The sequence below is a fragment of the Erpetoichthys calabaricus genome, chromosome 4 (genome assembly GCF_900747795.2).
Source record: "Erpetoichthys calabaricus chromosome 4, fErpCal1.3, whole genome shotgun sequence".
NCBI lineage: Eukaryota > Metazoa > Chordata > Cladistia > Polypteriformes > Polypteridae > Erpetoichthys > Erpetoichthys calabaricus.
This window is the reverse complement of record NC_041397.2, coordinates 167,216,026-167,288,114: the sequence shown is the minus strand read 5'-3', so window position 1 is coordinate 167,288,114 and position 72,089 is coordinate 167,216,026. Positions and strand designations below refer to the sequence as shown.

The 72,089-nt window shown below is 39.2% G+C and overlaps 1 pseudogene; it reads right to left on the bottom strand.

Moving 5' to 3' along the window:
* Nucleotides 1-14,413: 14,413 nt before the first annotated feature.
* On the bottom strand, nt 14,414-57,420 carry LOC114651162 (uncharacterized; annotated as a pseudogene).
* Nucleotides 57,421-72,089: the final 14,669 nt, after the last annotated feature.

The window sequence follows — 72,089 nt, the reverse complement described above, 5'->3', positions numbered from 1 at the left end:
GAAAATGAGTATAGCTGGAGAACGGCCTTAACTCATGCCCATCAGCCGTCAAGGGTCACAAGGTCTCCCTGCATCTGTTTTTTAATAAAAATCATTATTTGTAATAAGAAGGGGTATCAGTCTTTTAAAACACTTTATTGTACTTTATATTTAATCTCAGAATCACGCACAAGCTTTTAGTAATATGTACAACTTTTTTATATTGGCAGACATGTAAACCTTTCGTTTAGAGTATAGGATTGCAGCAGAAACTTAAAGAACATGTGGGCTTAACTAATCACAAGTGGACTGCACTACTTGAAAGCTTTTTTTTCCGATTTCTTAAACTAAAGATTCTCATTTGTCGAGGTTACCATGCTTAAGCTTTGGTTTATCAGATTATTTACAGTACGTATAATATAGTGGATTTAATAATGGGCAAAGTGCTATATTGTTTGAGTTGCACTAACGGCTAAATATAGGTTACATATTTTAGATGTTATGCTTTCAAAGTTCAGTTAAGTATTTTATTCTATTAGTTTATGAATTACTGTAGTTCATTATTATCACAATAATTGCATGCTTTTTGTGTTCTCATGAGTATTGTTCTGAGGTATCCAGCTATTACAGTTACAATATAAAAATATAAAGGTTAGGATTGTATATTTAGTCACAAATAGAGAGACATTTCCCTGTGTCTGTGTGATATTAGATTAATTGGTCACACTGATATGGCATACTATGAGCAAGTGTGTTAAAATAATACCATTTCATGGACATGTTTCACAGTGTTGGTTCCTGCCCTTAACCTGATTCTGTTACATTGGGCACAGCTTTTCTACAACCATTTATTGAAACAAATGTGTCCAATAAGTGTTTGATGGGTACAGTTGAAAAATTTTGTACTGTTCAAAATTTCATACAGTTCAGTATGAAAATTCGGTATGAATTTTATTTTACAAATGATGAGTGGATATCTTAAAGCAAAGAAAAATGATATGCAGCTTTATAAAGAAAATAAATCCTATCAATACTGCAGAAAAAACAGACTCAATTAATTCAAAGAAGATCATACCAAACTGTATCTCAAACAGTTTTTCTGGCTTATGGACAGCCATATGAAATAGTAAAAGGTAATTCATTCATTATTTACAATTGTAGTGTACTCAAGGTTTTGGTTCCTTTCAAATAAATATAAAATATAGTTTTTTAAATAGGGGTTTGTTGTTCATGAAATGTCATGCCTCATTCAGTACTTAAACATATACACATAAAATTAATATTTTTATATGTGTCACACATGTGCACATGGGAGGCAGCTTAAGGGCTCACAAAGGGATAATTCCATGCCAGACCAGGGGGTGTCAGGGTGTACTAATCCTCCCTTTTTTCATTGGCATACCAACCACGGGAAATTTTGCCTGGACTTGAGGATGTCACCACTGGTTCCGGGCCCGTGGACGTCACTTCCGGTTCTGGTTCCAATTACATCATATCCGGTTCTTGTTCCGATGACATTACTTCCCCTGCCCGGCTTTAAAACTGCCATCTTTGTCTAATATGATTGATCTATTGTTGGACTGAAGTCTGTTGAGACCTGTTCTATGGAACCAACCTTTTAATTTTGTCAGCCTAATTCAATTCATTGAATTGGCTGCCCCCAAACCTCTCCCTGTGTCTGTCCAATTATTTCACACATGTTACTTACCCTATGTAGTTTGTAGTGTTTGCCATGACAATTTTTTAATCTTATGTTTTCACGCAGAAAGAAGATACAAAACGTTTCTGGTACAATATGCTAAATCTACTGCACCTAAAGCTAGACAACAGTAAACAATATACAAACTTGCATGAAAAAATTTAATGTTAGTCATGTCACATAATCCAGTGTTTCTCAACCTTTACTGCTTTGCGACCCAGTTTTACATTTTTCAAATGTAAGATTGGGGGGGGGGGGGGTTAATTCTGCACAAATGGAAGAACTGGGATGGCGGAGGCTGGATGAGGTTGTTAAATGTCTGTGTTTATATTCTTAATGCTGAGGTTGCGACAGTAATAAAACTATAGGTTCAATAAAGAGCTTATAAAAAATTATCACTTTGGTTTTGTCCATTTTACAACTATTGAGTTTCCTAAAAAAAGAAAAGCCACGTCTACCCCTTCGTAGAAATTCATTCTGTTATAAGATCAAAGTTTAGCGTTATTAATGACTGGCCATAGATATTTGTAATGCTCTACCATCTCTACTGTTTCCCCTTTAAATCAAGTTGAGAGAGTGGAAGGGGTGGACATCTGAGATCTATAGCCATGTCCCATTTTTAGAAATATTTAGCCATACAAAGAAATAATCATTCCATTGAACGAACTTGTCAACAATAAGTCTATGGCTATCCTCCTGATCTTGCAGAAGACTCACAATGACAGCGTCACCTGCCAATTTCAGGATATGTCTGACTTTGTGTGAACTCCTAAAGTCACTGTGTATTAGATAAACAAAAGAGGTGATAGGAAACAGCCTTGTTGTGACCCAATATGATGTATTGCAACTATTAGAAATGCAGTCACTAAAACTCACTCTTTATGTTCTGTTTGTTAAAAAGTCCAGAGTCCACCCCACCAAGCTGTTACTGGGATGGACTCTTGGGAGTAGTGGGTCTTCAATTCACAATCAAAATAGAAAAAATCCCAGGACTATAACAAATTTGCTTTAATGGGTCTATAATGCCTGCTGCATCAGATCCTAATATTGACCAGCTTTTATCAGAGAACTGTGGTGCCAGATTTGATTTCTTCAGATGTGACTGAAGAGGAGTCATCTCACTCATTAAATTTAACTAACTAGCAGACTGTAATGCTTTATGACAAATTTCAGCATGATGAGGGATTAAGAAATAATTACTTCTGATGTGTCAGTTGTGTTTTCAAGCTTTTACAGGAAAATATTCAAATTCATAAATTACAAAAGAAATAAGAAAATGTCTGCTGTTTGGAAACAGCTAGAATTATAAAGCAGAACTAAATGGTTGTAAAACTGAGTTGGAGAGAAAATTAAATCACCAAACTCACACAGAAAAAGGATAAGGATAAAGGTAAAAAATAAATAGAAAAGAAAATTGCCAACAGCAGAAAAATAAATGAATTGGTAATGTAACAGAAGCTTTTAAGAAAGTTTTCAAAGTGTAGTGTTTAAAAGCAAAACTTAGTTTACGTTGATTTTCATATATTCAATTAGATAAATATAAAGAGAGATGTATTGGTCTAAGCTGGTAATTGATAAAACTGCACATAATACATACAAGATGGAACAGTAACATAAAATTGATTTATTCATAAAGTTTGTCTAGTCTGAACAAATGAAATATATGTAATGGCAGCTGTGTAAGAAAGTTTCTATCCACATCAATGGTTCCCAGACTCGGTCCTGGGAACGTACTGTGGCTACAGGTTTTTGTTCCTACCAGATTCACAATCAGTGATAATAATCGATAACAATTGATCTCATTTAATTAGCTGGTCTTTTTTACTCTTCTCTTATTCTGCATTCAGAAAAAACACAACAGTATGGTTTTTACATTTATAAGATATTTAGAAATATTTCTGTTTTTTTCAAAATCTATAAATGCTTTACCCTCTTTTGTTGTTTTCCTATTATTTTCCCCTTTTCCTTTGTAGTTTGCTCCCTTCATTTATCCCAAATAGGGAAGAACCAGCATAGCAAACACACAGGATGATGAAAGCTGCAACGACTTGTGTCAGACCCACTAATTAGTAAATAATCGATTAAATAACCAGAACACCTGGAAAAGCAGAATTAAAATTAGGTTGAAAATACTGTTAATGACTTAAAAAAATACCTATTTCCCATATAGCTGCTTATTATATTTTAATAAAAATCTACCAACCTTAGTTTGCAATTTCTACATTGACTCCAAAACACTGAAACTGGAAAATAATGGCTCACTTAATTAGGCTAAGAGTCCAATGAAAAACAGAAACTGGTTGGAACAAAAACCTGCAGCCACAGTGGGTCCCCAGGACCGAGTTTGGGAACCACTGATCCACATGCTATAAGGATGTTGAACGGCTAGCCATAGTTATAAATACTTAACTTGTTCTCACATGTATTGTTACCGTGCAGTCCATCATCTTAATAAATGCTGTACATTTTCTTGCTTTTTATGTGAGTGTATTTGTTGTTATTGTATCACTTTTCTGAGGAGATATAAAACTAATAATTTTGTTTTATTCATGACAATAACCTTGAAGTTTATTTTGAAAAACCATATATGGCCAATTTAAAGTCAACAGTCAACATAATGTGCACATCTTCGGGATGTGTAGGAATCCTGGTAGTAATAAGACAGAGAAGCCCATGCAAGCATGAGTAAAACTCCAGAGTCAGACAAGGCCAGCAGTCAGATTAAAACTCCAGGATTCTAGAGCTATGAGGCAGCAGTACTAACCACTGTGCTTCCATATTGTTCATGATTATGTTGGCTGAGAAGGGAAAAACAAATGTACAAACATGAAGACAAATTTACAAGGGAAATTCAAATTAACATTTCAGAAAACACATTTACAATAGTGAGAACAATTTACAAGTCCCGAAACAAATTTACAAGCGGTAAAACAAATTAACAGTTCAGAAAACAATTTTACAAGTGGCCCGAAACAAATTTATAAGCGGCAAATCAAACGGAAAGGATAGGTACAATACACAGGAAGTGCTTGTTGCTGAACTTTTGTGTCATTCAAAATGTTTTGTGAGGGGACAATGAATGGAGTTTGTAGCGATTAAGCACTGCCAGGTGATGATGTTTTGTCCATTTTGTGGTAACCATTTTAGCCAGCTGGCTCACTTTTGTTATTCTTGTAGGAAGTGTTTAGACTTTCTAAAAGAGGCTCCCCGCACGGAAGATGTGATACATTGTTGTATAGGTTATTTCAATGAAGGCCACTCCTACAATGTAATCGTTGACATTATGTCCTTTTTACATGGTGTAAACATTAGCTTGTGGTGTCTTAAAACTAAACTTAGAGAAGCCGAGCTATATCGTAGAAAGGAGTACTCCTCCACAAACGCTGCCAGGAATACCATCAGGTTGGAGCTTTGTGGACCTGGAGAACATTTTGGCTACCGAACGATGTGGCAAGTACTCAGGCAAAAGTACAATTTACGAGTAAAGAGCGATGATGTTATGGCTTTACTCCGGGAGCTAAATCCTCGAGGATGCGAGAGGAGAGCATGCAGAAGGTTTATAAGAAGAACCTACCACTCGATGGGGCCGAATTATATGTGGCATGCTGATGGTTACGACAAACTAAAGCCATTTGGATTTGCTATTTCTGGATGCATTGATGGATTTTCACGTAAAGTACTGTGGCTTGTAAGTGGACCAACAAATAACAATCCATCAGTGATCGCTCACAATTTCCTAACTTGTGTGCAACACCTTGGTGTTGTGCCTATGAGACTGAGGACCGAGTGCGGCACGGAGAATGGCATTATGGCTGCAATTCAATGTACCCTACATCACCAGCATGCCAACTACTACTCGGGAATGTCTAACCACATGTATGGCTCATCCACGAACAATCAACGTATTGAGTCGTGGTGGTCCATATTCAGAAAGGGAAGGTACGTGACCTAAATTAAGTATCGCCCTTCATCATTACTGTTAGCCTACAAATTTTACAACTTTGATGCATGTTAAGGAAAAACAGTGTATTAAGTTACTTTAAGGCTGCTGATCAATCGCCATAAACGCATTAAAAATTACGGGATTAACTTTTTAAACACAACCCCTAAATGCGTTATTTAGGATCCCTGGCCACTTACTGTCCTCTGTAGTGTTGGGGTACTGTTAAAAGTTACGTTACATAGTCAAATTAATTTTTAAACTAGTGAGTAACTTAATGCAACACTTATTTTGTTGAAGAAAAATATTAACGTTACTTAAGCCGCTCAAAAATGATAATAATAATAATAATTACTATTATTATTATTATTAGTAGTAGTAGTAGTACTGCTTTATTTCCTATAAGTACTGCCCTTTTCTCAAAGTCGTTGCCTTCTGAGGCTGTCACATAGTGCCCGCGGTTCTTCAGGTCATTTGGTGACATCCTGCATGTGCTGAAGGTTAAATTTAATCAGCCCAGTTTAGGGTCACAGAGAGCCAGTGATTATTGTAGCAGTACTGGGTGAAAGACAGGAAGCAAAAGCATCTTAGGGAGCTCACATTGGGGATATACAGTAAAAAGGGGATGTTTGTTGTTTTCTTCACAAAACATATTACAACATATTTTCTTAATTTAGAAGTAGTTGATCAGTACAATTAAATTTAAAATAAGCATTTGTGGAGTTTATGTTCTACTGTACCCAATGCTAGAACTGACATCCTAAGAAATAACAAAGGCTTAAAATAAGGAGCTCTAAAAGCTGGATTATAAATAGATGGAATGAAATTCTGTTATGTTATCATCTTGATCAGGAATAAAGGAGTTCACAAAAATAGATTTATTTTTATTATAAGTATGGGTTTTATATCTCTTACTTTAAGGAATAAAAGTCAAAAGAAAAGCACAACATAATGCATTAAATTTTATAAGTAACTATATAACATATTTGGTTACTTTTTTTGTGAGTAATGAGGAATGTGACTAAGTTAATTTTAAAAGTAACGTACCCTAACACTGGTCCCTTGTAAGTATTTGTTTTCTTTATCTTGATATCATCTCTTGATCCACAAGTGTAAATAAGCTGATATGCTTAAGCAAATGGCAGAAATAATATTAAGTTTAACCCAGTTATTTATATAGGTCTCAATTTGCAGACCTCAGAGATGCAGGACACTTTAATGGAAGTCGTGTACATCAGTGCTTGCTTAAGATTTTGCTTCAAGGATGTCATACAGAAGGACCTGGATGAATGCATGACTCTGTGGTAGTGCTGGGCGGTATGACCAAAATTCTATCCATCCATCCATCCATTATCCAACCCGCTATATCCTAACTACAGGGTCACGGGGGTCTGCTGGAGCCAATCCCAGCCAACACAGGGTGCAAGGCAGGAAACGAACCCCAGGCAGGGCGCCAGCCCACCGCAGCCAAAATTCTATATCACGGTATTTTTCAGAATTATACCGGTTTCACGGTATTGGATGATATTTTTTTCCCATGCATGAGTGGATGTTAACCACATTTTCCACTGCAATTACTGGCTAAGAATAACCTATTCCACTGTCATGAGAATTGTACATTGTACAAAAAAACATTTTAATCTGCACACAACTATTAATAAAGGTTTGCATGGCCCCATAAAGTGATAGTTTTCAAGGACAGTTTTTAAGGGGGTGGCACTAATGAAGAAAAGGAATCATATTGCATGACAGATGCAGTTAAAATATAGAGCCTTTTTATTGAACAAATTTTGCAAACAACTTCAACTAAAATTTTGACAACATATTTTCAACCATCCAAAGAGGCATTTAAACTTAGTAAAATATCCAGAGGTGCTTGTCAAAAGTTGTATTGCACTGAACATGTCTTAGAAAAGGAATAAATAGTAAATATTTTTGTAAACCAACTACACTTTGTTAATGTTAACAATCTCTGTCCACTGACACATTAAAGTGACTTTTTAAATAACTTTACCATCATTAAACTGCATAATATTTAAACTAATAAATAACAACAATACAATAAATAATAGTGCAACTTCCAGTAATAATACTATTACTTCCAAGACTTCAAACCCAGGTGCATTACACAGTATTCACCAAATTAAAATAAAATAAAACAAGTGCAACTTGGTGATGACATCTTTACCAACTGAACCATCATTAAGGCAAACTGCATTAATATTGACCTTGCTTAAAGCTAAGCTATATACATAAATAATAACACTGCAACTTGCATTTATAATGCTATTTATGGTATAGCCCTATGGAAGCGTATTAGGGCCACAGTGAAGAAAAAAAAAACTATACGTTGAGATTAAAGTCGACATTTCCACTTTATTCTCATAGTTTATTTTGTCATTAAAGTAGAATGTCATAAGCTAAACTTCATCCTAAAATCAATGTTTAATTTACTAGATTTTCTCAAATCCCGTCATAAGTTAAGGTAGCACATTAAATGCTTTGTGTTAAGTGTTCCTCGACCCAGTTGTTAATTGCTGTATGCACTTCTTAAACTGACTTCCTCTACACTAAAAGGAGGTGCTGGCAGCAATTGCCGCACAGAAAACATTCACTTCATGATAGTCCTGCTCTCTGAAAATGTAGAATGCTAAGATAAATTTTCATGATGAAATGCATTAAAGCAGGTATTAAACATGCACGGTAGTGCTGCTCCCTCGCAGTAAGGGGTCCCCAGGTGTATGTTCATTGCAGAGAACTTTATGGCAGGTGTAACGAGGCTCCAAAAAACTGGATGTATGAATGGGTATCGCACAGGTTTAACTTAAATATTGTGTAAATATTGCGTTTGTGATCTGGTGGTCGGAGACACGAACACAGAATTCAATGCATGTTCTTCTGAGCGGGCTTCCTTTATTGCATGCGTGCTGTCTCTGTTTGTACCAAACCCGCAGTTCCAATCTTTCCTTTTTCTTTCTCCACATAACCAATCACCACACGATAAACATTTTTGTGAAATTAAACGTAGTTATAAACTTAGACCACGGAGTGTTCAGAACTTTAAAAAAGTCTTCGTTATACATGTTTAATTATGCCATCCATTCAGGGTTGCTCCCATCCCAGTAAGCATTGTGTGCAAGGCAGGAGCAAATCCTGAACGTGGCGCCAGCACATCGCAGGGTGAATACGAGCAGTACATATACTAGCAGGGTTAATATATTTATAACAAAACCCCACATCCTATATGACTTTGAAAGGAAACTGAAGCACCCTGAGTAAACCCACCAGAAAAACATGCAAATTCATAGCAAGGAACAACCAGGACCCCCTTGCTGCAAGGCAGCAGTGCAACCTCCACGCCACCGTGCCCCCACATGATTAATACATGCTTTAATGCATTTCATCATGAAATTATATCAAGTATTTATCTTAACATTCTAAATGTTCAGGGAGCAGGAATATCATGAAATTAAATGTATTCTGTGTGCTGCCTGCACCTCCTCTTAGTGTAGAGGAAGTCAGTTTAAGAAGCACGTAGCAATTAACATGGCTCCCGGGAACACTTAAAACAAAGTATTTAATGTGCTACATAACTTATGACGGGGTTTAGAGAAAATCTAGTAAATAAATATTCATTTTAAGATGAAGTTTAGTTTACGATGCTCTACTTTAATAACAAATTACGAGAATAATGTCGACATGTCGTCACACTATTACACAGTACCCAGGTACATTACACAGTATTTGAAAAAAATAAAACAAGTACAACTTGGCTTTCAGTATTATCCAGTAATATAGAAACAGTATTCACACATTTGAACATAATGGTCCACATCCGACCTTTTAAATCCAAAGTATCTCCAGACAACAGATGTGACTCCTTTTTGCAGCAAAAGTTCTTCTGTGTCATCATTTTCAGCCTTATCATCTGCTGCAGCTTCAGTTTTGGAATGTTCTCTGTCCAATTTCACCACGCAATACCTCCACTACCGCATGTACTCTGTTGCACGCCTGTTTAGTGGTGTGTAGCAGTGAAAAAGAGCCCCCATGTAGCAGTGAAAAAGAGCCCCCTTAAACAGTTTCCCGCATTGCTATGTTTCGAACGTTGTTTAGGCAATTTAAACCGGTATTGCGGTATAAGAAAAATCCATATCATAACAAAAATAAAAAATGGTTTTCAGTATGAACCGGTATTCCACCAAGCACTACTCTGTGGAACAGTCACCGGATTTGCCCTTCTACAACCGCGTCATGTCCTGGAGGAGTGCCCATTAAACTGTACTACTTTCCACACAGGTAATGGATTATCACTTCCCAGTCACTTTTTATTTTCTTTGTAGCTGAAATGTAAATTCAGTAATCCCTCCTCCATTGCGGGGGTTGCGTTCCAGAGCCACCCGCGAAATAAGAAAATCTGCGAAGTAGAAACCATATGTTTATATGGTTATTTTTATATTGTCATGCTTGGGTCACAGATTTGCGCAGAAACACAGGAGGTTGTAGAGAGACAGGAACATTATTCAAACACTGCAAACAAACATTTGTCTCTTTTTCAAAAGTTTAAACTGTGCTCCATGACAAGACAGAGATGACAGTTCTGTCTCACAATTAAAAGATGCAAACATATCTTCCTCTTCAAAGGAGTGTGCATCAGGAGCACAGACTGTCAGAAAGAGAGAGGAAAGCAAACAAATCAATAGGGCTGTTTGGCTTTTAAGTATGCGAAGCACCGCCGGTACAAAGTTGTTGAAGGCGGCAGCTCACACCCCCCTCCGTCAGGAGCAGAGAGAGAGAGAGAGAGAGACAGAGAAAAACAAACAGTCAAAAATCAATACGTGCCCTTCGAGCTTTTAAGTATACGAAGCACCGTGCAGCATGTCGCTTCAGGAAGCAGCTGCACAGAAGGTAGCAACGTGAAGATAATCTTTCAGCATTTTTAGACGAGCGTCCATACCGTCTAGATGTGCGAACAGCCCCCCTGCTCACACCCCTACGTCAGGATCAGAGAAAGTCAGCGCAAGAGAGAGAGAGAGAAAAGTAAGTTGGGTAGCTTCTCAGCCATCTGCCAATAGCGTCCCTTGTATGAAATCAACTGGGCAAACCAACTGAGGAGGCATGTACCAGAAATTAAAAGACCCATTGTCCTCAGAAATCCGCGAACCAGCAAAAAAATCCGCGATATATATTTAAATATGCTTACATATAAAATCCGCGATAGAGTGAAGCTGCGAAAGGCGAAGCGCGATATAGCGAGGGATCACTGTAAATGATATTACTCAGATCTATTTCTCAAACTAGATTTGGCTCCAGAGACTGTGGATTTAGGTTTGAATGTACAGAATTGGATACTTTCCCTGAATCAAATCAGCCAATGCATTCATGTGGTGACCTGAATATGCAGGAGTACTTGGACTTTGTTATGGAGCACAGTCACCTACAGAAGCCAGAGAACTGGGAGTCTGCATCAGAACTGTACATACGTCTTAAAGAAATTGCTCAATTATAATTTGTTCTGTGAACTACAGATCTAATAATCTACACATTAATGAAACAGTGTCCCAAGCGTGTGAAGAGTAACTTGTGCTGTCCATGAATTTTAAATTTTACTGGAAAAACTTCCACATCTGCCCTAAATTATCTATATATATAAAATTCTTTTCGCATATGAAACGGAAATTACGTATAAGTGCATCCCATGTCGTCCTCTCCCAGCTCTCCTGTCTGGACTACATCGCTGAGCTGTCCGCCGCCAGGCGCTTTCTGACAGAGAAGTTTTATTTATTCGTCCACGTAACTGTCACGGAAACTGCCACATTGTAACTGTTTTTAGTTGGCAGTACTTGATAGTAGAAGAGATGAGGTAAACAGCTTTGCGTCTTTCTACATTTTAACTGCGGCAAGATGTAAAAAATGTGGGTGAAAACAAAGTGGATGCTGGGAGGCGTGAAATGTCAGGCTGCTCCGTGAGGTCGAGAGCTTCGCAGTTTCGGGCAGCGTCCTCTCCTCTCACACTCTTTGTGCCACTTCAATTGCCCCATCGGCTCCTGGGAGAGTGGAAATCTTTGCGAATGAGTGTAATCGGCGCCATCGAAGCAGGACTCTGTTTGTAAATTGCCCTGCACGACTACTAACTGTCCCTTAAGGTGAGTTCAGGTCACTAAAACCCCGCTACATTCAAGGTTCCTTTTGTGATGAATTATTTTAAGAAGTAAATCACAGGCACGTAGTGCAAGGTTGTCAGGCACAAATTTGGACGATCACATAGAAAATGTAATTTCTATACAACATTGATCGTGTAGCGCCTTTCACAAGGGATCTACTACCAACAGATAATCCAAATACATTTTAGCTGCCGTTAGTACTATTTACCTGTTGTGTTATAGCGCCTTTAAAATGTAGTTTACCCCAAACCACTCCAGTTGTGCTCAATATATCTTTACTTCTTAAATGTTAATGTTTTACTGTTTAATAAGTTATAGACTACATTTTATTTTTTTCCCTTGCACTCAGTGAGCGAAGCCACTGGGTAATCAACTAGTTGTAAATAAAGTGTGAAATGAAATAAAGTGGAGTAAAAGGCAAAGTATAAAATATTTATTACACAATTATTTAAGTATCTATATATATAATTCACTAAGCTGCCGACAAGTAAGACACCCATGGAGAGCATGCAAGACAGCCATGCCCACCAAATGGGATAGGGCGACAACTCACAGAGCCACGCCCACCAACTCGGACGCGACAACTCACAAAACACGGCGTCACAGAGCCACGCCCCCACCAGCTCGGACGCGACAACTCACAAAACATGGCGTCATTCGCGTTCATCTCTGCTACAGTACACATGCACCTCTGAGCCACGTTGACTTTTTGGTTACGACGCAGGACGGTGTCCACCATCGCAAACTGTTTTACATGCTACATACAGCGATTTGCATCCGCGACAAACATGCTTCTTCTTAGATGGTCCTGCAAGAACATGGAAACCGTTTCCCCGCCCACCAACACTCCTTATTCCCCGGCCCGTGTCCACCCCCGCTCTCAAGGCATTCACACTGCCTGCTCATGTGCCCGGACGCAACAACTCACCAACCTCCCCGTAATAAGTCGCTTTCGTCTGTGCTACAGTCCACATGCACCTCTGAGCCATGTTGACTTTTCATTATTTTTTTAGGTTACGACACGTCCACCATCGCAAAACATGGGAAACAAACGACGAACCCCCGCCCACAAACTAACCCTCATCCCACGTGATAGGGAACGCATCTCACAGCTCCGCCCGCCAACTCTCACCGTCCTCCCATGTCCAAACACATGGTACTCAGGTAACTGCACGTGCGCTACACTAGATGGATCAACGTGTGTCTACCTGGTGCAGAGAGGCGTGGGTGAGCCGTTGAATCCCATTCGTGCTGGAAACCAGGCCTTGCATTTGTTCCCCACGAACGAGGAATTCCCAGTAAGTGCGGGTCATACGCTCGCCCTGATTACGTCCCTGCCTTTTGTACCCCCCCCCCCCCCTCGCTACTACCATGGTCGGGTGACACAAAAACGGCGTCAATCCAGCTGTGAGCCACGTTGACTGTTCATTTTCCTTCCATTGCCACCGCTTCAAATGTATTTCATGGAAACAACACTTCTTTCAATGTTATACAGATTCCTGCATCAGGTAACTGCACGCGCGCTACACTGAATGGATCAACGTGTGTCTACCCGGCACAGAGAGGCGTGGGTAAGCCGTTGAACCCCATTCGTGCTGGAAACCGGGGCTTGCAATTGTTCCCCACGAACGAGGAATTCACAGTAAGTGCGGGTCATACGCTCGCACTGATTATGTCCCTGCCCTTTGTACACACCCTCCCCCCCTCGCTACTACCATGGTCAGGTGACTTGGTGGATTATATATAGAAAAGCAGCCAGAACCGCAAAGAACAATGAAAAGTCTACGTGGCTCAGAGGTGCATTTGGACTGTACCAGAGACAAAAGAGAATGAGGCGCTGTTTGGAAAATTGAACAGTCAACGTGACTCACAGGTGCATGTGGACTGTGCAAAGACGAAAACGACTCAGGTGACGAGTTGGGGGTGGGCACATGAGCAGGCAGTGCATACTGAACGAGAAATCAGCAGATTAACATGACGGAGGGGGCGGAATGGGCGCCCTTCCCCTCCCCTCCCGTTCCGCCCTCCACGCCCGAGCGCCGTCCACCCCCGTCACCCTCGCTCTGGGAAGAGAAGGCGTGACAGCGGTCCTCCAGTTTTCAGTCATGGACAATTGTATGTTGGTTCGCACCGTGCATTGTTACAATGTTACTTTTCTTGGTGGTTATTAAATTACGGATTTTTTCAAATGTTAATTTTTTTCCCTGTGCTTAAAAATCATTTAAAAAGCAGCCTGATTATGTGGTGTATGCTACGCCGCGGGTTGGCTAGTCAAAAGTAAATGTTTAATTTCAAGTACTCTTGATTTGGCGTTATTACCAGGAAATCTCTCTTTCAGATCTCAGGATTTGATGAAACTGTCCAAATGTAACATAATATTAACAAGAACACATTAAAACATCTTCAGTTGTAGCTTAAATAAACAGTAATCAAACATGGTTTCTTCAGAATCTCAAATATACAAATACAGCAGAGTTATATTACAAAATTAAATAATAATAGTGCAAAAGTGTGTCCACCAGTGCAGATGGATACGAGTTCTCTAGCTGCAGTGATTTAAGGCACACACCTATCCATGTCTAATGAACCCAATCACACCTGATTTAAAAACAGCCAAAATTCTGAATTCCAAAATCCATATTTGATTTAAACACATTGTGTGCATCCAGCAGTAGTGACTTCATTGTGTTTGAACATGTGTTTGCCATTGGGAATGGTGAATCATCCAGGAACTCAATCCTCGGCCGCGGTTCCAATCCAGACGGGGGAAGTGGTTAGCCCAGTTGCAAATATGAAAACATCTTCCACGCGAACAGCAGCCTGACCTTCTGTAAGGAAACAGAAATGTTCATGCATATCTTGGCATATTGTTAAGTATTATTTTTAACTACTTGTAAAATAAATAAATACTTATGCAATCTATTTTGCAAACCTTCACAATCAAGGAGATAGTCAGCCCAGTAGCCTAATGTTTGTCCTTCTCTGAGTCTCCTGTTGCTCCCTGATGGACTGAGGTCAGGTTTGAAAAGTCCCTCAAGTTCAAGAGCAGTGTCCTTCTTTTCCGAGTGGCACAGGACAGGGATCATCAAAGTAGGATGCTGCTGCAGTGCAGTCAAAAAACTAAAAAGCTGAAAGACCATTTTTTAAATCTAAAAAGTATAAAATACATTGTTACACTGCTTTATAGTGCTAATCACAGTATATGTGTATGGACAGAATATTAAAAACATGATTAGTCCAGTAATTTTCAGCATCTTTTCATTCAGATTTTCTGCTGCTGACAGAGTCAAAAATATGTTTTAATGTATCGGGTCATAATAGAGAAACTTAGTGTTGCTTTTGCATTTTCCCTTTAAACATGAGTCAGTGGGGTATGTTTTTAAAGCCTTTCTGAGTTTCTGGTTTAGATCACTTATTTTAGATAGTTTGAAGGCTTGAACAGCATGCCTGCCCCCATGTGCTACTGTGTTGAAATGAGACAGGAAACTGCAAAAGGACCAGGACGTTTCCCTAAAATCACTATCGACTAAAACATTTTTGACCCTGACTCATCACCAGAAACCCTTTTTGAAATAGTATATGTTGAAATTATTGGAACTGTCCTTCACTAATAATGCAGTAGTTGTAAGATGCTTGATACAAACTGAATTGCAGACTGACATCATGTTTGCTTTGAACATGGCAATGTAACTTACAAAAATTGTAAGATAGGATATGATGGTACCTGTCAATTACACATGAGTTATGGTCGATAATATAGATAGATAGATACTTTATTAATCAATATACCAACGGAGGTAGTCTGACACAATTGTTCTCTTTTCTTCAAGAGTAGCCACATATCTCAGACAACCAGCTTTCTGTAACATTGTGCTATGTCTTAAAGTACATTCTTGCAAAGCTTCGACAGAAGCAGCACGGTCAATCTAAAACACAAAAAAAGGGGCATGTACAGTATACACAGTTATCCCATAAATTTCTGTTCTGTTACTTATCTAGTTTAACCCTGTATCTTGTATAATCACAGAACAATAAATGAATGTTATCAATGAAGTAATGATTTTTTCAAAGCATTGCAGAAACTAATAAATTAACCATGCCCTACTATAGCATTATGCTTTTCCTACCTCTCGCAAAGCTTTCTTTATTTCTTCTTTAGTTATATCATTCACTGTTGCTTTGAATGAAGGCTGGCCTGCAAGATACAGTACAAGATCTTCTGAGAGGAAATGCGGACCTGGGCCTCCATGCACAACTGACACCGCAATCATCTTTGCTGCCAAGAAGTACTCATCCTCCCTGAGAGCTTTGAATGTAAATCATTCATAATTTAGAATTTTGGGATGATTTACAATTCAATCATATTTCCAAATTGTTTTTCATGTTATTTCTACTGTTCCACACATATTTAGCAACTACTTTTGGAAACATTCAAATATGTTTCATGATGCATTAAAATCAAGACAAACCTAAGCATGTTGTTGCTAAATATCTCCGGAACAGTTCAAGTAACAAAGCATATCAGTGATGTGATATATAATTACAAGTCACACATCTTAACACTATGTATACATACCATTTGCGTTGTAGACTAAGTAACGTTGTCCTGTTGGTCCATCAAAAACTGGTCTGTCTTTAAGATGGTTCATTAGTAGAGTTAGAAACTCTCGTCTTGGTCCACCTGTATCAATTTCATCCTCAAAAACACCAGCATCATCAGTAAATCTGACCAGTATATCACAGGTTTCTGAATAGTTGCACGCTTTGAAACCTCGGACTGCTCCATCCCAGACATTTGACCGGCTAATTCTTCTATGATCAATATTATGCAATGATATCAGGTAGTGTAATGTTTACCTCCTCTCTAGAATTACTCTAGACTGAGTTACATTTGTGAAATGCCAGACAGTACACAGTTTTCTATTTTTTGCACAACACTGATGTGCAGTAAAGGGCTTCTTTCACATATTATCACAGAAGTAATTCAATCTTTTACCATTAAATGCACAGAGAAAACCTATTGCTATTGTCAATAACTGCCAGCTTACATGGTTGTGTCCTGATAAATTCCCCAAATTACAGGAACTGGCTCTTCATCCTCTTCTTCAACACATGGTGCATAAAGGTTTGTATATTTACTGTAAAGAAATTACCAATCCTATGTTAAAAGACAACTCCACCCATTTTGCACTAAAGCATTCTTCTTAAGTAATTTCCAACCTACGTAAATCCTGAAGTGTAGCATCTGCAGTGATGCGGGTTCTGCATCGGTCTGTCGTGGTGAAAAAGGAGCTGAGCCGCAAGGCAAAGCTCTCAATTTACCGTTCGATCTATGTTCCTACCCTCACATATGGTCATGAGCCTATGGGTAGTGACCGTAAGAATGAGATCGTGAATACAAGCGGCTCGAAATGGATTTTCTCCGTAGGGTGTCTGGGCTTTCCTTAAAGATAGGGTGAGAAGCTCAGTCATCCAGGAGGGACACAGAGTAGAGCCGCTGCTCCTCCGCATCAAGAGGAGTCAGATGAGGTGGCACGGGCATGTGATCAGGATGCCTCCTGGACGCCTACCTGGTGAGGTGTTCCGGGCACGTCTAACCAGGAGGAGGCCCTGGGGAAGACCCAGGACACGCTGGAGGGACTATGTCTCTCGGCTGGCCTGGGAACACCTTGGGATTCTCCCGGAAGAGCTAGAAGAAGTGGCTGGGGAGAGGGAAGTCTGGGCATCTCTGCTCAAGCTGCTGCCCCCGCGACCCGATCTCGGATAAGCGGAAGACGATGGATGGTAAATCCCTGAAGTATTTTTTGTAAGTTAAGAATTCTTAGATATTTTAGAAACAACTTGCCAGTTTATTTTTCATCTAATCTAAAAACATCTACCAAGGGAATAGTCACATTTTGTCAATTTTTTTGCTTACCTGTAGTAGGTGGACTTAGTCACATTGTATTCAGGTAGATCCAGAGTATCCTCAGTACCAGATATTACTATCTGAAAAAATAAAGTGACATGGGGAACTTAAACGGCCAACACAACACAAAACAAAACTGAAAGAAAAAAAATATTATGAGGTAACATTTGGTTCAATACCTACCTGTCCAGCTTGAATTGTTGATGAATGTCTGGATGCATCTCTGAAACATGTTAAAATTACTACTTTAGTGCAACAAAGTATCATGGAGTTAAAAAGGAAATTTAAAATTATGTTATATATAAATATCTAGATAATTTTGCTATGTTTCACAATATTCTTACATCATTTACAACTTCATACATTTAGAGTAAAAACTCTGGTCTCAACATAAACTCAAGGGTATATCCCAAACATGTGATTTGATCACATTACCAGCTTACAGATTACTTACATTTGCATATTAGTACTTACACTACATCTTCTAGTTTGTGTTTGGGTGTACTTTGGTTATAGGCTTCAAAAACCTGAGGGAAAAAGCATACAATTCTGAATAATTTTATACAGCCTATATTATTCTTCTCTTACTACATAAATACTTATCAATGAAATGTTGCCTGGTGAAACGTGGCAAGTTGTTAGTATTTCTGACAGATAAACCAGCTGGACAATAATTAAATTGATTCACATGTGTTACACCAAATGCCATTTAAAATGTAAATCCTACTGTTTGTCCAAGTACAATGCAGGAACGTATTTTCAAACTCAACTACAGACGTTGCTAAGTAGCTAGTCTCTGTTGAACCAAAATATTGGCAAGCATTGTGCACAGAACAGCTCTGGTTAAGATAATTGATACGGCCATTCAGTATATTGCTTTCCTAAATTATTTGTTTCATGTTAACTCACCACAGTGTCAGCCTGATTGAATTCAGTTGTGCTCCTACTTGTAACAAGAATTTCAGAATCAGAGTCTGATTCTGAGCTAACATCCACTGCAGTTAAAGGAAACAAAATCAACACATTATTATGCATTATAATGTACAGTATGTCACAACACTGTGAAATATGTAAAAGTGCTAAATCATCAGATCCACTAACCTCTTCTAAAGTCTTTTTCTAGGCATATAAAAAAAGAGATCCTGCAATATGCTTTTCCTATTTTCCTTTTTATATTCAGCCAGTACGAATGGCCTTTCTGTCCCAGGCATATTGACCACCTCTGAACAATCTGGATACAAAAGTATATATGGTCCTTCATCCATGTCCTTGTTAAATGTTCTCATTTTCTGGACAGCTAGTTTCAGCAGATCAGGCATTGCTACCAGAGGGTCTGTAAATAATGGAAGTGTTTTCCTCTCTTACAGGTTTTAAATCACTTTCATTTGGCACCATCAATCCTATATTTATCTAGATAAATAAAAAAAACAGAATGAGTTTTCTGTAAATTATCTATACTAATAAAAGGGCAAAGCCCTCACTGACTCACTCATCACTAATTCTTCCAACTTCCCGTGTAGGTAGAAGGCTGACATTTGGCAGGCTCATTCCTTACAGACTTACTTACAAAAGTTAAGCAGGTTTCATTTCGAAATTCTACATGTAACGGTCATAACGATTGACAACGTCCGCCATGTTAAACTTTCTTATTTATGGCCCCATCTTCATGGAATTTTGTTAGGCGGCTTCCCTGCGCTAACCGAAACCGATGTATGTACTTATTACGGTGGTATGACGCCACTGTCGGCCGCCATATTGAACTTTCAACGGTCTTTGTTACTTATGGCCCATCTTCAAGAAATTTGATACGCGGGTTCCCAACGCTAACTGAATCCTACTGTACGTTCATATATAAGTCCATAGCCTGCAGGCTCGGTCGCCGTATGAGGCGGCGTTGGCTCCCCCATCCCCACACCTCCCACGTAGTTGGCTGCTGCCTATATAAGGCCATCCGTCGCTCCGGTCCCTTCATTCCCTTCATTGCTTCACCTACGGTATTCACGTCTCCCTTCTGATACTGCAGCGCTTTTATTTAATCCACGGCTTCTCCGTTGTTTTTATTATTCGTTTATTACGATTATAGTTATTGTGTAGGTATTTTAGACTTACCGTAGATACTCGCATATAAGTCAAAAATTTAGGCCTTAAAATTCATTCAAAAAAAAAACAGAATCGACTTATCCGCGGGGCAACACAATTGTCCATAGAATTGGGTAATGACATTGGTACACTCAACGCTTCACGGTGTTAAGTCACCGGTCATCATGCCGTTTCCCATGGTCTTTGAAATAATTATAAGCCAGCAATACTATTGCTAATTAGCTAGTATTTTTCTAATTTCATTAAATAATTCTTTAAACTGTGAAATACTTGAATTTGAGCATTAGCTTTTGCAGATTTGGATAACAAACATACCATTAGCTGCCACGTGCAACCAGATTTGGAATCAAAAGAACCAAGGCAACGCACTCTATCAATGCGATCCAAGCGCAAGCCCGCGATTCAAAAAAATTTCTCTCCTACCTGTTTGTCTCGTCTGACAGTAGCTGAAAAGCAGCATCCAGGAGAGAGCAGCCTGAAGTAGTCCAGCAGCGGGTGATCTGTTGTGTCCAACAGCAAGCCATGCTGTCTTGTGAAGTCCGGTAGCTGTATCAGCTGCGCGAATGCGATCAGCTGGCGCGGCATCGGCTGGTGTCCCGATCAGCTAATGCTGGCTTCTCCTCTCTCTTGCTCGATCCTGATCACTGTCAATAAAATCCGATTCTGAAAAATCAGAGTCTGACTCAGCGATAATGTGCAAAACATCGTCTGCCGAGTGTTTTCTTTTCTGCACACGCTTCGCTCCCTTGTTACATATTGATGCCATCTTGCCTTTGTTTAAATTTGTTTACATTTAGCAACTCACGAACATGCAAGGATTAGTTGCCGAGTCAACGAGTCTAGCATTTCTCCAAGCACAGAGGGAATGCCTGTGACGTGACAGTGAGTTTTGTCGCCATTAACAGCTGATTGTCGCCCTCTATCTCTGCCTACCTGTTTGTCTCGTCTGACAGTAGCTGAAAAGCAGCATCAGGAGAGAGCAGCCTGAAGTAGTCCAGCAGCGGGTGATCTGTCGTGTCCTACAAGCAAGCCATGCTGTCTTGTGAACTCCGGTAGCCAGTTCCGGATCAATGTCTGGGTATTCCTCCCACCGCGAACCTTGCCGTAGCTGCAACGGCGAATGCGTTCAGCTGGCAGCCGATCAGCTGGGGGCAGCATTGGCTGGTGTCCGATCAGCTGATGCCGGCTTCTCACTCTCTTGCTCGATTCCTGATCACTGTCAATAAAATCCGATTCTGAAAAATCAGAGTCCGACTCAGCGACAGTGTGCAAAACATCGTCTGCCGAGTGTTTTTCTTTTCTGCGGTCGCTTCTCTCCCTTGTTACATATTGACGCCATCTTGCCTTTGTTTACATTTCGCAACTCACGCACATGCAAGGATTTCACCCTCTTGCTTGATTCCCGATCACTGTCAATAAAATCCGATTCTGAAAAATCAGAGTCCGACTCAGCAATAATGTGCAAAACATCATCTGCCGAGTGTTTTCTTTTCTGCACTCGCTTTGCTCCCTTGTGACATATCAACGCCATCTTGCCTTTGTTTACATTTTGCAACTCATGCACACACAAGGATTAGTTGCAGAGTCAACGAGTCTAGCATTTCTCCAAACACAGAGGGGAATGCCTGTGACATGACAATGAGTTTTGTCGCCATTAACAGCTGATTGTCGCCCTCTATCTCTGATAGCTGTCAAGTTTTACCCTCGACTTATATGCAGGTCATAACAAATTTCGTAATTTTCAGCTTAAACAATACACTCGACTTATCTGCGAGATCGACTAATACGCGAGTATCTACGGTAGTTTACATTGTTCAGGTACCCATTTTCTTTATCGTACCAACTGTACCCCCATTAACATGTCTATCGAGGTGATCACCATCGATCAAAGAACTGTCACTTACCGAGTGGTTTTCATGCCCGGAGATGGCGACTGCCTTTTCCATTCTCTGTGTTACATATTGCACGGCCATATCAGGCTCACTCTTGATATCCGGAAGAACATTGTGTCTTATGTATTGAATGACTGGGACAGGTTCAAGGTGTGGACTGATGACGGTACAGGAGATAATTACACTACACAGGAGCACTATAAGAGTGAAATGCTTAAGCCCTTCACCTATGGTAATGCATGTGAGTTGATGGCTGCCGCTGAATTGTTCGGTTGTCGTTTTCAAGTGTACCGAAATGGTCAAAATACTTTGGACAACTGCCAATGCCTCTTAAACATCTTAGATTCACAGGTGACGATTTGATTAGTGGACACTTTGATGTTTATGAGTGTTTTAAACTCTCAAAAGCTTGATGCGAAGTTATCGATGAAACCCATTTCAATTCAAACACCTTCAATTTCCAGTAAGGCTCTACTTCGCAATGACAAGTCTCAGGGACAGACTCAACAAAGGTTGGCATTGATTTGAGGGAAGATTGCTTTTCACATGGCCAACTATACGTTGCATGCTCAAGAGTATGCTCAGCGCACAGCTTGGTCATATTACAACCGGATGGCCGAACTGACAACGTGGTATACAAAGAGATCCTTAACAAATAATTATTGGTATATTTTCCCTCAGTTTAAAAAGGTTTACTTTCTTCTTAATAAAAATTTTAAAGCAGTACTTCGCCGCTGCGAAGCACGGGTATTTTGCTAGTATATTTATAAGTTTGTTGCACCCGGAAGTTAAACACTAAATGGGTCCACTGATTAAACAATAACTGTCCCTGCAACCATTGTCTTGTATACATGACAAAAACAGTTAAGCCACCTAACCTGAACTTGTCTTTGTTCTAGTCTTTCGATTTGAAATTTCTGTATTATGTTCTTCTGGAATGAATAGAATTGAATATCAACACATTGTGGACAGAATAATTGTAATCATTTAGTGTATAAAGTGTATTGATGTGTATTTTAGTTCAATATTATATAGTATAATTATTTATAATATGTGACCTTTAGTCTATGACCACTACAGGTAACACTGCTTGTTAAAAGATGATACAAATTTGTACTTCTATAAGTTTTTTAACAACAATAAAAAAAAACACATACTGTACATCATGAATCTCTTTACATTTTCTTCACAATACTCCTAAACTGCATACATATACACTAGGAAAATCAATTCCATTAACTATTGTAAAACCCATTTGTTAGTTAGATTTTATTAAGTTTATATTAGTATTTTGTTAGTTATGTTAAAATGTTTGTGTTAGTGCATAGTCAATGGGAGGCACTATTATAAGCCCTACAAGCTAAAATGTAAATGGAATATTCTAACTATTTCTAGTTATTCTGACTACAGACTAGTTCAGTTTATGATCTGCCTTGCAGTTGTTAAGGCATGGAGGGCAAACAGGTTCAACCGGTACTAACATACTAAAGTGAAGTCTATGGTAAGTTTGCCATAGAAAAGTAACAACCTCTAAGTATAGAAAGTAAATGATTTTTAACCAGAGAAAGCTAAGACTGTAATTAAACCGAGATGACAGCTTTTTTTTCGTTTTTGGCTTTTATTCTGCGTGTGTAATAACTTTTTTCTAAAATGTTGTGATTTTTTTCTTTTTCAAATTTTCACTAAACTTTTTTCAAACAAACTTTATTGGACTGAGAAATTTATTTTCGTACGTGTTTGATTCATGGTGGATCCTACCTTGCCAACTGCTGCTCAACCTTTGGAACCTAAAAGACGCAGCTACATCTGGTAATTTGAAAGGTGCTGGCAATTGCTGAATGTTGAAAATAATACGAGACCAAATCATGTTTTATTTTATTAGGTTACAATGTTACGAAAGTTAACAGCCCCAATGTATGTTGCTGTAGTAATTAAAAAATTAAATGACTGCATTAAGTATGACACACATATATACTGTATATCCTAACTTGCACAGAAGTTGTTTATTGAATGGAATTCTGAATGACTTGTACTACGTCAACTGAGCAATAATAATAATAATAATAATAATAATAAAAAAAGCTTAGGATAGCTGGCTCTAGATAGGTAGATAGATTAAGAGTCCACTTACCGGTACTTTGATTAACATTTCAGGTGGTTTAGACATCAGCTGTGCATCTGGTTCTTCCGTGCGGGGAGCCTCTTTTATAAAGTCTAAACATTTCCAACAAGAATAACAAAAGTGGGCTAACTGGCTAAAATTATTTCCACAAAATGGACAAAACATTGTCGCTTGATGTACCGTCACAAAACTCCGTTCAATGTGCCCTCGCAAAACAGTTTGAATGACACAAAAGGTCAGCAACAAGCACTTCCTGTGTATTGTACCTACCCTTTCCGTTTGATTTGCCGCTTATAAATTTGTTTCGGACCACTTGTAAAATTGTTTTCTGAACTGTTAATTTGTTTTACCGCTTGTAAATTTGTTTCGGGAGTTATAAATTGTTCTCACTATTGTAAATTTGTTTCTTGAAATGTTAATTTGAATTTCCTTTGTAAATTTGTCTTCATGGTTGTAAATTTGTTTTGTGAAATGTAAATTTGTTTTGCCCTTCTCGGCCACCATACATGATGATGGAAGAAATGTTCTTCTAAAAAACGGTGCTAATATTGTGAGTATTGTCTGTTGGCACATATTAATTTATTTGGATTTAAAACAATATTATTATACATTCACAAACAAATTTTCAATTATAAAATTTTGCTATACATATAATTTTATATTATTATTTTACATATCATATATCACACCAACTTTGAAACAGATATATTGCGTAAGAGAAGAATACATACAGCAAAAACTACAGCAAACATCCATCCATCCATTTTCCAACCCGCTGAATCCGAACACAGGGTCACAGGGGTCCACCGGAGCCAATCCCAGGGCACAAGGCAGGAACCAATCCCGGGCAGGGTGCCAACCCACCGCAGGACATACACAAACACCAAGCACACACTAGGGCCAATTTAGAATCACCAATCCACCTAACCCGCATGTCTTTGGACTGTGGGAGGAAACCGGAGCACCCGGAGAAAATCCACGCAGACACGGGGAGAACATGCAAACTCCATGCAGGGAGGACCCGGGAAGCGAACCCGAGTCTCCTAACTGCAAGGCAGCAGCACTACTACTGCGCCACCGTGCTGCCCTTACAGTAAACATAAACATGGCTAAATTATGAATCAACTACATAACAAGAAATTCTACCTATCTCGCTCATAAACTAATTGTAACATGGATTTAATAAATGAACATTAACAAAGTTGTCCATACTTTTATTTTGTGTGTGAATATATTAAATAACATGCCCTAAAGATCTTTATATGTAATAACATTAATCATGGGCCACAAGAAAAATGCCTATATGTAGCTTTTCAGTAGCAGCACTGTCAGATGTCTCATCTAATTTTAACCTTATTAGAAGGAACTATAAAAAATAAAGATCATTTGCACTGAAAAACCCTAAAGGATGAGTGACAGCTTAACTGTGGCTCCATCTCCATTTGTCTCTCCCCACCTTCAGAACCCCAGCTAGGTTTGTTTTGCAGATTACCAGATGGGTATAAATAGCTTCTGAGGGATGTCAAAACACAGCCACTGCATAATTCTAAATCATTTGTATAACAAACATACAGCATAATTTTCCATAATCAACCATGAAACTAATATTTTAATGCTTGGAGACATATAATGTTCTGAGAGGGAAGGAACATATGCATTTTATGGCAATAAGGTAGCCATGCTCCAGCAAGGACATATAAGTTTTCAGTCATGGAGATATACTCTACATATCTCTATAGTGTGCGTGTTTGTGTGGGGAGGGGGGGTGTTTTAGTACACATAGTGAAGGCTTCTAATACCTTGAGGCACCCCACTCCTCTAAACATCCTTGGGTTTTGAAAATAAATTGTAGTTTTTTTTCATCATAGAAGCGCATAATTGTTCACTGATCCATACTGCTCTTTTCTGCTTATGGTATATTTTACTACAGGTTTCTTTGAACATTCTAGGTATTACTTTGCCTAAATAGTGAAAAAGCTACACCTTTATCATTGTAAATGCTTCATCTGAATACAAAGCAGAGCTCATTGCCTTTTAGAATTCCTGCCCAGATGTGTAAGTTACATGTGTTTCTATTACATTGCTGCATGTATGTTCAGTGTATCTTTGGTGTGTGCCTCCTACCTCAGGTGTCTTACAGTAAATCTTGTTCACATGTATAGTTGACATCTACTTCCAATACAAATAGGAAATTAGTTCTGTGTCTAGCTCTGACCAAAATATAGACATATGCCCTTCTTGAATTGATTGCCAAATGAAAAGTCTTCAAGCACATTGACTTAATAATAAGTTCATTCCTTAGATCTTGAAATGACATGTAGAAAGAAGTGTATACATGCTATGAATTAAAAAAAATTAAGTAGGCCTTGCATTTCACATGCATTCAGTAAAATCTTTAAATTCAGACTATGCAAATAATTCACAAAAAAACTGAAAGTATTACACTCCAGATTTTTTTTTGTATCTATTCTGATGAATGTTTACAAAAAATAAAAAAACTGATTTCCTACATGAGCAAAGCTGGATCTAAAAAATTAGAGAGAGGTGAACCATTGAAAATCCCTGGCCCAAAGAATAAAACTATAATTCTTATAATAATAAAGTTTTAAAAAAACACAAATAAAAGAATCATGATTTGTGAATCAAAAATGTAAAAAAAAATTCCAATGTGAGCAATATTAAAATGGAGAACCAAATGTGAATACTAAAACCAAAATACCTAAATAAACCTGAGGGATTAAAATGAAAAGGTCAAAGCACGAATAAGGCTTACAATTCCTCAAAAAACAGAGTCAAACAGGGGAACCGAACAACATCACAAGGTCTGCTAAAAGTTTGATAGTAAACTTAATGCACAAAAACAATTACATAACTAAACATAATCAACATATACAGTATATAGAGAGAAAAAGACCAGTCTTGACACAAAGAAAGGTTTGGGTCAGCCACACATATACTTGATGCCTGGATGCAAAAAGGCAAAATAAGTTGCACAGAAGTGTACAGAGTTGAGTCCAAAACAGAACTAAAGTTAAAGAGGAAGTTATGTTGTATTTAAGGGAGGCAGGTGTAAGTGCTATCATTATGGCTGGAAATGGTAGTGACATCTTCTGGGCCCAGAACCGGAAGTAATGTCCTTGGGTCATAATCAGGCAGAATTTCCCATGTCCAGTCCACAGAGATGAAAGGGGAAGGTTTAGTGCTCCCTGCCACCCCCTGGCCAAAACCTTCTTTTGGTCCATTTAGCTGCCTCCCATGCACACATGTGTGTCAATATATTTTTCGCAACAAAAGTAAGTGAAATAATTTACATAAACAAAAAATAGTAAATAAATTAAGCATGGAACAGAACCCCAGCAAATCATAACATTGACATTATCTTTGATGTGTGGTTTTAGGACTGTAGCGTCCACATGTTGGAAAATAGAAATATAAATTAATTTTTTATTATCCTCCACTCAATAGCTTGCATTAGCTGTTTAGGACTTTCAAGTGCTTACTTGAATGTTCTGCATATTCCACCTGATTGCCTTAGCTCTTTAATGAGGAATTACATAGCTTTTCTCTGTTGTTTTATAAATTTGTTTTGCCTTTCTTATTTATTTGCCTTTTGTTTTTAATTTAGAAAACTTCTATTGTGTTGTGATTAGCATTCTTTATTAATTTTTGGTAACTTTTCCCTGATGGATTTTCAGTAATTATGCTTCCAATTAAGATTTTAAATTTCAAGGTAATATGAAAATAATAGTTGTTTTTTTTTCATTTTATTGTGAACTGAAAAGTAGAAAATACAATCTTCCTGTAATGCCACGTCTGTTTTATTAATAGCACAACAGTTTTGCAGCAATTGCGTCAACCTTTACCATATCAATCTGTCCTAGAACCACCCATGTCATCAGTGTATAGACATTTAAAAAGTGACATGCACATCCCTTATACAACCGAATTCTGGACAAAAACAGTATTGGTGCGCAAATGTAATTCTTGTTAATAGATTTCCTGGTATTATAATTTCTTTGTTTCTTTAGACTTTTGATTTTGATGAAAATGTCTTAAAATTGGATCCTAGACACTCCTGTAATTGTGCAGTAGCTTCAACTGTCACTCATAGGTTGTATTCCACATCTTTTTTTTAATCACCTATTTTAGATTTGTATTGAATTACTCATGTCCTATACTTGCAAATGATTGCACAAACAAGAATAAGTATTGTAATATTTAAATAACAACACTATGTGAAATTGTATTGTTATACTTGGAACCTTAGAAATAAGATATAAGCTAGTTTAGATGTCCTGACATATAAAAGCAAATAATAGGTAAAAGTACATTTAGATAAAACCTTTCATCTCAAAACAAAGTTAAATAAACTGAAATTGAATGAACCCTGTTTTAATAATACCACAAGCTGTGTTAAATCAGAACATGTAGATAGAAAGATAGATAGAATGAGCAACAGTAGTGTTTCTTTAAACACTTTTGCTAAATAATTCATTGACTGAAAGTTCTCAGTGTTAGTATGTCAGAGAGAGAATGTGCAGCTTTGTTCATAGTGGCACTCAGTTTTGCTTTAACTCTCTCATTTGCTACTACCTTCAGGTGATCCAGAGTGTGTCATATAACTGAGCTTGTCCTTTTAATTCACTTTTTGATTCGGTGGTCCCCTCCTGAAGTGATGATACTAGTCCAGCATAACACAGCGTAGAATATCACACTGGCCATCACAGAGTTGGTGAAGATGTGAAGTATGTCACTTCTCATATTAAAGGAACACTATCTCCTAAGGAAAAAGGGCCTGCTCTGCCCCTTCTTATATAGCCCCAGTGTTACAAGACCAGTCCACCTTGCATTGATGTAAACCCCCAAGTTCTTGTAACAATGTACCACATTCACACCCTGAATAGTGACCGGACATAGAGGCCGTTTGGTGCAGTGAAAGTCAATAACCAATTCCTTGGTGTTGCTGATGTTAACTTGCAGACAATTCTTTCTGCACCAAAAAGCAAATTTCTCCACCTGACTCCTTTAGTCTGTCTCATCCCTTTAACAATAGACCTAATTGGTGAAGAATCATCAGACATGGTGTTTTATTTATAGTCCAAGGTGAACAAAGTAAAGAGAAATGCAGACCAGACTGTTCCTTGTGGTACTCTAGTGTTTGTCATAGTCTACATCAGAAACACAGTCCTAGAGTTTTACAAACTGCAGTGCGATGGGCACTATAGGCTCACCCACTTGTATATTTCTGTACTTAGGGGTGGCCACATGGTACTGAATGCAGCAAAGAAATCAAAAAACATAACCCTCACAGTTATGTCAACTTTGTCCAGAAGGGAATAGGACTTGTGGAGCAGAGAGTTAATTGCATCTTTCACTTCAGTCTTTGTCTGATAGGCAAACTGTAGTGGGTCCAGGTGGTGTACCATAAGAGGACTGAAATAGTCCAGGACCAATCTCTCAAAGGTCTTCATAATGTGATACATAAGTGCCCCTGGTTTGTAATCATTAGCTGAAGAGGTGCCTACCTATGTTGCAGACTAAAGTGAATGCAGAGAATAGGAGCATATGTGGGAATATAAATGTCACAGTTTTATCAGGCTTCATCCTCTGAGCTTATCAAATTATGTAAAAAGTTGTCTACAAGATAGTCTATGTTTACTACTCCAATTCAGTAAATAAAAATATTAGCAATCATCAACCATTCATCTTCAGAGCTCATTTTATCCAGTAGAGCATAAGTGAGACACAAGTTCACGTGATCCATTCAAGAGTGTGTAAAAATAACAATATTATAAATGATATAGCACAATAACAAAGTACAAGAAACAATACAATTATAACACTACAAATGTTCAAAATGTAAATGGTAGCAAAATATTGATTAAACTCAAACATTTCTAATATAATTTTAAAATAAAACAAGTTAAGAGCAGTCATGGAAATGTTGAGATAAGCATAGCTATGAAATGGAATGATCCATTGAACCAGGAAGAATATTTTGTGTGTGCAATCATTAGAAGGCCTGATATTACACAATCACAGGCATGAGGAGTATTGTACCATTGAAGAAAGGGAGAAAGATATGAAGGACCATGTAAATCTAAGAAAAAGGTGAATGCTGGCTTATGTTTGATACATAAAGAAAATGTATAAAGGTAAAGAGTGTTTGTTATGTTCTTTGTGTGTGTGTCAAATCTAGAAGTTGTGTCCCGTGTATGTTGTAATCTAGTGAGAGTTTTAATAGGTAGGCCAGCAAACAGGGAGTTGAAGTAGTCAAGACGAGAAGTGAGCCCTGCTGTTTCAGATTCTCTTCTATTAACAGTAGTTACAAAAACTATAGTAAATGAAATAACATAAAATGAATTTGTGCAAACATAGGTATAATAGAAATAATAAAGCAATGAACAACTTTAAAGTGCTTTTTTGTTCCTTCACATCTGTAAGAATAACTAAGTAGTGCAAAAACATTGAGAATCATTATGAATAATTATATCAAGTAACTATCAAATTATTGCACAATAAAATAACTTTTCTCTCCTTAAAAAAAGTGAAGTTCGCACTCTTTTATTTTCTAATTCCTAATTCTTTTTTCAGCTGACGTAAGCCATTCCTTTTTAAGGTATTGTCTGTGTTCTGAGTAGATGAAACTGAGGATGCTGCCATTTACTGTAGCAGCTGTCACAGATTCTGCTTCTCTTGATGTCACACTTGAGACAGTACAGAGATGTGTGCTTCCTGATTTCCAGTGCAGTCTTTTCCTTTCATGATAGTGCATGTCTTTCAAGCAGTAGGTTAAGAAACCATTTGAAAGATTTATACACACAACAATCAACATGTGTTGATCACTATTTAAAACTCATTAACTGATATTGGTAATATAATATCTGAAAGAAAATTTCTCAATTTTAACTACATGTTGACAGAAACCGAAAGTCAGCACATTATACACTCTAAGTAATTCTTGTAAAATTCAGAAATTAATAAAATTAAGAAATCAATACTAGCACCTAGCATAATGTGCTTTAAATATATCTGCATTGCTTTGATGAATCCAAGACACTTTAACATTACACCACCAAAGAATCCATGACTTCATGGAAAAAATCTTTTGGTGACGGGTCTGAAAATTCAGCAAAAACCTTTTGCTTAGGTGACTTTCCATTTCATTATAGATGTCAGTGAAGAATCCTTGGACAATTGAGCTGAATGGATGTTTCAATGCCTTGGATGCCTTGGATGCAAGGAACATATGAGCAGTGCCCCCATGTCCAAAAAAGGAGGATTACTCCTCTCCTTCTGATTTCTTGCCTCTCACCACTATACAGTTTTCCAGCAGAATACTGATAACTTTCTTCCAGTGGAGGCCATTAGACAAAACATATTTTAGTTTTGGCATAATGCTTGATGCATCCACAGTTTTTATTTTCCTGCTATCCATTTGCTGAACTATAATCTTGCTGAGGTTGTTGTTATAAAATTATACTAACGCCTGTGTCACATTAGATGACTTTTCCTGTGATTTTAAGTCGTAGCCTTCAATTACATAATCTCAGCCAGTTGATAGCACACTTGAAAAATGCAAAAAGCATTTACAATAGAACCTTGATTCAACATTTCCATATTTAGCTTTTTCACACATTTAAGTTTTTTAATGCTGTTGACATAAAATAGCCATTGACTGAAGAAGCGAGTTTTTTAAAGTAATGTTCACACGGTACCTAAAAGTGACTTGTGATTTTTTTCTTTTTAATTTAACTACTCATTTCAGATGGCTTGCTAATCTCCACCTAACCATGGCACTTCACGTCTGCGTTGATTCTAAATTAAGTACAGTGTGCTGACTACAGTGCAGTTATAACATGTCACATTTGGGCTGGGTCTGTTTCAGAACAGGCAGTTCCTGATAGTTTCCAGCATACTATCTGTATGTTGTATTTGAGCCAAGTCTCAACTATTAGCACACTGGCTGACTTGTTAGCAGTTCAGTCAACATGTTCCATCTGTGCCGAGTCCACAGACATTGCCTGATTAGCCAGCCAGCCAGCAAAATACACTTGGGCCACACCCCAGCAGATTTCCATAATAAGCACACCGAGCTGGCCCCCGTAAGAATGCTGCCAATATGTTTGCCCACTTGGTGTGATCCAAGTGATGATGGGCAGCTATTCTCACAAAAATTAAAAAATAGGTTTCAATATCATTATCTGGGTGTAAAGGTAACAATGCCTGAGAGGGACCTATCTGTAGATCTCTTTGGAGGGCCACTTAAGCTTGACTATGTACCTCAACTTCCGCAATCTGGGTTTGTTGTTGTCCCAGCTATACTTGTAGTTGTTGTATCTGTTCCACCATCTGTTGAAACATTTCAGTTATGTTTAGGGGTTTCGACATTGCATGGATCCTGCTGACTACTCCACTGTAAAGCAAACGCAAAGAGGCTTATAAACGGTCTGGTGCACCCGTAGGCAAACCCATATATTGAAAGAGCACAACAGGCACAAAAGAAAACGCGTGGTAGGCGCGAGTCTGCCCAAAGATGAGCTATGTCTCCGGTTATGATGTTTCCTGGGAGGAAGAGGCGGACACAGCTGGGTTTTTTTCCGGAAAGGATGCTCATACATGGTGGCATGTCAGTTTTCCTTTCTATAGAGGGGAAAGAAGAAGAAATATTGTTACTGCTTAGCACCCTGAGGTGGCCAGAGGTAAAATTGTCATCAATTAAGCCTGTACGTTGTTCCCCAAGTGCACACGTGTGAAACTATCTATATCATTTATATATACTGTATTAAAAATAGCAGCAGCCCTAGCACTGCCCCCTGTGGAACACCACTCTTAACACTGGCCAATTCTGATAAGGTTCCTCGCACCATAACCCTCTGCTTCCTGTGTCTGAGCCACCCTGAACTCCCACTTCTTTTAGTGTGATGTCCAACCTCTTACTTGGCACCTTATCAAATGCTTTCTGAAAGTCAAATTAAATAATATCATATTCTCCACTTTGATCATATCCTTTTGTTGCCTCCTCATTGAATTCCAGCATGTTAGTAAAACATGACCTTCCTCATCTGAACCCATGCTGACTGTTCAGAAAAACTCTGTACTTGCCATGTGCTACTCAATTTTATCCTTAATAATTCCTTCCGTTATTTTTTCTGTGATGCACATTAAGCTAACTGGCCTATAGTTGCTTGAATTTACGCAGTCACCCTTTTTATATAATGGAATAATATTTGCCATTTTCCAGTCCTTCAGAATATCCCCAGTGCGCAGTGACTTCCTAAAAATATGTGTCAAAATTTTATATATGTACCCACTAGCCTTCTGAACATGAAGGTTAATATTATCTGGTCCTGGTGATTTTCATTTCAGCTTATTTAATCTGAGCAGTACTTCTCCCTGTACTATTTCTAAATTACTCAGAATATCCTTAGTAGTCCCATTTACCACTGGGAGTTTATCTGCTTTCTCACTTGTTTAGAGCATCCGCTATTTCATTGTTTGCATTTTTTAATTCCACTTTACTATTCCTGATGCACTTCACCTCCTTATTGACTGTTCTTGTACTTTTTAAATACTGAAAGAATCTGTTTGGGTTGTCTTTCGCCTTATCTGCTATATTTTATGTGACGCTTGCTGCGATGTCTGATTCACAAGCCCATGTAGGGACTGCAGGGTTGTACACTAGGCCAGTGGTCTTAGTCCTTCTAAAACATTTTGGTCATAACACCAGTAGCCTCGCACAGCACTTTTGGGAACAGCACTTACCGACATCAGTTACTTCGTATGATAAATCACTTACTTTCCTCGTCTCTGCAGCATCCCTTTGTGCTCCTTGGCAGTGGCTAAATCCCCAATTGCATCTTCAGTTCATAGAGATAGGAAATCAAGTTGTGTTATGGGTCAGATTCGATTGGTGTGGGAGAGCGTGAATGTGGCTTAGAGTGGGGCAATGTGAAGCGGTATTGGTGGAGTCGAAGAGAAAGTTCCATGACTTAAGTGGTACATTAGTTTGGAACAATGACACATCAATTACTGTATTTTGGGTCAACTATCTAGCAAGCGTCCCTCTCTTTATGAGTCTTAATATGACAAAGTTTGAAGATGTTGTGGTGTCATAATTGTCCTGCAGATCTTGCAGATGGCCATTAAATTCTATGCAGTGTAGTCCGCATTGATAATCCTGGGTGCTGATTCCACCATTTCTGTTGCCCTCCAACACACTGATTAGTCCTGATGACTTATGCAGGACTTGTAGTATATTTACATAATTTAGATTAAAAGAATATAATTGCAAACATAATAATTGTGGTGCTATAACATAAGACTTTAAAGTCATTTATCTTAAGTATGCATTAAGTTGCAAGTTATAAAAAGCAAAGCAAAAAAAATCAAAGTAATGTTTTACATATTGTCAAGCAAAACACAAGTCACTAAAATCATGATGCTTATAATAATTGAAAATAATTTTACTCAAGTCACCCACTTCTGGTAAGCAGTTTGATATTTATGGAAGTGACCTTCACAAATGAACTGAAGTGGGCAAAACACATTTTAGCTTTTCTGAAAAAGATTCATCAGCACCTCTACTTCCTCAGAAGTCTGAGAGCAGCACTCATTCCTTCATCTGTTGTTATGAATTTCTACAGGTGCACAGTAGAGTAAATCCTTACTGGGTACATCACATCCTGGTACAGCACCTGCTTGGCTCAACAACATAAAGCACTGCAGAGGGTGGTGAAGGCATCACAGAATATTACCGGCACCCAGCTGGCTTCTTTTCAGGACATGTTCAGCACTCTGCTTTAGAAAGGCAAACAGCATAATTAAAGACCTCAGCTGTCCTGCACAGCTGTTTTTCCCACTCCTCCCTTCTGGCAAACAGTACAGGGAAACTGGCACATTCACCAGTAGATTCAGGGACAGCTTCCATCAATAGGTCATACAGTTAATCAACAGCCAATCATAAGAATTCAAATACTGCAAAACAGCAGACATCTTGTAGTGTAATGTGCAGGCAGTCACTTTCTAACCTTGTCTGAGGGAAAGGGAAGGCTGGAAGGAGAGGTTTCTAATTGTAGGGTTGGGCACACCTCTTAGGAGGGGGAAGAAGTGCACGGTGAGGGAATAAGGAGTGAGGAGTCAAAAAAGGCAGACTGTAGTGACAAGTGAAGTGGACAGATACGTAAAGGAGTGAGAGAGGAAAACTATAGGGCTTTGGTAAGCACTTAAGATTTTGGAGGTATGCTCCGTAAACCCAAAATAGTAGAGCCAACGATAGCCCTCTGTTTGTACAGGACTGAGAAAACTCGAATAGGCTTTGACAGCTGCAAGTCCTCCTTTTCTTATTTACCCCAATCACGACAGTATAAATACAGTACTTTCAAATACATCTTGCATTTAATTGTGTGTATATATACAGTACCAGACAAAAGTCTGGATGCTGTGACAGATAGGGGGCGCTGTCATCCCCTTGAACCCTCTGACACCACGTCAGACACCAGATAAAAGTCCAAATGTTATTTTAATCATAATAACAATGTGCACAAAGCACCCTCCACTCCACAATAATCCAATAAATACTCCACAATCAATACAACAATAATCAATCCTCCACTCCCAGCAGCTCAGTCACCCTTCATCCCAACTCAGCTCACCCTGGGATCTCCCACAGTCCTTTTTATAGTTCATGACCCGGAAGTGCTTCTGATCCCTTAGTCCATGTGACTTCCCAGCCATATCCCACAGTACAAACAACCCCAGCGAAGGACCATGGTTCGAAGCGGCCAGCCCCATGAGGGACGTCTTCCTCCAGGAGGATCCATTGGTCGGGCCTTGGCCACGTCGTACATACTCCCGGGAGAACCTAGGGGGAACATTAAATAGAGCAGCTCAGTCACCCTTCCTCCCAACTCAGCTCACCCTGGGATCTCCCACAGTCCTTTTTATAGTTCATGACCCAGAAGTGTTTGTGATCCTTCAGTCCATGTGACTTCCCAACACTTCCGGGTCAGGTGAAAACTCCTCTTCTTCATCCCGGAAGTACGTCATTCCCTCTGTCGCTGTGACTAAGACATACTTCTAGGGTTATAGGGAACATACAAGTCCTTATGCCTCCCTGCAGCGTCCTCTGGCGGCCCCCATGGTATCCAGCAGGGCTGTGAAGTTAAACTCCAATGTCCATAATTCCCTGCTGGCATTTGGGGCACCTCCATGCTGCAAGGAGGGCTCCATCTGGCGGCCTGGGGGTATTGGCCGGGATGAACGGCCGGCCATATCCCACAACACACATAGAAATGTTCTTGTTTTGACAGAAATTGATAGCATCTTTTAACAAGACACCATTAAATTGATTTAAAAATACCGCCAAGACATTACTAATGTTGTTAATGGCTAGTCCTACTTGAAATGACTGACTTTTAATTTATTGTTCCACATGTAAATTCCCTTAGCTTATCTTTAACTGCAAACTGGTTATTAGAGAAACCTTTCTAACTGCATTAGTACTTCTGAAACCTGTTATTCCGTTCACTTGAGTTGCAAAGTACTGTTATTCCAAAATTTCAGTTCTGGATTCAAATATGGCAAAAATGAAACAACTTTTTCAAGAAACATGTCAGTCTATAGTTTTTTTTTATAGAATGATGGTTATTCCTGGTGACAAATTCTCAAGAAGCTGAATATTCCATATAAATGTGTCTTTTACTGTCTTGAGAGAAGAGAGCAAACTGAATCTAGCCAGGGTAGAAAAAGAACTGGAAGGACCAGAGGCACAACTGCATAAGGGGTTGAGAACATACAGTATAGTTTGAGAAATAAACACCTTACAAGTCCTCAGTTGACTTCTTTCTTATATACATAACAAGTACCAGTGTCGTCTGCTGTTGAAGCAGAATGTCTTTTCAGGCAGGAGTCTTCTACTGACTGCCTGGCAGTTTAAAGGGTCTCAGTGCAAGTAAAATTCAAGGCGAATACTAAAAATGACAGAGAACTGGCTGAAATGTGGCTATTCAATGAAAACGCCATTAACAGACATTTGGGTATGAACCCAGCATATGCAGGCTTGAAAAGAAGAACATGCAAATATAAATAAGAGTTTATGACCAACACCTCTGAACCCCACCTCATTAATCTTCGTGGACGTGTTCAAATTTTTTTGCTGTAAAACATTGAATCAGTGCATTTAATTTAGCTTTTTTAACTGATCAGCAGAAAAATACTCTTTAATGTTAAAGTGAAAACAAATGTCTGAAAAGTGGTCTAAGTGAAAGGATAGTGTCTGTGTGTCAACCTGGTTGCTATGTCTATGTCATTCCAACAGATGCAGTGTAAAAAACATTAATACTGCTTTTATTTATCCCATACCAAATGTGATATAACAGTGACATATGCATTGTATTTGTCATTCCAATAGAGGCTGCATCACAAACATTTGTAGTAATGCATTTTATTACTACAAAAGTTTGTGAAGGGCCATCTGATGGAATGACTAAAAAATGCATTTGATTACTACATGCATTACAAAATACATTCCAATAGAAGGTACACTACAAACATTATCAATGAGATCTACATTGGTTACTTAGATATTAACCCATCGTAGATGGGTAACATTGCTAGTTACAAATATAAAACACAAAATAATTAATCATATAAGTATTCACTCCCTTTAATATGGCACATTTAAATCATCACTGTTGCAGCCAGTTGGTTTAAGAAGGCAAATAATAAGTTAAGTGGAGATCACCTGTCTGTAGACAGGAGGTTTCAATTGACTGTAATATAAATACTCCTCCATCTGAAAGGTCAAACTTGTGCTGAGACAGTAACCTACACAATAAAAATGAAAGAATACTTCAAGCAAGATACACGAACGAGGGATTGAAAAGCACAAATCGGTGGATCGTTACAAGAAAATATCCAAGTTGCTGAATATCTCTTGGAGTTCAGTTAAATTAATCATTAAGAAACAGAAAGAGTATTTGACAGCTGTAAGTCTGCCTAGAGCAGACAACCAGTGAGGGAGGCCACCAAGAGACAATTGATAGCTCTGAAGGAGTTACAAGCTACAGGGATGAGATTGGAAAGACTGTGAATGTAAAAAATGTTGCTCGGCTGCTTCACCAGTCACAGCTTTATGGTGAGTGGCAGAGGGAAAGTAACACATACATTATATCTTAGCTAGTGCAAACTTCCTTGTACTATGCACACATAACAATAACCTGTACAACAATATGGATAAGCTGCAAAAGACCATAAATTATTAAAAAAAATCTTTAATTCATGTATCAAAAACAAATAATTTCATGAGTATATAAGTCAGTGCCACCAAAGTGAAAAGTTCCTTCATCAACATTTAAATAAAGACAGTTAAAACTGCTAGACATATTGTCAGAATGCCACTGCGCACTGTAAGTATGCATCTCACCTCATACATTCTAAATAACAGTGGTTCTCTGCTTTCTATCTGATTCTGTCTAATATTTTTTCTCTAGTAATGTGAGTAATATTTATATCACAAGCAGCGGTTTGAACATTGCAAGGTTCTACACTGTGACTTGGTGGCCTCTGATATTGTGGCCACATTTTCTACTCTTGGCCAGATTGAAAGCAGCCTTATCCACAAACACAATTTTGTTTGGCTTAAATCGGCTTATGCGTAAGGTCTGACTTGATGTTGATGATAGCCTAGCTCCTTATACATTGCTATACCATGGATGACACCCCCCCCAAGTATGTCCTGATGAGCTTAAGATTTGAAAAAGTAGTAGCTGTAAGGGTTGCTGCAATCAGGGGGTAACACATAGATTTGGACTTGAATGGTAATAATATACCAATTAATTTGTTTCCTTTAACAATGAGGGAATAATTTGTAATAATAATAATAATAATAGTTCAGGGTATCAATGTGCTGTTACTCTTTTTTACTTGATATAGCTAATAGTATCACTTATGACATGCAACACAACAACAACAACAACTAAAGAAATTTTTGTAATACTACTATCACTATTACTACTTCTAATAATAAAGATAATACAATAAAATACAATTACTACTACTACTACTACTAATAATAATATATAAAATATTACCTTATAATAATAATAATAAAATAAAAACTACTACTACTAAATAGGTGTAATAAACTTACTTAATGCAGTAAATAAAGGGTCAAAATAAAGCTGAATATTTTGATATTTAAAAAATGAGACTGCAAAAATATCACCTACACTTAAGAATTTATCTAAACAGTAAAAAAGCATTAACTAAATCAGTAATGTTAGCTCCCAATAAAATTAACTAACAGTCGAAAGTTAATCTGAGCTAATTGCTCTTTTTGTATGTCAAAGTTTGCATGCATTGTGCTTTCCCACAATTCAGCCAATAACTAACTAATAAACCAGAGAGCCGCCTGTGTCCTCAATCCGACATCACTCAGAGCACTTCATATGTCGACTAATGTTAGCAGCTTTTAACAACACGTAGAGGTAATGAGGACTATTGTCTATGTCGGTGAAAAATAATTCTCAGCAATCGGAAGGTTGCTAGTTCAAATCCTGTAAATCCCAAAAGTGACTCTACTTTGTTAGACCTTAAGCAAGACCCTTAACCTGCAATTGCTTCGTCCTGGGTATGCTGTTAATCTGTGTCTAGGCACTATTAAATCGGATAATATCTCACTGGTCAACAAGCATTTTGCTACTGGGAGTATTTCATCAAGATATAAAGGTGATGGAAAACTGATATCGGGGAAAATTCACTCCAAGCATGATGGGTGACTACTGTTGGTTCTAACAAAGTGAGATGGATGTGCAGTGCAAGGGCAAAAGCAAGTGCCTCCAACATTTTTGGGCACACTGACCTCACTTTTATATTGAGGTAAATTGACATAAATATGTTTTAACGTGTCTCTGCTATTGTCTTCTGGTTTGTTTTCAGAATAAATACATCAAAACAATTTTGGTGGGACATAGTCCAAACTCCAGATAACGTGTTGATATATTGATATTCAAAAGTGTCAAAACGTCAAGGATGTGTATTTCAAAAACCTGATATGCTATCTTAATTCTGATTTTATATATGAAATCAATGTAAAAAAACTTAATAAAGAGCTGCTCTGAAGTTCCCAGTAGCATCAAAAAATATTTTTTTGTAGACCAGTAACTGCGCACTGCACAATATTGTTCAGTGAATACAGTTGTCTTGAGTATTCCTAGTTTTCATACTCTTTCTCTGTATGTTTAGCATTCATTTGCTCAGAGGTTGATGCGCTTGCTGCTTCCTGAGCAGCTCTTCTTTTCTCCACCCTAGCAGTCTGCTTCTTCTCTTCTTTCATCGGCATCTTTTCTCATTAAAACTTGCAATCCAATTGGCTGTTCAGCAGAGCTCCTGAATAATGGAGGTCTGTGAACCCCCAATGGTCTCCTGATCACACATAGTGCATGCTATATACATTTTACATTGTTTATTTTGTAATATCTTGCATGTTGCTCATTTGTTGTTTGAATGTTATTATTTAAACTATACATTTGTAAATGTGTACAACACTCTGACAAACTTAAAGGGTTAGATATAAATAATAAGTTAAACAGAAGCTGTAAAATAGCAATATTCTATTAATTATAAGCATGATACAATTCAAGTAAAGTTCATTTTAAAGAAATGTTATGAATGAATAACTGCCTCATACTAGCTTTTTTACATTGCTGTATTATTGAAAGCAGCTATTTGCTTAAGTAAGAAGAGTTGTTTACAACATGGATGGTATGGTGGAGCAGTGGATAAGGATGCTGTATCACATCCCCGGAGATATGAGTTCAAGTCACCATTCAGTTGCTGAGTGGAGTTGGCACATTCTGCCTGGCAGTTCCCACCTCTCTCAGTACTGCTGGGTAAACTCCAACTCACAGGTTCACAAAATGGATGCACAACTCACTGATTTGAATCCAGGTTGTTGAATGCATGACATGGCAACAAATTGATTGCAGCATATCCATTAATGAAAAAAAATGCACTTACCTTCACAAATGGGTACAATAATTTGCCTATCATTTTGAGTCTGAGTTGCATTTTCTTTTTGTCTCTATGGATCAGTGATTTCAAGTCATTGGGATTGAAAATGCCAGCATTTTATCCTATGAGCTGTCTCACTGACAGTGTTCTTTAGCGTGTTGACATAGTCCTCACTTTAAATGGTGCTTTACAAAATTAGGATGGATTGATGACAATGGCAAGCTATTTAGAATAAACTAAAACAGGTGTTTTTTTTCTTATGCAAGAAGTACGTGCCATATTACAATTAAAATAATTTTTTAAGCAGAAACTCTGACTATCTCTCAACTCATATTGCATTGTTTAAGAACCAAGTATGTGTGAATTTATTTTACAATATCTCAGGACTTAAAACATTGCAGGTTCTTGTACCTAAAAGTGAATGATACAAAAGTAATCAAATCATGCAGCAAACACTGTGTTTGTCAACAAGGGGGTAACATAATGAGATGTGACATTAGATGTAAGGCACAAACATGCAGGGCAGCAGAAAGTAAAATAACTTAGAAAAGAACACACGCAGGTTTTCAAAGGTAATCAATTTCCTTAAAGCTAAAATGCGATGTGGGTGTGCATACTTTTAAATTTTAAATTAAGACAGATTCTCATACCATATTCTTATTTGTTTATATTGTCGCCATTTTCATTATGATATCTGAACATTTCCAGCAGTGGTTTTACATTCTGTCTCATTGAAAAACACACAAAAATGGATGCATATTGAATTATTTACATCAATAAAATGGAGCAGAAATTACATTTTCATTCCGTATTCATAGCTAAAAGGAAAGAAAAAAAAGACTCGGGGGATGCAGTTTAGACAAATTATAAATGTAAAAAACAGGATAATAACCAGAAAGACTTTAAGCAAGTGAGCTGGATTTTTAAATGAGTGTTTTATGAACTGTATCAAATAAACACTGTATATCAAAGTAAACACAGTACTGGCATGTTGCTTCTTGAGGATTCAACTTCTTATGCTGAAAGATTAAGAATCTAAAGCTCACTGAGCAGTCAATTTGATGCACACAATAGTCAGTAGATGGCATGGAGGCAACATTGGCTGCTGATAAATGACCTCAATAAGTTGTCCACATTAGCTTCAAAACAAATAACTCTTAAATATGTATTATTCATTTAGCCTATAGCGTAGTGAAAATTTTTTTTTGATGTAATGACATTATTATTATTCATTACTGCCTAATAATAATGAAGGAGGTCTGTCTTTTCGCAGTTCAAGTGCATTATTTACGTCTGCGACTACTGAATCTATAAGAGGCACAAAAATCTCTAAACAATAAATTAATTAGAAAAGCAACTTATAGAAGCTATCTTTCTTATGATCATGGTAATGCTGAAATACGAGATATGTGTACATTAAAAAACATGTTTTTATCTAATTGCTCTGTCTGCCACTTGCTTAAATCTTACAATAGAGGAAATTCTTTCTGCACATTTACCAGGCTGTAGGACAAAGTGGGCATTGCACATTTCAGTAGGCTTTTTGTGGCACGCAATCCTTGTTAAGACCGCAGTTTAGAAGGAATATGAAAATTCATCTGCAACCCTCTGCATTCCTGAGTGAATAACTGCAATGCAGCTCTATCAGCACTTTGGTCAGTTCTGTACTTTATCTGATAACAAAGATGGAAATCAAAGTTCAGCTGTCATCTCTGCTTAGTGTCCTTTAAACAAAAAGGTGCCTAGAATAACAATAATTTTAGGTCTGTGATCACAAACAGAACTCTGGCTGGATGTGATGAACAAAAAAAGGCACCTGTGGGCAGACACTGGATCTGTAACTGGAAATTACTTTGATCCAATCACTGAGGGCTACACCTTCCTTCAAAACTAGCTTTGTTTGGCCTGGAATTAACACTTCATACAGCCTTGGAACTGGATGCCTGAACTAGCTTTAAGATCCAAGTCAAGCCCCCGTGCCTGTAAGTAACTCCTGTCTAAGAAGACTGAAAGTAGTATTACTTCAAGCAGAAAACTTCAGTACATACAGTATATTCTTGTACCAGAAACAGAAGAGAAAATAGAAAATTGCCTAACAGCAAGTTGAGGAAGTCACCACCACACCACATAAAACTGTTTATATGTGCCAAGATAAAGAGCCTGTAAACAGCCAGCATTTCTATGTTTTATGTATGTGTGTCTCATCTGTTTTGTATCCTGTCTTCAGTGTTGTGTGACCAGTGGACAGAATATCACAAGCTTCCTTGAATTTTTTGGCACCAGTCGGGTGTCCTCGTTTAATAAAAACATCAAGCTAAAACTGTGCACAGTGGCATAAATGAAAAAAGATGGCGAAACATCATCCTCCAGGGATTGTTCTGTTTAATAGAGTACCATCCAGAAAGGGTGGAACCATCTCTGGGCACTGCTACTCGGTTAGTTGTCCTCATTGAGCAGCTTCTCAGAGCTGCAGGTGGAAAAAAAGAGAGTTAATGTGAGCGCCGCCTCTTATCTCGGTGGGGTACCACTTACCTCAACAGAGCCAGGAAGATGATCTCCAGGTGCCCATGGACGACAGTTGATATATATATCAGTTATCATGTTTCTATTATCCTTGTGCTTATCAATAAATTACATTATTCTGTTTTTTAAAACGAGTGTGTCACAGTTACCTTGACATAAGTCTAATGACCATAAACCCCTCCTACAGACAAAGATAACAAAATAAAATGAGAGTCTAACCAAATTATTTGATGAATTACTGGCATTGCTAAAGGCAAAACTGATAATTAATTAACTAATACATTAACATAATGCAATTCTTCTTTTCTCATCCTACATTTTCCTATGTGGTTCATAAAGGCTTTTATTTAAAATTCCCCTTCCTAAATGCAGTTTTACAGTATGGAAAAGTAACTATATTCCCCAAAATGTGTTATATTTTTAATACAGTATATGTGAAAATATGGAAATCTACTCTTTATTTTAGTGATGTAACAAGATTAAAGTGGTTGTTCACCTGTCAGTCATTGCTGGCATCATCTTTAAAGGGCATCATCACCCCAGCCTTCCTGACTTGGGACCATTTCCTCTCTGGGGGTGTTTTCTCTTGACATGGCTTCTGTTCTTCTTATCATCTGAATCAGGAATCCTTTGCATTGTCTGAGTCACCTTCCTACTTCTTTGAGAAACAATTTATGCTTCCAGCCAGGGAACCACACACACTCTCTCTTCCTCTCTATTTCACTTCTGCACTGATGTGCCTTGAAGCAACACTGTTGGGATTTACTTCCTTGCAGTACTCCCACACAAGCACAAGACTTACATGCTTACTCCCATCCACTCTGGATTTCTTTCTTTTCTGTGAAGATATCCTATGTGAAAGCTAATGAGCCCCAAACCCTAAACATGAACATACAAGACAGTCCTGGGTTCAAATAAAAGGTGTTTATTACACAAATATCTTGTAAAAACAAACACAGGGATGCCTGTCCATCCACCTGGGGCCTCCTGTCTAGGTAAGAAACCTTTTTCCCAGTCAGGATGCTTGTCCATACACCTGATGGCCCCATCTAAGCAAGGAACCTTCCCCAGTGCTGGTTGGGATGCCCGTTTATCAGATATGACACATATCCCCCCCCCCCCAAACTGCTGAGCAAAATATAGGGCTCAGCGTCCAGTCCCACAAGGGTGAAAGTGAAGTGCAGAGTGCAGGTGTTCAGAGTCCAGTGCCATGGTCTGACCTGTGCACAAGGAATACAAACTGTTATTGGGAGCACTCGATGTCCGTTGTCAACATCAGAGTGGCTCCATCCCACTGGAATGCCGTGTAGGACGGTGTCTTCATCGGTGTCCCCACTTATGACTTGGAAACACTATCCTCTAAAATAAGTAAAACAATAGGGAAACTGGATATGCTCTGCTCTTTCTTGTTCTTTATTCCCTTGTGTGACCCCTTGATTGGACACGTTGTCTTCTGATGTAGGCAAACTGAAAGGAACACAAACTCGTGTGGTACAGGCTGACATCTGCTTGACTGACACCCATTTGCCAGGCATGTCATTCCAAGTTGACCGGCTACCCGTTTTCATATGTGGCCTTCGCATGGTTTGGGACCCTCTATTATTAAAGAGGGGCCCTTCACCATCTGTGTGGCCATAATCAAACTGGAGTTACATTTTCCCCTATCCTTCTTTTGTTTTGTAGGAGCAAACGATACTCACCACCCACTCACATCGTCCGGGGTTCTGCACAGCATCTCTAATTCTCTTCCAGGTTGGACCTCATTAGTCAAGCGAAATGCCTTTGAGACTTTAGAGGAGTTTTCCAGAGCGGAGTGTAAAGTTTCAGCTGTAGGATCAAAGTGCATGGTGGTTCCCTTCAGCATTTTCAGGTACCATTTTGCACTGTGTCCCCTTTGTTTTTTTCAGTCTGACCACAGGGAATATTTCACCTTATTATTTACTATGCAGAGCTCAGTCATCTGTATATCCAAATTGAAGTTAGATTATGATCTTACACCCAGATACCAAAGATATTGCTGAACTGTGTCAAGAGTGGATCTTGCCAAACTTTTAATCTCCTTAAGAGCTGTTTCTTTTGAGCTGAGGACTGATAGAAGCATTCGCACCAGCCCTAGTAACTCCACCAGTTTCTTCAGGTCAATCGGCTGCTCAGGCTTTTACAGTGGTTGTTAGTGAGGACTTTGTACGTTTCTGTTGATAACCCCTAGGTTGGATGTGGCATTGACTTGCAGTGGAGGCCTCTTCCTGGACATTGGGATCCCAGAGGGTAGTGGCTCTGAACAATTGCAAACAGGACTGATTCATCTCGATGATAAAAATGTACTGCCAGAATCAGAACACTCAGTCTGTTCTGTACAATCGCCCCTTGGAGAAAGGGGAGAGACACTAACCTGTTTCTTCACCCTCTATGGCTTCTCTGGGCTTTTGTTGAACTTGGGTGGCTCGACTTTCTAGTTGCCATCTTGGTTTGCCAGACATCCCTGGAATTGTCCACGTGACCGTCCTCGTCGAATAGGGACCCAAGATTTGTGCAACTAGATTGCCTAGACCGTTCGTGGTTGCCAGGTAGGATATATTGTGGCAAGTTAACAGTCACATTTTTGACGCTGAAGAGGTATGAGCATTGTAAGCAATTAAAGTGTTCCCCTGGCTGATCATGGCCCTGGCACATACCTCTGAACACGATCTTGCGTTGTTACCATTGCAGAAGCTTTCAGATGGCACTCCGCTTTTTGATGTGAATGTGGTTCTGTGGGTCTCATTGCCTCCTACCAAGTAGCTCCATAGACAAACGAATAAGTCCAGAGATCTGCTTCTTGAAAAGGGTCTATTTTTCTTTCCAGACTTTTTCCCAAATCCAAAACAGGTATGGTAGTCAAAGAAATAATGTGTAAAGTCGTGTTGGAATTATCTCTCACAATAAATTTGTTAAACAGGTTTCTGCCAACCAAATGGTCAGAAAATCCTGCCGACTACACCAGTTGTGAAGGCTAGGGGGCACCAGTGAGCCCCAAATGGTTTGTGTAACTCCCTGCAGCTCCAAGTTGCGGCACTGGCAGATCCCAGCACGACTGTGCTAATGGACTACATTTATGTTTACATTTATTTGTTTGGCCAACACCTTTATCAAAGGTGACTTACAACTTTTGAGATACACTTGGTTACAATTCTGATCATTCCCTGCTAGTGTCCAAATAGGCATCGGCATCCAGATCTACTGCCATCTAGCTTCCTAAAAGAATAAACAGCCCTTTTATCCTAGCCAGGTAAGGTTTTGTAAGTATATCTATTCAGTACACCTGTCCATACACTGGGCAAGAAGCCCCATCCAGGCAAGAAACCTTCTCCTGTTCTGGCTGTGATGCCCGTCCATATGGCACCTAATTCTAATAAATTTGAACAGCCTAGCACCATCCTCATGATGTCCCTGCACTTACAAAAACCTACCAACTAGAAACCCTATCATGTGACAAAACAGCTTTGTTTGTTTATTCACAGCATATTTTTACAGAAGTCTTACATCATCAAGTCTTTACAGAAGTTCTACATCAGATTATCTCCAACAAACTTAACTTATGCATTCATACTCTTTTTTGGGCACACAGGTCCGTCCATGTAGGCCATGTCTGTGTAATGTCCACTGCTTAGTTTTGTAATGCATGAGGTGCCAAAGCTTATAGTAACTGTCCAGAGGCCAAATAGAGGTGCTCCAACAACAGCAATTTGAGCACAGGAGCGCAGCATTGTTCATTTTGAATTATGTCATTAGCCTAATAAAAACAAGAAATCAGCAGAGTTTACATGTATACTTGCATACATAAATAATCATTTCTTTTTATTTTATTGATTTTATTAAAAGCACACAACATTCCATACAAATAAATCATTTTTTACAAACATAACATCAAAAACAAATCAACCCCCACCCCTGAAAAATAGAGTTAAGCCAGCAGAGTAAAACTTAAAGCTAGTAAAAATAAGTAAGTAGATGAATTAATAGGTGAATAATGATAAATAGCGAAAAAAAGGGAAGAAAATCTGCTTCTCCCGTGCTTTAAAAGCTTATTCTAAAATGTTATTGATTAGATCCTGCCAGGTTTTGAAAAAGTTCTGCACAGATCCTTCAAGTGAGAATTTCATTTTTTCCAGTTTCAAATAGTATATAACGTCAGTTACCCACTGACTTAGAATAGGTGAGTTAGGATTCTTCCAATTGAGCAAGATAAGTCTACATACCAATAAGTGTAGTAAAGGCAATTACAGTTTGTTTGTCCTTCTCCACTTTAAGCCCATCTGCGAGTACACCAAACACAGCTGTTAGTGGATTAGGAGGGATTGGGACACCAAGGCTGTCTGATAGGCATTTAAAGATTTTGGTCCAGAATGATGTTAATTTGGTGCAGGCCCAAAACATGTGGCTCAGTGAGGCTGGAACTTGATTGCAACGTTCGCAGGTTGGATCTTGCCCTGGAAACATTTTGGGCAATTTTAAGCGAGACAGATGTGCTCAATATATAATTTTGAGTTGAATAATTGTATGCTTTGCACATATGGAGCTTGACTGGATTCTCTGCCTTGCTACTTTCCACTCCTTTTCTGAAATATTGAGTGAGAGATCCTTTTCCCACTGTCCTCTTGGATCTTTGAAAGGGAGGGACTGTAAATTGATTTTATATATTACAGAAATGCTGTCTGAGTCCTCAAGACTGATCAATATTTTTTCCGCCGGTGGGAGGTGAGGCAAATTGGGCAGGTTCTGATTAACAAAGTTTCTGATTTGAAGGTAGTAAAAGAAATCTGTTGCTGAGAAGTTAAATTTGGAGTGTAATTGTTCGTAGGATGCAAAGACGTTGTCTATGTACAGATCTCTAAGTGATTTAATCCCAAATGTTTTCCAGACATTAAAAACTGCATATGTTTGAGAGGGTGGAAAAAGGTGTTCTCATGCAGCGGTGCCACAGATAAAAGCTTTTCATCTTAAAAAAGCTTTCTACATTGGTTCCATACTCTGAGTGAGTGAAGCACAATTGGGTTGTTAGTATATTGGCGATAACTTGCATTTATTGGGGTACAAAGCAAAGAATATAAAGTTTTACTGCAGGATTTTATTTCTATTGCTGACCAAGCCAGTGTATGTCCATCTATTTGTGTCCATGTCCAGGTTTTTATAGCTTTATAGATTTGCTGCTCAGTAATAAAATTGAAAGTTAGGTAGAGACATGCCACCTTCTGCCTTAGGTCTCTACAGGGTCGCTCTTTGGATACATGGATGTTTTGAATTCCATATAAATGAGGTTATGTTTGAATGTAATTTGTTAAAAAATTATTTATTGGTGTATATTGGAATGTTTTGAAATAAAAAGAGAAGCTTAGGAAGGATATTCATCTTAACAATTTTAATTTTTCCAGCTAAAGTGAGATGAAGGATTGACCATCTATGCAAGTCTTGCTTAATTTTTTCCATAAAGATATCAAAATTTTGTTGATAGAGAGCTTTATGTCTACTTGTAATATTTACCCCTAGGTATTTAAACTGATCTGTGGTGATAAAAGGGAAGGTGTCCAATCTAACATTGTGTGCTTGAGAATTCACTAGAAAGAGCACACTTTTAGTCAAATTACTTCTGAGACCAGAAATCTTTTGAAATTCTGCAAGTGCTGTTAGGACTGTAGGCACAGTATTTTGTGGGTCTGATATATACAGTACCATATCATCTGCGTATAGAGAAATTTTCTGTTCAATTCCTTCTCTAATACAGTAATCTCTTTTATCTCATAAGCATTTCTACAGTGAACTGCCAGTGGCTCAATGGAGATTGCAAAAAGCAATGATGACAAGGGGCATCCTTGTCTGGTACCACGTTCTAGTTTAAAGTAGTCTGAATTAATGTTGTTAATACAAACTGAAGCTTCTGGATTGGTATACAGTAGTTTGATCCAATGCACAAATGGTTGGGCCAAACCCAAATTTCTCAAGTGTAGTGAAAATGTAGTTCCACTCAATCATATCAAATGCTTTTTCTGCATCCAACGATAATAATATCTCTGGGGTGTTTGACTTTGAATATATTATATTAAACAGGCATTGAAGATTGGAAGCTAAGTGTCTGCCTTTAATAAATCCTGTTTGATCTTGTGATATTATTGAAGGCAGCACTTTCTCTATCCTTCTAGCTAGGACTTTGGAGAGTATCTTAACATCATTATTCAGAAGTTGAAATTGGTCTGTATAATGAACATTGTAATAAGTGCTTATTTTGTTTAGGAAAGACTGATTAATGCTTTGCAAAAAGTTTAAGGTAGTATTTTATTGTCTCTAGCTTCTGTAAATGTTGCTAATAAGAGGGGAGCTAGCTGAGTGGAGAATTTCTTATAAAATCCAGCATGGTAGCCATCGGGGCCTGCTGCTTTCCCACTCTGAAGTGACTTTATAGCATTTAGTAATTCTGATAGCGCCAGAGGTTTATCCAGTTCCTCTGCACTGAGATTATCTATTTGTGGTATCTGTAATGCATCCAGAAATGCATTAGATTCTGTCTTGTCTTCTTTAAACCCAGTAGAATATAAGAATTTATAGTAGTCTCTAAATGTGTGCATTATATTTTTATGGTCAATGATTTTGTCTCCATTTGTGTTGGTGATTGCTAGGATTGCATTGCAAACTTTTGCTTGTGGATTTGTTGAGCTAAGATCTTATTAGCTTTCTCTCCATGTTCATAGTAATGATGTCTTAATTTAGAGTTGAGTTCTGAATGCAGACCCTGCCTTTTCCTGTGAAGAGCCTCACTTGGACACCTGGAATGTTCTTGGTCCATTCTAGTAATTTCATTGATTAGCTCTGATACCTTCTTGGTTTCCAATTTATTTCTGTGGGAAAGATATGAAATAATCTGACCTCTTAAGAAGGCATTCAGAGTTTCCCAGAGTATTCCTGCAGAGACCTCTGAGGATGTATTTGTCTCTAGAAAAAAGCTGATTTGTTTGGATATAAATTCTGTACAGTTTTTGTCTGCTAATAAAAGTGGGTTAAGACACCATCTGTGAGATGAGTATGTGGGATCAAAGATCAAATGGGCATGGTCGGAAATAACAATAGCGTTGTACTTGCAAGATTTAATTGTAGGCAAGAAATTGTTATCTACAAAGAAACAATCAATTCTTGAGTAGCAATGATGTACTGGTGAGCAGAAGGAATATGCTCTTGAGTTTGGGTTTAGAAATCTCCAGGGGTCTGATAAGTTGTGATCAGTTACAAACTGTGTAATTGTCTTTGAAGTGTTAGACGTCCTCACCCCTGTGACAGGAGACCTATCTAGGTCTGGATTTAAAACACAATTAAAGTCCCCAGCCATTATAATTTTATGAGTGTTCACATTGGGAATGGATGAAAATACATTTTGCATGAATTCCCTATCATCCACATTGGGTGCATAAACATTTATCAAAATCACTTTACAGTTAAATAAATTACGCATGACAATCACATATCTCCCTTCAGGATCAGATATTGCATCTGACACTACAAATGAGACTGTTCCAGGTATAAGAATTCCCACACCTCCAGTTTTCTTTGTAAAGTTAGAATGGAATATTTGGCCAGTCCAGTTTTTTTGCAGCTGGAACTGATCCTTGCGTAATAAATGGATCTCCTATAAAAATACTATTTTAGCATTTAGACCTGTTAGGTGATAGAATGCTTTTTTTCTCTTTAATTTGTGATTCAGGCCTTTAACATTCCAGATCACAAAGTTAACTGTCCGGCCATGGAGACATTGATTCTGAGTTTTTGATGTCATTTTGTAGTCTCAACTGAAAATGAGACAGCTTTGACCTAAATTTCCAATTTTCCCAGGAGTTATTGCCATGAAGCCTATTGTTACGTTGGCACTTATTATTATAAGGATTGAAAGGATAGATTAAATATAGCTTGCTCTCTTTCTCTCCCCTCCTAGTCCCCTCACCCCCCACTTTGCCTCCCAACTTGAGGCTGGACCCCACGTCACAAAGTCGCAGTCCTCTGACATACCTAGAGACAGAGCATGTCCAAAAAAAAAACAAGCCCCCCAGCAGCGTCGTATGAGGATTAAAATTAAGATATCTATTGCCAAAACAGTCCAAATATTATAAGCATAAAATATAGTCTTTAACAGTCTTGAAATAGTAACATAGTAAACCCAGGAAATGGTGTTAAAAAGTCACTCTGGATAAGCATAGCAAGCCCTTATACAATAATAGCAGTAACAATAGACCAAGGGTATGATGTTAAACAGTCTCCTAGAAAAAAAAACAGAAAACAGAAAGTGGCCGAGAAGGGAAAAGGATGTATAATTACGGTACCAGTATCATTGCAAGTGGATCAGACAGCGGTAAGATCTTCTTTGCCATGACATGACATGACAGGGTGCGACTCACAATCGTATTTCAGAAGAGTGTTGGGCTCAGATTTCTTTGTTCTTTTTCTGCTTCTTCAGTAGTGGGAAAGATATAATGCTTGCCTTGAATGTCCACTTTCAGTTTGGCAGAATACAAGAGGCTGTATCTGATCTTGGCTTTCTGTAGGCGCTGTTTAATGTTGTAATAAGCAGCTCATTTAGCAGATGTTGAGGGTGAGAAATCAGGGAAGATACGAATGTGGTTATTTTCAAATATAATTTCTAATTTCTGTCTGAGAAGTGACATTACATTAAATTTAGATTGTAATTTCTTGAAGCACACAACTAGAGTCCTAGGTTTAGAGATATTTGATCCCCGTATGCGGTAAGCTGCTGATATCTCGGTGTCTGGTTTAAAGTCCATGAATATCTTGCAATCATAAATTGTCTGCCATCCACACTGTGCAGTACACTTACATAGATGTTTTCGCTCTCCTCAACCTCATCTAATACGTCTTTGTCTCCATTACCTCGCCCCTTACTTTTATCACTTGTAAAAAATTAGACCAACAAAGGTAAAGAGTTGTGGCAGCACCCTGGTAACCCTGTATAACTGAAGGATTTGAAAATAACCAAAACATGCAACGAGTGCAGAGACATATTTTTAGATGTGAGTTTGATCATGAACTGAAACAATATGACCAGTTCCTGGGTTCAATGGATGTGTGGCAGGAAGAGATGGGTCTAGATGAACAGTCAACGGAAGTGACGTCAGTGATGGAGTGTCTGTCAATCTTACTTCTGCTGAGGGAGAAGTGGATAAGGAATTAGAACAAAGCGCCAACCCCTGGTCTGGTTAGTAGTAACCATTACCAAATCCTTTAAGCTGTCTCCCATGCACATGTCTGTGATATTCTCAACCTTTTTAAAAAATAAAAACAAAGATTTTGGGGTCCTCTTGTGGATTTGGAGGTCATAGAACACAGAGGGCTCAAAATCATAGGTATATAATTTGTACTGTAGTTACCTGGAACTCAGCTTAAGTGCTGGCAATGTCTGCCTGAGAGCTGACTTGGGCACTTTGCTTAGGAAATGTGTCAAGAAACGCCTTTATATTCACTGATGTTAATCAATAGTTTTTGGGATTTCCTTGGGCATCTTTCAGTCTGAAAATGAGCAGTATTGTTATGTCAGCGAGCTAACTAGATTTGAGAAATACTTGGGAGAAAAGACAGATAGATCAAAGACATGGCCATTTTTTTAAGTGTAGCTTATATTTACTATCAAATAACAGAAAAACACACACCTAACCTTTGAGAGTGATCCTTGATTTAATGTACGGTCCATTTCAACCCTAATATATGCTCAAGAAAATAGTTAGTTATAGTAACAACAATATACCACAGTGTTTGTCAGAAAGCTGAAGGTATATGGTAAAGGTGAAAGCTTTATTAGAAACGTTTAGAAACTTTGATATTTAATCTACCGCAGTATTTTGTAGACTCGGCTCTGGATTACCTCTGTGTGTTCTGGTTTTCATTTTAATATTTAGTCAGCCAGAGTAACTGGAATTCATTAATTATTGCAATTAAACAATACATTTACCAGAGCTGCAGGTAAGCAGCAGTCTCCATGGGTATCAGCACATGCCTCTAGAGTTTTACATAACTTGAATCCTAATTAAAAAGTCCTGTAAGTTATGAATACACTAGGAACAGGTGGAAGAATTTCAGTTTTAATTAATGGTCAAGCTTGTTTTTTAGAGCAGATTCCAAGTACCTCTGATTTACTGCTGGTCAGTTAGTGAGGCCTAAAATTCACCTGTAGACTATAAATACGCCTTTTATTTATAGGATATATAGGGTTTATTGGTTCTAATAATTTCATTGTACGGTGACAGTAAATGAGCTTTGGAATTGATAATTCATTAAATGTAGATGAATTCAATCTGACATCATAAGCTAAATGATAGATGAATGTCATACTAATTAAAACATTTGTTAGATGTTTTTTTTAAACCTTTTAGGATAAAAATTGAAGAAAATATATTGTTCATCTAATATATATTCTCTTATTTGAAGAATATATATTTTGAATTGTATATTGGAATACATAGGTTTAGGAAATAAAAGAAAAAAATGAAGTCCCTTGCCATTAGTTTAAAATATTTCTGCTATAAACCTTTTTCTTAATTTGCCATTTGTTACAATAATTACCCAGTTTACCTTACAAATGAGGATACCATTTATTTTTTAAAAGCAAAGCCTCAGAAAAGGTTTAGCTGTAATTGCAATCCACCTGCAAGAATGCACATATTGCTGCTATTAAACTTACTAAATAAATAATTAAGCCAGTTTATACTTTAACAAGGCAAATATTCTAAATGTAACTATTGATAAATAAAAAAATCAGATTTGTGTAAATTACACAAACACATCCATGAAATTATTTATATTCAAAAATAAATAAAAGCACATGTACCAAACAACCTACCAGACACAGAACCAAAGAAAACAGTTCTGAATGCTAGGCAATGATGTAATATAGACAGCCAGCAGAAGCAAAGATGATCACACGGAATGTGAAAATGTAAATATTTAAAACATGTACGAATATTAGTGTAATAATAATTTAGCAAACTGTTGTACAGTGGTCTCTGAATGTGTACATGTATCACTTTCCACATTGTAGATGGTGAACATGAATGTCGGCAGCCTCTTTTCCACTTTTCCAACAGATTTCAGCAATCACCAGACAAACAGCAGTAATTCCATATAGTTACTGAGGATTCTTTAAATAACAGATATTAATAATAATAATAATAACATTTATTTGTATAGCACATTTTCATACAAAAAAGTAGGTCAAAGTGCTTTACATAATGAAGAACAGTAAATAAAATATATATATATATATATAACAACATAAGAATTTAAAATAAGACAATATAAGTTAACATAAAAAAAAGAGTAAGGTCCGATGGCCAGGGTGGACAGAAAAAACAAAAAAAAACTCCAGACGGATGGAGAAAAAAAATAAAATCTGCAGGGGTTCCATGCCACGAGACCGCCCAGTCCCCTCTGGGCATTCTACCTAACATAAATGAAATAGTCCTCTTGTGTCTAGGGTTCTCACGGAAGGACTTGATAATGATGGACATGCAGACTTCTGGCTTTTAATTCTTCACTGTTGGAACATCCTGGTGCTTTGAGTAGATTTTGGTGGCTTTCCACCACCAAAAGGACACCGGAAAAAGAAACAGAAGAGAGAATAGGGGTTAGTACAGATTTTAGAGCTACCATGGATAGTTATTATAATGAATTGGATATACAGAGTATCAGGATTAAATTACAGTGAAATTCTGAGAAGGCCATGTTAAAATAATGTGTTTTCAGCAGTTTTTTGAAGTGCTCCACTGTATTAGCCTGGCGAATTCCTATTGGTAGACTATTCCAGATTTTAGGTGCATAACAGCAGAAGGTCGCCTCACCTCTTCTTTTAAGTTTTGCTCTCGGAATTCTAAGGAGACACTCATTTGAGGATCTGAGATTACTATTTGGAATATAAGATGTCAGACATTACGATATATAAAATGGGGCGAGATTATTTAAGGCTTTATAAAGCATAAGCAGAATTTTAAAGTCAATCCTGAAAGACACAGGTAACCAGTGTAATGACATCAAAACTGGAGAAATGTGCTCAGATTTTCTTTTTCCTTGTTAGGAGTCTAGCAGCTGCATTCTGCACTAGTTGCAAACGATTTATGTCTTTTTTGGGTATTCCTGAGAGGACTGCGTTACTGTAATCCAGTCGACTGAAAACAAACGCGTGAACTAATTTCTCAGTATCTTTCAGTGATATAAGAGGTCTAACTTTTGCTATGTTTCTTAAGTGAAAAAATGCTGTCCTAGTGATCTGATTAATATGCAATTTAAAATTCAGATTACAGTCAACAGTTACCCCTAAACTTTTTACCTCCGTCTTGACTTTTAATCCTAACATATCCAGTTTATTTCTAATAGCCTCATTGTATCCATTATTGCCAATCACTAAGATTTCAGTTTTCTCTTTATTTAGCTTGAGAAAGTTACTATTCATCCATTCTGAAATACAAGTCAGACATTGTGTTAGTGAATCAATAGAATCGGGGTCATCAGGTGCTATTGATAAATACAGCTGTGCGTCATCAGCATACCTGTAGTAGCTCACGTTGTGCCCTGAGATAATCTGACCTAACAGAAGCATGTAGATTGAAAAATAGGGACGCAATCCCATGATCTGCTTATTGCAGTAGAGTTACCTAAATGTAGTCGGCTGTCTGCTGGTGTCCAGTTCATCCCCTGTTATATGTATTGTGAAAAGGCGCTATATAGCGCTCGACCCAGCACAGACTGAGGCAGAGGCACGTACTTAAAGAATACACTTTTTTATTTTTTCTTCAGCCGTGGGGCACGCCTTCCTCGTGTCCCACAGGCCCAACACAGTCCCAAAAAACACTCACAATAACGATAATATTGCTTCTGGCTCCACCACTCCTCCTCAGGCTTAGTCCTCCTCCTCCCGACTCTGGCTCTCCTGAGTGGTGGTGGCTGGCCTTTTTTATACCCCACCCGGAAGCATTCCAGGTGCTTGATCACCTGGCCCTATTTGCATTTCCGGGTGGGGCTGAAGATTTGACCAGCCGGGCTGCAGACTCCATGCAGCTCCCCCTGGCAGCCATCCGAGCCGCCAACCAGGCTGTGGAGGACTCCATCTCCCATGGAGCCATGCGCCAGGTTGGGGAATCATCGTCTGCCAGGGAGGCTGCCACCAAGCGTCCCAAGGGAGGTATTAAGCTGTCCATGGTAGCTCCCCCGGAACAGATGCAGTAGGGGCGTCCCTGCCGGGCATGGGACCCGGCTGTCCTTCACAGAGCCCCTCCCTCAGATGAGGCTTATGGGGCTCATCGGCCTGCCCCGTGAGGGCTGGTCCTCTCCAGGACAGGGAGTCGGCATCCTTAGCTCCGCAGCTGTACGCTGTAGAAACATAATAAACAGGTCTGGGGGTGTTGCCCCGACGTCCCTGCCACGCGGACATCCTCTCTGGACAACACCTCCAAAAGTGGCCACCGCAGCCGCAGTTAAAGCACACCCGACCCCCTCCAGTCCAACCCTTGCGAGTGCGGAAGCAGGCAGGAAACCCCTGCTCCTTCGCCCGCTCAGAGGAGGGCTCGTGACGTTTCCGCCCCTCTGCAGCGTAGCCCTCCTGCGCCTTCAAGCCAACGGGCTTATGCTGTGCTCTGTCCGGAGTTCCCGACCTCTTTGTCTGGGGCCTCCTCTTTCTTTGGGGTGCACTGACGGTCTGGGTCCCCTTATGGGAAGAAGGGAGACCCTGTGCCGTCTGCACCCCTTTAGACGGCCGTAAGACAGGCGCGGGCAGTCGGGGCGGAGTCGTTTGGCAGCTGATATTCACCAGCTGCCTCTCCGCACGCTCTTCTTCCACACCATCTGTCATCACAGCAACGTCTTGTGTAGTGGGCAGAGCGGCCTGGCAAGCAGTACTGACCACCACTGCGGCCGCTGCGCTCCGCCCCCTTTTCTCTACGGCCCAGGCTTCACCTACCTGTGCTGCTGCGTCCTGCAGGCTGGAAGGTGACGCCCCACGTGTCCGAATCCATTCAGTAATGGCTTCTAACGGGGCGCCAAGTGTCTCGTCCAGTCCCTCCTTCATCTCCCACAGGACCTGAAAAACCTTAACCAAGGACTGCAGGGGCAGGAGCACAGATTGCACCTCCCGCGCAGCCCAAGAAAAGTTAATGTTTTCGAGCCATCAAGGCCCTGTGGGATCTCCGCAGGCCCGTTCGGGTAATCAAGAGGCTCGGGGAGAAGGCAGCTCCCATGCAGCTCCCCCTGGCGGCCATCCGAGCCCCCAACCAGGCTGTGGAGGACTCCATCTCCCATGGAGCCATGCGCCAGGTTGGGGAATCATCGTCTGCCAGGGAGGCTGCCACCAAGCGTCCCAGGGGAGGTATTGAGCTGTCCATGGTAGCTCCCCCGGAACAGATGCAGTAGGGGCGTCCCTGCCGGGCATGGCACCCGGCTCTCCTTCACAATATATATATGAATGTGTGTGTGTGTGCTTATGTGTATTCTGCACATATAATGCAAAGTTGACTCATTCACTCATCTACAAAGACACTATTTCCGGTTTAGTTAAAAAGCTGAAATTTGGTAGGAATCTACAACAAAGGCAGTAGACATCAACTAAGAAAGAACATTTCGATATATGAATATTTAGGGGTTAAAAACCCCCAAAATAGAAAAACTACTGTAAATACTGTACCTCGAAAAATCATTGATTATAATTCTGTGGCGAGTGGGCTATTCTTACACAAGTTGTCCTTTTTTAGCAGAGTGTTGAGAAGTGATCAAACACAGATTAATGGGGATGCAGCTTTTGGCAAATCAATGCTGAATTGAAAATTCTGAGAAGCTCAAAGAAAACTTGTTTAGTAAGTTGTGTCCTTGGGTACATGTAGTATTCCTGAATTTATTGGCTTCTACTTACTTCTTGAAATGCAATACAAAATACATACAAATTCGATAGTAAGCATGGGGATGTATGGTTGTCCTGATCTCACTTACAGTATATACAGTGCATATACTTCAAACAATGGGGTGGGTGATGGGGCACTTGGTGGTGAAATACATGAAATATTGTGGAGAACTGAGGTGTCCCCTTGGAGGTCAGACTGTGATGTGCTGCTCTACTCTGGTTCACAAAGCAGAAACAGGCCCACTTCAAGTCTTTGGTGCAACACAAGCCAGGAGCAACAGCATGCCTTCGTCAGTAAAAATGCTTCCACAGCTCCTTAAAGGTGTTATCCACTGACTAAACATAGGTAAGGTGGACATTGTACATGTTTCACCATATTATTTCGTTTGTGTGCATTTAATTCATTGCATATTCCACCTATGAATGTTCACTGTACAGTATATTGCTTTTGATCTAAACCCTCCAAAACTTTACAGTGGTACAAAATGATAGATGAAAACATTACATTCATGATGACTACAGGTTCAAGTTATATTTATACCCAGAATTCCCATCAGTCCTACTAATGACTTGTTTCAATTTGATGGAATACAGTTTCCTGTAAAATTATCTTTTCCAAAGACCATCAGCAAAACCTATGATCAGTCACTCGGAAAAGCAAGAATTGATCTACGGCAGAAATGTTTTCTTCACTACAATTTGTATGTAGCATGTTCAGGATTAAGAAGCTCCAGTGAAATTATAATATTAACCCCCTAGTTAATATATATATCCTATTATATATATATTGTGAGCTGCGAAGCTATTCGTACCCCCGAAAAGACACAGACGCCCCTGGAAAAAACCCTAGGAAACCCCTAGGAAACATAGACTGACTACCTTCACATTTCTCCTTTCCCTTGTGGCCGTCTCTGTCGCATAATCTGCCTCCCGCGCGGTATTCCGCCTTGTCAAAAAGCCTCCTCAGGCTTCTCTCAGTTGCTTATATTGATTTTCTGCTTTTCTCTCTCTCTCAGATCCCTCCTGCTCCTGGCACGTATTCCTCCGAAGAAGAAGAAATCTTTGGTCGCTTTTAATTGACAAGCGGAGGTTTTTAAGTCTTTGCAAGGAGCACGTGTGAAATTCCTTTTTTTTAAGATAAATGTTTGTTTGCAGTGTTTGAATAAAGCTCCAATCTCTTCAACTTCTACTGGTCCTCTGTGCAATTTTGTAACCCAAGCGTGACAAGTGGTACCAGGAGTGGTTGCACAGATGGACACTTTAGCACAAGCAGAAGCCGAATATTTTTTTCAAATCGCTCAGAATGTTCCTCTCCCATACTTTCCAGAAGATGATTTGGAGTCCGAACGTCCTCCAAGTGTTCAACCTCCGCCTGTCCGGCGAAGAACTACTCAACAAAATGTACAACCTCCGAGAAGAACACCAGTCCCTCAACATTATATTCCACCTCCACCACCACCAACTCCTGCACAGGTTGCTAGACGTATTGTTCCTTTACCTCCGTTTCCTGACAATACTAAGAATGTGCTGTCGAAGATGGGTCCGTCTGATGACCCGGAGCTGTTTCTTTTGGCTTTTGAACAAGTGGCCACTTTGCTGGGTTGGGACAAACGACATTGGGCTGCAATCATCAGCCCGTTTTTGTCTGGGGATGCCCTTCTTTATTTGCGAAGTATACCTAGCGAAAAACTTGGCGATTATGATTTTTTGAAGGATCAAATTGTTTTAAAAAAAGCCTCAACATTTTTGTCGAAAGGTTTTGCACTTTACAGCTGGAAACTGGATATGGAGAAATCCGTCCGTGCACAGATACAAGATTTGATTCATAAAGTGCAATGTTGGTTTGAGGGAAATATGGTTGAACACATCGTTGAAAAAGTTGTCATGAACATTGTGTTGTTTGGAATACCTGCACCCTTCAGAGATGAGTTTCTTCGTCACAACATTGAATCCCTGGATGTTATTTCCCAACGTTTAGATGGCTCCCAGACGGCTTACAAGGTAAACGCTGAGTTCACTACTTCTTATCCTGTGTATAAACCTACAAGGGATCGTCCAGAGTATCCTCGTCAACTTGACCGTGGACCTGATCGTCGTCAAACGTCAGCAGCTGATAATCGGATGTCGTCAGCTAGACCTCCAGGAAACGCAGTTGGTGCACCCGAAAATGAGATGCCTGCTTCTGGAGAAAGAAGTCGTGCTCGTGGACGTCGCCGATTCGGTCCCGGTGAACGAAAATGTTTCCGATGTGATCAACCCGGTCATTTGGTGAGGGATTGCCGTCTGTCTCCAGCTCGTTCAATGGAAATTGGCATTGCAGAGGTTTGTTGCTCGAATGTCCCAGATCCGTCGAAAAAGAAAGATGCCTTATTTTTCTCGGTGAGGTTCGGGGGCCGTGAGGTGGCTGCATTGTTGGACTCAGGCAGTGACCTCTGTGTTGTAAGACGGGACTATCTTGACAACAGTTGCCGTAGAGATACTGCATCTGTTAACATACGTTGTGTACATGGAGATGTTAAGAACTATGAGACTTTACTTCTTCCTTTAACTTATAAGGGTCGTTACTTTAAGGTGTGGTCCGCTGTTTCTGATTCATGCCCTTGGCCTTTGCTGATAGGCAGGAGGAATGCTCTTTTTCCTATATTAATGGCTGAACGCCAATCGTCGATGAATTCGTCTGTTGAATCTATTCAGGAGAGGGTGGGTGACGGAAAACTAGTGGCAGTTGGAAACAATTTAGATGACAATTTACGAATTGAACCAGATCTGTCAAGTGAGTCTGTGGAAGACTCCCCTGAAAATTTATCAGATTGTAATGGCCCTTCCACATCCTCTCAAGTTGTAAATGTCTCAGAGACTAAACCAAGTACTAGCAAGCAGCCAGGTTTCATATACTTACAACGTGCTGATGGCACATTGGAGTATGCATTTAAGCAAGCTTACTCTGCTAGTGACTCTTATTTCCAAGACCGAGAAAACGGAAGATTAAAAACACCACACTTTCTAGAGAAAGATGGTTGTCTTTTCAGGGTGATTTCGGACCACTTGTTGGGAGAATTTATTGAGCAGTTGATAGTACCTATGGGACATAGGGAAATTCTTCTAGAGCTAGCTCATTCTCACATCTTGGGAGGGCATCTGGGGAATGATAAAACCAGAGAGCGCTTATCAAAACGGTTTTATTGGCCAAATATGGGAAAAGATGTTGAACGGTTCTGCACTTCATGTCCTGACTGTCAAATTGTCTCTGCTCAAAAGCCTCCAAGAGCGCCCCTTTGCCCTATGCCTATTTTGGATGTTCCCTTTCAGAGAGTTGGTTTAGATATTGTAGGTCCTTTGCCTAAAACTAAAAACGGTTTCCAGTATATACTGGTATTAGTTGACTATGCAACACGATATCCAGAAGTAACTGCTTTGAAAAAGGCAAACTCCTCATCGGTAGCCAAAGCTCTCTCTGTAATGTTTACTAATATTGGAATTCCTAGAGAAATTTTGACTGATCAGGGAACACCTTTCACTTCTCGTGTGATGAAACAATTATGTAAACGGTTCACTATTAAGAAATTGGGTACCACCGTTTACCATCCACAAACTAATGGCTTGACTGAACGGTTTAACAAAACACTAAAACAAATGATAAGAAGAGTTGCTCATAATGATCCACTACATGGGACACCGTCTTGCCTTTTGTTTTGTTCGCTGTACGAGAATCGCCGCAGGCATCCACCGGTTTGAGTCCCTTCGAGCTTTTATTTGGCCGGCGTCCTCGATGTTGTTCGAGAGGAATGGATAGGACATGAAAAAACTTCGCTTGGTGAGGGTTTTGCAGACCGAATAATTTCCTTACAGGAAAGAATTTCCAGACTTTCTTCTATTGCTGTGGAACATCAACAGCGAGAACAGGAAACACAAAAACGTCTATACGATAGACGCAGTCAACTTCGTGAATTCAAGCCAGGCGATCATGTTCTAGTATTAATACCGTCAGACCCACATAAATTCCTGGCTAAATGGCAAGGCTTAGCTGTTATCGAGGAACGTATGGGACCAGTAAACTACAAGGTTAGAATTCCTGGTAGACGAAAACCATTTCAGATTTTGCACATTAATCTCTTAAAGAAGTGACAAGACAGACAACAAGCTCACAATACCTTAAGTGCTGTTTCCCAGACTGATGTTGTCATTGGCAACGATTTGACTGATTCACAAAAAACAGAGTTGTTAAACTTAATAGAACAGAATACTGATGTTTTTTCAGATTTGCCAGGCATCACTAGTTTAGCGGAACATAAAATCACCACTGAATCCGGTGTTCGGATACAGATGCGCCCATTTCGTATTCCCGAAGCACGAAGGAATATTGTGCGCGAAGAAGTCAAGAAGATGCTGGAACTAGGTGTAATCCGTGAAAGCAAAAGTGATTGGTGTTCTCCGGTCGTGTTAGTTCTAAAGCCAGACGGTACTGTTCGTTTTTGTATCGATGTTAGGCGCTTGAATAAGGTGTCTAAATTCGATGCTTACCCAATGCCCAGGGTGGACGAGCTCTTGGAAAAACTCGGTCAGGCCACCTATATTTCCACACTAGACCTCACAAAAGGTTATTGGCAAGTACCTCTGGAGACTAACAGTTGTGAAAAAACAGCATTTGCGACTCCTGATGGGCTTTATGAATTTACTAGACTCCCGTTTGGTCTTCATCGGGCCCCTTTGACTTTTCAGCGAATGATGGATCAAATTCTGCGACCACATTCTGAATATTCTGGAGCATATCTTGATGATGTGGTGATTTTCAGTAATGATTGGCAGTCACATTTACAACGCCTACAAGCTGTACTTGATAGCCTGAAACAAGCTGGATTAACTGCTAACCCGAAGAAATGTAAACTAGGTATGTCTGAAACTCATTATCTAGGTTACTCAATGGGCAGGGGTTTACTTCATCCACAACTAAGGAAAATCGAGGAGGTACTCGCTTACCCACATCCTAAACCACAAAAACAGGTGCGTGCTTTTCTCGGATTAGCTGGTTACTACAGAAGATTCATCCCTGACTTTGCGGATAGGGCTGCTCCACTCTCAGAACTTACTAAAGGAAGGAAAAACCGCCCTATTATATGGTCAGAACTGTGCGAACGTTCGTTTTCAGATTTAAAAAAAGCCTTGTCTTCTTATCTAGTACTAAGAAATCCTGATTTTTCTAAAGATTTTATTCTACAAACAGACGCTAGTGCATTCGGAGTAAGAGCGGTCCTTTCCCAGGTATTTGATGGTGAAGAACACCCTGTCACATACTTGAGTAGGAAATTACTCCCAAGGGAACGTAATTATTCAACTATTGAGAAAGAATGTTTGGCAGTTAAATGGGCTATAGAAGCACTACGCTATTACTTATGGGGATGTAAGTTCACATTAGTAAGTGATCATGCTCCAATTCAGTGGTTGTACCGTCAGAAAGACACAAACTCTCGTCTTATGAGATGGTTCCTTAGTTTGCAACCTTACAGTTTTGAAGTCAGACATCGACCTGGCTCTCAACATATTAATGCTGATGTGCTGTCTCGTCTGTTTGAACCTGATTTGGAGAATCGCTTGATTCACGAAAACGTGAATAAAGCTGAGGGAGGGGGTGTGAGCTGCGAAGACACAGACGCCCCTGGGAAAAACCCTAGGAAACCCCTAGGAAACATAGACTGACTACCTTCACATTTCTCCTTTCCCTTGTTGCCGTCTCTGTCGCGTAATCTGCCGCCCGCGTTGTATTCCGCCTTGTCAAAAAGCCTCCTCAGGCTTCTCTCAGTTGCTTATATTGATTTTCTGCTTTTCTCTCTCTCTCAGACCCCTCCTGCTCCTGGCACGTATTCCTCCGAAGAAGAAGAAATCTTTAGTCGCTTTTAATTGACAAGCGGAGGTTTTTAAGTCTTTGCAAGGAGCACGTGTGAAATTCCTTTTTTTTAAGATAAATGTTTGTTTGCAGTGTTTGAATAAAGCTCCAATCTCTTCAACTTCTACTGGTCCTCTGTGCAATTTTGTAACCCAAGCGTGACAATATATATATATATAATATATAATATATATATATATATAATATATATATATATATATATACTAGCCAACCCGTGGCGTAGCATACGCCGCATAATTATGTATTGATGGGTGAACACTTCCTGAAAGACGCAGTTGTCCAAATGGGGTTGGTTTTGAGGATACGACTGTAAGTGAATGAAAAGATGTTACTCTGGAGAGGGCAACATACAATACAGTGTTTTACAGTCTGCATACAGCGATTCACATCGAAGCATAGACACTGCTAAGACCATGGGATACCCCTCGCAAACTGTTTTACATGCTGCATACAGCGATTCACATCCGCGACAAATATGATTCTTCTTAGATGGTGCTCTCGAAGCATACACACTGCTTGGTCATGTGCTCGCTTGCAAGAGCAACTAACAGAGACCCGCCCAACAACTCTAAGACCATGGGATACCCCTCGCAAACCCTTTTACACGCTGCATACAGCGATTCACATCCGTGACAAACAAACTTTTACACGCCGCATACAGCGATTCACATCCACGACAAACATGCCTCTTCTTAGATGGTCCTGCCACGTCCACCCTCGTTCTCGAAGCATACACACCGCCTGGTCATGTGCCCGCTCGCAAGAGCAACTCACGGAGACCCGCCCACCAACTCTAAGACCATGGCGTGTAAAACAGTTTGCGATGGTGGACGCGGTCATGCGTCATAACCGAAAAGAATGCATTGGAACCTCGGTTCACGACCATAATTCGTTCCCAACCGATTTGAACCGAAGCACTTTCTCCCATAGCATTGTATGTAAATACAATTAATCCGTTCCAGACCATACGAACTGTATGTAAATATATATTTTTGTAAGTTTTTAAGCACAAATATAGTTAGTTAAACCATAGAATGCACAGCGTAATAGTAAAACTAAATGTAAAAACATTGAATAACACTGAGAAAACTTTGAACAACAGAGAAAACTAAAACTGCAATAGTTTGCACTATAGCAACAAAAAATGAATATTTGAAAAATCTGTAATTTAATAAACCACCAAGAAAAGTAATATTTCAAAAATGCACACTACAAACCGATCGCTGTAAACAGAAGTGAAAACAAAATCAAGCCCAGTGCATTCTTTAACTGCCTTCCTACCTTATGAGTCCAGCCCTCTCTCTCTCTCTTGCATTGCCTGTGTGTGTGCGCGGCTCTCTCTCTCTCACTGCCTGTGTGTGGCTGTGCTGCCTGTGTGTGTGCGCGGCTCTCTCTCTGGCGCTGCCTGTGTGTGTGCCTCTGTCTCTCTCTGGCGCTGCCTGTGTGTGTGTGCGGCTCTCTCTCTCTCACTGCCTGTGTATGTGCCTCTGTCTCTCTCTCACGCTGCCTGTGTGTGTGCGCGTCTGTCTCTCTCTCTCACTGCCTGTGTGTGTGGCTGTGCCTCTGTCTCTCTCTCGCGCTGCCTGTGTGTGTTCACGGCTCTCTCTCTGGCGCTGCCTGTGTGTGTGCGCGGCTCTCTCTCTCTCACTGCCTGTGTGTGTGCCTCTGTCTCTCTCTCGCGCTGCCTGTGTGTGTGCGTGGCTCTCTCTCTGGTGCTGTCTGTGTGCGTGCGAGGCTCTCTCTCGCTGCCTGTGTGTGTGCGCGCGGCTCTCTCTCTGGCGCTGCCTGTGTGTGTGCGTCTGTTTCTCTCTCGCGCTGCCTGTGTGTGTACCTCTGCCTCTCTCTCTCGCTGCCTCTGTGTGTGTGTGTGTGTGTGCGTCTGTCTCTCTCTGGTGCTGCCTGTGTGTGTGTGCAGCTCTCTCTCTCGCGCTGCCTCTGTGTGTGTGTGTCGCACAGGAAATACACCAGGAGAGACTGAACCTCGTGAGAGCAACTAACAGAGACCCGCCCACCAACTGTAAGACCATGGGATACCCCTCGTAAACTGTTCTACACGCCGCATACAGCGATTCACATCCGCGACAAACATACTTCTTCAGAGGTGCATGTGGAGTGTAGCAAAGACGAACACGAATGACGCTCTGCTCTGTGAGTTGCTCCTTCCGAGTTGGCGGACGTGGCTCTGCGAGTTGTCATTGTATCCAATGGTCTTAGAGTTGGTGGGCGTGGCTGTCTTGCATTCTTTCCATGGGTGGCTACTTGTCGGCGGCTTAGTGAATTATATATATATATATTTATATATATATATACAGTACTGTGCAAAAGTTTTAGGCAGGTGTGAAAAAATACTGTAAACAAAGAATGCTTTCAGAAATATAAATAATGATTGTTTATTGTTATCAATTTACAAAATGGAAAGTGAGCGAACAAAAGAAAAATCTAAATCAAATCAATATTTGGTGTTACTACCTTTTGCCTTCAAACCAGCATCAGTTCTTATAGGTACACTTGCATAAAGTCAGGGATTTTGTAGGCTTATAGTCAGGTGTATGATCAACCAATTGTACCAAACAGGTGCTAATGATCATCAATGTCACACGTAGGTTGAAATACAGTCATTAACTGAAACTGAAACAGCTGTGTAGGGGGCTTAAAAGTGGGTGAGGAACAGCCAAACTCTGCTACCAAGGTGAGGTTGTGGAAGACAGTTTCATGTCATGGCAAGATTGAGCACAGCAACAAGACACAAGGTAGTTCTACTGCATCAGCAAGGTCTCTCCCAGACAAAGACTGGGGTTTCAGGATGTGCTATTCAAGCTCTTTTGAAGAAGCACAAAGAAACAGGCAACGTTGAGGATCGTAGACGCAGTGGTCAGCCAAGGAAACTTAGTGCAGCAGATGAAAGACACATCAAGCTTATTACCCTTCGAAATCGGAATATGTCCAGCAGTGCCATCAGCTCAGAACTGGCAGAAACCAGTGGGACCCAGGTACACCCATCTACTGTCTGGAGAAGTCTGGCCAGAAGTGGTCTTCATGGAAGAGTTGCAGCCAAAATGCCATACCTCTGATGTGGAAACAAGGCTCAAGTATGCACGAAAACATAGGAACTGGGATGCAGAAAAATGGCAGCAGGTGCTCTGGACTGATGAGTCAAAATATGAAATATTTGGCTGTAGCAGAAGGCAGTTTGTTCGTTGAAGGGCAGGAGAGTGGTACAATAATGAGTGTCTGCAGACAACAGTGAAGCATGGTGGAGGCTCCTGAACGTTTGGGGCTGCATTTCTGCAAATGGAGTTGGAGATTTGGTCAGGATTAATGGTGTTCTCAATGCTGAGAAATACAGGCAGATACTTATCCATCATGCAATACCATCAGGGAGGCGTATGATTGGCCCCAGATTTATTCTGCAGCAGGACAACGACCCCAAACATACAGCCAAAGTCATTAAGAACTATCTTCAGCGTAAAGAAGAACAAGAAGTCCTGGAAGTGATGGCATGGCCCCCACAGAGCCCTGATCTCAACATCATCGAGTGTGCCTGGGATTACATGAAGAGACAGAAGGATGTGAGGAAGCCTAAATCCACAGAAGATCTGTGGTTAGTTCTCCAAGATGGTCGGAACAACATACCAGCCGAGTTCCTTCAAAAACTGTGTGCAAGTGTACCTAAAAGAATTGATGCTGTTTTAAAGGCAAAGGGTAGTCACACCAAATATTGATTTGATTTAGGTTTCTCTTTTGTTCATTTGCTGCATTTGTTGATTGATGAAAATAAATGATTAACACTTCCATTTTTGAAAGCATTCTTTGTTTACAGCATTTTTTCACACCTGCCTAAAACTTTTGCACAGTACTGTATATATATATATATATATATATATATATATATATATATATATATATATATATATATATCCTATTATATATACTGTATATCCTATATATATATATAAGGTGAGTCAAAATTATGTTAACACTAACGGATTATTTTTCTTCTGCAGACAGATATACACCGTGGATGACAGATTAACACGAGAGCAAAGAAGAGTGGCTGCAAGCTTGATGGAACTGTATCATTTGCCAACTGCAGTTCATCAAAAGTTTGTGGAATAATTTGCAGAATACAGACTGTGGTATCATCTATTCCCCATGAAATGTGTGTCTGGGCTTTAACACTAGAATTATTGAAGCCTATGGAAAAACTCAAAATTCCCAGCCCACCTTAAATCCCTTCACACCTCTCCATCAGCGTCTTTTGTTTTGTAAATGTGTCGATCAGCACAAGCAGCAAGCAGCTTGCTGTCCCATCCTCAACTCTCTCAGCTCAAGCCAAGGCTCCTTATCTGCGTGTGAGGTCCCTGGAGTTGTATAGGGTAAATAATACAATATATCATTATTTGGAATACATGCATTTCATGTGTGTTCAGTGTCTACAAAGATCTGGGTAAGTGTAGGATGAAAGGAAATGTGAGGCAAGAAATGCTGAACACATACCTAAAGCATGTTATACTAATAATGAAGTGAAGTGTATAATGTGTGAAGACTTTAGTCCGAATATCAAATAAACATGTGCGCTTTTATTCAAGAATATAACCAAAGAAAAAAAAATCATTTGATTTACATGTTGCGGTCAATGAGTTAAAAACCCAAGCTCAAATGTTAATTGACAGGAAGTTTATGCATGTTCTTGAAAGGTGCAGAGGTAACAACTGCTGCCTTATAACCCAAAGGTACCGGGTTTGAGTCTTGGCGCTCTGATTATTGAGCTACTGTTATTATTATTGCTATAAATAATAAAAACATACATTTGATTTGAGTCTTTAACACCCGGTGTAAATTTTAGCTACTTGTAAAAGTTAGCGCTCATTTTTTTTATTATTCAGTTTTATTCTATCAGTGACATTCATGTGGTATGAATGTGGCATGAAAAAGGTTCTCTGGATTCTTTATTGTTTTCCAGTATATTAATATTTAATTTTTTTTCTGCAAAAAAGGATATATTCAAGCTGTTACAGGTTTTTTTTATTAATTTCAGTTTGTGTCAGCAGCATCTGGTGCCAGGCAGACCCCTGCACTTCACAGTATATCAGTCTGCATCTTTGTATGTATAGTACAGTAAATAAACTCCTGCTGATTTGAAATGTATTATGTTTAAACATGGCTGCATATAATATGGACAATTTCAATAGATACATAGGTTCAAAACATAAAGGATAAATATAAGAAAAGTGGGATTATCCCTGCATAACTGTTTTAATTACATTTTTTCGGACATCTCTCTCACTCTCCCTCTCTCTCTTTCCTACCGTAGGACACATAGCAGCAGCGAAAGTTAAAAAAAGGCGGAGTGTAAGATGCAGTGCGTTGTCGAAGAACTCTGGGCCCTTGAGAGTCAGATTCAGCAGTTCCTAGCCAAATGACAATGATGAGGTAATCTGGCTATTTCAACAATGTACTGTAGACAAAGACCTCAAGGGTAGATCACCACCGTCGGCTCGGGCAAGCATCATCATCCTTCACTAGTCTTTGTTGATGTATTTGTTATTGGGGATTCAATTGTGCGTAGCCTCAATATTTCTTGCCCTAAACAGAAATCTTTTGTTTGTTGTTTTTTTGGTGCATTATGAAAAGAGTGGCTGTAGTCTTCGAGAAGCATAAGGACAGGGCTTTTGAGACCATCGTACTACATGCAGGTGTAAACAACACTCAAACTCACAGACTTTGCAGCACTCATTCAAGCCATTAAGGAGAGGACCCTGCATGCGGGAATCATTATTTCAGGTCCCCTGCCTCTGGATAGAATGTCAGATGAATCCTAAAGTTGCCTGCTGGCCTTGAACAACTGGTTGAGAGGCTTCTGCAAGAGAGTTTTACTTTCAATTTCATGGACAACTGGGATAATTTTTGGGAGAGGCCGCGTTTCTTCAGGCTGAATAGTCTGCATCCTAATATATTTGACACCGGGGTCCTCTTCAGAAACATCTCAAAGGTAATCTGTCTTTTCTGACTACGTAAGTTTAGTCCAGATGTTTTCCATTATGACTTACTAGGATGTGATCATTCTGTAGTGAGTTAATCTTCAGATGTGCACTATATTAGCACTATAATCAGGATAGAATTGAGGCTGTATTGATAGTGTAGTAGGGTCAAGTGACCATAATATAATACAGTTCTCAGTGTTTCGTAAGAGTGCAAATGCAAAGACTAAATCTGTTAAATTTAATTTTGGTAAGGCAAATTTTGAGCACATGTGGCAATGTCTAAGGAGGATAGACAGGGATAAGCTTTTAAGAGTGGAGACAGTTGAGGAGCAGTGGAACAGGTTTAAAAGGATTTTACAGGTAATGCAGGACAGGTACATTCCTAAATTGGGAATTAATAGGACATTTAAAAAAACCTGCAGTGAGTTAATAAAGAACATGAGGGCAACCATTAAGAAGAATATTAGGGATGCTAAAAGACTGTTTGAGAGGAATATAGCAGATAAGGTGAAAGACAACCCAAAGAGATTCTTTCCGTACTTTAGTAGTAAAAGAACAGTCAGGGAGGAGTTGAAGTGCATCAGGAATAGTAAAGGGAAATTAAAGATAGAAATAGTGGATGCTCTAAATGCCATTTTTCTGAGGTCTTCACAAGTTAGAAAGTAGATAACCTCCCAGCGGTATATGGGACTACTAAGAAGGTACTGATTGATTTGGAAATTGTAGAGGGAGAAGTACTGCTCAGATTAAACAGGCTGAAATCAAAGAAATCACCAGGACCAGATAATATTTACCCTTCAGTTCTTAAGGAGGTTAGTGAGTACATATACTGTATAAACCCTTGATTCATATTTTTAGTAAGTCACTGCAGAATGGGGAAATTCCAAAGGAATGGAAAATGGCAAAATTATTCCATATATACAGTATATATAAAAAGAGTAACCAGGCAGGTCCAAGCAAATATAGTCCAGCAAGGGATAGGAATAAAAGTAACAAGCTGGTTAAGTTTGTAGATGACACCATGGTAGGTGGATTGGCAGATAATCTGGAATCTGTTAAATCATTACAGAGGGACATGGACAGCACACAGGTTTTCGCAGAATTGTGGCAGATGAAGTTTAATGTCAGTAAATGTACGGTAGTACATATAGGAAGTAAAAATGTTAGATTTGAATATACAGTGGGTCTGAAAATCGAGGGTACACCTTATGAGAAGGATTTAGGAGTTGTAGTGGACTATATGCTATCAACGTCCCGACAGTGTTCAGAAGCCATTAAGAAAGCTGACAGAATATTAGATTATATAGCACCGTGACTAAAGTACAAGTTCAAGGAGGTTATGCTCAACCTTTATAATGCACTGGTGAGGCCTCATCTAGAGTACTATGTGCAGTTTTGGTCTCCAGGCTACAAAAAGAACATAGTAGTGCTAGAATGTGTCCTAGGAAGAGCGACTAGGCTGATTCCAGGACTACAGGGCATGGGTTATGAAGAAAGATAAAAAGAGCTGTTGACGCAAAAGAAGATTAAGAGGTGACATGATTGAAGTGTTTGAAATTATGAAGGGAATTAGTACAGTGGATCGAGACTGTTATTTTAAAATGAGTTCATCAAGAACAAGGGGACACAATTGGAAACTTGATAGGGGTAAATTTTCACAAACATTAAGATATTTGAAATAAGCTACGGAGTAGTATGGTAGGCAGTAGGAATTTAGGGACTTTTAAAACTCGACTTGATGTTTTTTTAGAAGTATTAAGTTGATAGAGCTTTTTTGAGCTGAATGGCCTGTTCTCCTCTAGATTGTTCTGATGTGCTAATATTTTAATAATAACTAACTGTAGTCTAACCAAAAAACACAAAGAGGTATAAATGTAAATAATTTAATTACCATTTCACCTTTAGTTGTGTGCTGGGACCTTAAATGCAGCTCATTTAAATATCAGAGCATTAACCAG